We start from the raw sequence: 60,948 nt of genomic DNA on the forward strand, positions 1-60,948 counted from the left end.
TTCAGTTCAAGAATGGGAACATGTATCTTTGTTTTTTAGTGACACCTGTGTTGCTTGTTATTTGTTACGTTTTCCATCGGCAGTCCACAATGTTCTTGTTGAACCAGAATAAAATCACTCAACATCTAAAATATGAAGTTGCACTTCAGCTTTTCAGCTTTCGTGAAATTGTTATTCTTAAAGTAGTCTATGTCCACAATGTTCCACTTCTGGGATTGTTCAGGTGGCGCCAGAAATTCACCTTCCTCTTTCTTTGTGTTGGTGTTCTAAACTCCGGTGGATTTCTGAGGACTATGGTGAACTGCTCCTCAGATCTCTGCAGGGTAAATCCAGACAGCTAGCTAGACTATCTGTCCAATCTGAGCTTTCTGTTGCACGACTAAAACAACTTTTGAACGTCCACATGTTCCACCAAAACAAGTTCCTCCCTGATTTTGCATCCTCCGCAGCGCTGTGCAGGAAGCTCTGGCAATGCGAGACTACACTTAAAGTAAATAATATGGCCTCATTTGATCCTCCAGTGTTGTACTCTGCACTTTTTTATCATCACAAATAATAACAATGCAAAATAATCATCTTCAAATTAGGGCTGTCAAACGATTAATTTTTTTAATCGCGATTAATCGCCAAATTTCTATAGTTAATCACGATTAATCGCATGTTTTATCACATGAATAACTTTTGCATTTCAGAATTGTTTTTAAGTAGATATTAACAATGGAAAGCCATTCTTACCAGTGGATCTTGATTGGGAATCAAATTAATGCAAAGAAAGTGACTTTATGAACATGACTTTAAGATTTGTATTTGTTTATTATTTATTTACTTTAAACAAAAGAAAAATGTGTAAATCTGTCATTATTGCACAATTCCTACCTAACCTAACTGAGATGTAACACTAACACTTTGCTTATACAGTACAAACAAAATGGTCCAAAAACCGGATGCCACAGCAGGACATTTAACCTTTACGTTTTTCTAATAAGGAATGTAACAATTCTCCTGGACAGAAAAGGGGGTGGACAATGTCCGATACAAACAACACAGTCCTAAAACTGTATGCTGATATACATAGTCAATATAATGTGCATCCATCCATCCATCTTCATCCACTTATCCGGGGTCGGGTCGCGGGGGTAGCAGCTCCAGCAGGGGACCCCAAACTTCCCTTTCCCGGGCCACATTAACCAGCTCCGACTGGGGGATCCCGAGGCGTTCCCAGGCCAGGTTAGAGATATAATCCCTCCACCTAGTCCTGGGTCTCCCCCGAGGCCTCCTCCCAGCTGGACGTGCCTGGAACACCTCCCTTATAATGTGCAGTAACTCCTAAATAATGTTGATTTCCCAGTGATCACCGGTTAATGAGACAGCGTTTGCACTCTGCAGCAGTTCCAGTTGGACTGCTTTCTCCGTGTCGTACAGGCTGTGTATGCGTGAAAACTAAACTTTCCATTCAGAATCTTATCGGCATCCATTTCGGCGTCTCGGGCTCGCCATCCACTCAAAACGTAACGTTCGCCTACTACTCTTTGGCCGGCTCGCAAGCCCAAACAAGTGTGTGCGGCGTGCCTGTTGTTTTGTTTCTGGTCTAGCTATATCCGGTGTGGTGTTGTAGTTTTTCTAACGTTACTAGTTGTTGCAACAGCATGTGGAAAAAAAACTACAAAGTTTGCTAGGCCAAAAAGAACGTTAATCTCGCGATAAAAAAAATGTACGCCGTTAAAATGGGTTTGCGTTAACGGCGTTAATAACGCGTTTAACTGACAGCACTACTAAAAATAGAAGATATGCTGCCTCTTGCATCACCTATATTATGAAGAGGTAAGTAAGTGGTCTTGAAGAGGATTCTTTTTTTCTTGACTCGGTCTCCACTAGTCCTGGTCTTGGACTCAGCAAAGGTGGACTTGACTACAGCCCTGGGCTGACAAACTTTACTCCACGGCAATGTCTCAAAATGTGGCAACCACAAACAAATGACTTTTTTTTTCAATTAAAAGTCAAAGGAAAACGAAGAGGAGTTATCCTTCCGGGAGTGAAAAAAAGAAAGAAAAAATAAATGTGAGAAGAAAAAGAAAGCAAGACAGTGGGAAGTAGAGCAGATAATGAAGATTAAGTCGTGTGACAGTAAGTGTCCGAATGCTGTCATTTAACCTTAACTATGGGGGAGACATTTAAATAACTTAACTAGCTAGCATCAACGTTATACTAATAGCGTTTATTCTTTGTGAGTTAACCTAGCTAGTGGAACTGGAGTGCGGGTCCGTCTAGCTCCTGTCCTAGGAGAGACTTTCAGGTCTGGGTCTCATTTCAATAGAGCAAAATGTGCGAAGGCCTTTAGATCTGGAGGACATAGTGGCAGCATTTGCCATTGCCAAGGTCCGTAAGCAGCATTTGTAGTTTAGAACATAATGGTGACGACCTCTGGTTTTGAGGGGCCCCCTAGGAATTCTTGCCTAGGGCCAGAACGGACCCTAGAATCGCCACTGGCCCTGGGTAAAGGGCTCATTTGAGCAGATTTGAGCTTCACTCCTGTTGCCTTTCACTTTGAGCTCTGCCCTGCCATGAGTTTGTCACTGTTGACGAACACTATACTCCGCTCTAAATTTGCCCCTTTAGTACCTCTCTCAACTGAACCCCTCCTGCCCTCCTCTCACACCCCCGTCACTAGCCTCAGATTCCCTCCTAACTCTTTTCCCCTACCACAACCCCCCCTCAACACACACACACACACACACACACACACACACACACGCCCCTGTCAGTGTGTTTGTGTGTAAATGTGTGTGTCAGCTCGCCCAGAGTAGGGAGCGTCCGGCGACCAAGCCATGACTGGGAGCCACACAGTCACATAGCAGTTTAGCTACTGGATCATTCACACTTCCTGTTGGATCAATACATCTGTTGGTGGTGTTGTGTTTTTTTTTTGTTTTTTTTTAAGCCTGCTGGGGAAAGGCCAGACAGGTAAGAAGGGGAACATTCTGGTTCAAGTTTTCTACAGTTGGGATTACGTTGTGTGTTGAAGGTGCAGCTGGGCCTGTTTCACATGTGCATGGCTGGAGCAACACTAGATTTGCAACCGAAAATCAACGACGCAGACATCCTTTCACCTGTCTGATCCAGCTTACACACCAGATAGTTTTGCTTTGGTTGCACATGTCTGGACCAAAGTACAATCTACAAATCCTGACGAGGGGGGGAATTCACGAAAAGAAAGTTCTGTGTCATGGTTCATACATAGCTCTCTCTCTCTCTTTTTCTCTCTCGTGATAGATCACGCCCTGGTAATCAGATAATCAAATGTTGTAATTCACTTGGTCAAGGGCCATAAGGTTCCTGATACTGCATGTTATTGATACTGGACACTGGATTGATTGGAATTTGCACTCAGAAAGAAGAGGACAGCTGGGATGATCTGTCTGGAGCTAAATTTATATGCTCTGTCATGTATCCATCTATCCACCTATCTATCTGTCTGTCTGTCTATTAGGGATGTAATAATGCAATGTGAATGGGTTTAAAATCAATATAAATGTGTAAAGATTACAACCGGTTGAGATAAAAAAATTAAAATAAAGAATCACAATGCAATGCAATCTATTTCACTTGTTTGACTTAATACGCCACTATGTCTTCTCAGTTTATTAATTCAAACTGATTTTTTTTTCAATTTATTTAGTTATTTTGATGGGGGATTTCTTTTAAACGTCTACTTATTCATTTTTGACTTAATTGTTGCTATTTAAGAGAAAATACTATTTCAGTTGCACTTTTGATGAGAGGACACGTCTGTTGTGTTGCACAGTTTATAGAAATAAAGGAATATTTTAGTAGTAATAGTTATCTGTCTGCAGCCAAATGCTTGCTTGTGGGAAATTGTTGGGTCTCTACATTGTAGAGTGTGGTCTAGACCTACTCTATCTGTAAAGTGTCCTGAGATAACTCTTGTTATGATTTGATACTATACATCAAGTAGAATTGAATTGCAGCTTGTTCTGTTAATAAAATCGTGAGAAAATCATATTGTGAACTTAAAATTGTGAATCGTGTCAAATCATGAGTTAAGTGTATTGTTACATCCCTGCTATCTATTTATCTATCTATCTATATCTATCTATCTATATCTATCTATCTGTCTATCTATCTATCTATCTATCTATATCTACGTATCTATCTATCTATCTATCTACCTACCTACCTATCTATCTATCTGTACCAATCTATATCTATGTATCTATATGTGTTTCTCTTTCTGTGAATCTGTTACATCCGTTTGGAGTTAAAAGGGTAGAAGTGAATATTATATAGCCAGCAGGGTGAGGCAACACAAGGCATACCAGCCAAAGCTGAGTGGGTGGCAGAGTGTGTGTGTGTGTGTGTGTGTGTGTGTGTGTGTGTGTGTGTGTGTGTGTGTGTGTGTGTGTGTGTGTGTGTGTGCACTTGGGGGGGGGGTTCACAGTGAAAGCATGGCATGCCTGTATGTGTTCAGCCGCTGAGCCGTGGTTGGCTAACAGAGAGATCAGGTGATCCAGTCCGGGCTAAATCGGTCCCGCTGGCTAGCAGACAAGTTGAGGAGTTGGGAGAATTGGAGAGATGGAGGTGGAGGGTTAACGGCTTTTTCAGACTGATGCAACTGAGAAAATTGCAGCAGGTAGAGGAATTTCTCTCCACCAGTAGTCTCGTTACATCCCAGTGTACCTTTGAAATCACATTTTGAACCACAAATAAAAGCTACACTATAGGCAAGATCCTTATATAATAAGACAGAAATCTGAATCCCAAAGTGAGGACTGTGCAGTGAGGCTGTCACCTCATTAACTGAGATAACATTATTAACACACATACGTTCTGTGTCAATCAGGACAGAAAATCTATCCAAAAATGGTCCCCAAAAAGTTACCAACTGGATCTGATGTTTTCTTGTTTGCCTCTTTTTTTTTAGCCAATCTAGTTAGTCTGGCTATCACCAGACCAAGCTCAATCTTTTAAGATTGAACATTAGTCTGGGGAGTCTGCTCTGTATTTTCTACTGCACAAGAGGCGTGAACGCAATTGGATGGTCCTTCAACCAATCAGACCAACGATCCGGGTGACGTACTTTTGCAGAGCAACGCGAAAACTCCAGGCAGGAAACGTGTCAACAAACGTGTTGGTTTGTAGCATTGATCAGTGGTTTTGCAGAAGCAGCAACGGCATCGAGCGATTTTTGCAGGTTGTGCAAAACAAATATGAAAGTGAGTGGTATTTCCACCCACTCGAGCCATTTGTTTGCTAAACTAAAGAAGCCATTGAGCATCGTCATCGTGTTAAACCCGCCAATAAGCGCGCCAGGTGGATAAGCCAGTTTGTGATTGGTCCCCGCAGATGTGTAAAGGAAACAGGATAGATAAATGTACAGGTTTCCAGCCTGAGCTGCAGGGAGAAATCAAATTGGGTTGGGTTGGGTTGGGTTTACCCAGTCTACAATCTAGTGGCATGGCTCAAGGGATGGTCGGTTCATCACTTTGGTCCAGACTAAAATATCTCAACAACTATTGGATGGCTTGTTGGATTTAAATTGTGTACAGATATTCATATTAGCCAGGTTGAATTTCTTAAGAATTTGGTGATCCCCTGACTTTTCATCTAAAGTCACCAAAAGGTTGGCATTTTTCATTTTTTTAGTGACATACTGTATCTACAACAGTTGGTTGTATTTCCGTGTATTCTGGTACACGTATCCTTTGTATCAGGAGGATCAATCTTAATGACTGGTGACTTACTGACCTTTTCATGTAGACATTCATGGTTCCCTTTGCCTTTCACTTTATTCCAATTATTCCAATTTAGTGCAACCCAGAGATTTCTTTAGTCAGTGCACAGCAGGTCAGCTGAACCTGCAAAAATGTCAAATTTGTCTACAGCAAAGCATACAATTAGACTTCTATGGAGGATAAGGAGTATCCCATTAAGTATATGTAGAATTCAGGAACATTCACTTGAGTTTTTAAACAGAGCTTCTATTTTATTTTCCCTATAACTAGTACTCAGTTACATAACTATATTCAGGAAACTAAAAGGATGTGATATTATGTATTAAAGTGATTAATATGAAGAGTTACCATGATTTGCATAATGCTGCTGTCCAACATGACATCATGACTTTGTGTAAACATACACGCCCACTTTCTTAAGCCAAGTGACGTGTTATCTGTAAGCATTTTGAGCTATCCGCGTGTATGTCTACGCTGTATACAGCGGACGTCAACATACACGCCACTTGGCGTGTTATCGCGAGAAGAAAGCTACGGTTAGGTTTAGGAAAAGAACAACCGGTTGGGTTTAGGAAACGCGACACGCGGGTGGGGTTACGACGTTGATAAACACGCTAAAAAGCGAGTATGCGTCTTGATAACACGCCAATAATGGCATATGAATTGGCGTGTCATACATACGCCACTTCATGAGATCAGTATGTTTTGTTATCTGAGCTTTATTGCAAATAAAGAACCGAGTAAAAAAAAAAAAAAAAAAAACACCAACATATGTACCATAAAACACTAGTTTTATTATTGCAACTAAGTAAAGCAACAGTTTGTGCTGACCAAAATCCAGAATGTGATCCATTTTTAGTAAAGTTGATATTTTATTTCCCACTGTTAGAAAAATTATGCTTAGAACGGTTTTGCTTCAGTTTCTTTGTTAAACCATTTGCATCCAAACTGCTGTTTTAGTATTTCCGTTTTAGTATTTCTGTCCTTCATGGGTTAATCATGAAAGCTGAGTGACCTTGCAAAGAGCACAGGATGTATCCCTGAGGACAGAACGCATAATGTGGAGGAGATGCCGGGCCTGATTGCATGAACTGAATAACTAACTTGACTCCCAACTTCTTTAAAAAGACACTGTTGTGAACAATCTTCAGTCACTTTCTGTACGTATGCTGAAGTGCTGTAAAACTGACTCTACTTGCTGCAAGTAAACAAACTTTGAGAGAACTCCACAGTGATTTTGTCCATTCTTTGATAAATAATTATCCTAACGCCCACCTTCCACTTGTGTTTTTCCACAGTTTCACACTGAATGCAAATCTCTTGCGGTGTCTGATTGTATTGTTCCATGGGTGGTTTGTTTACATTTAACACGGTGGATTGTGGGTAGGCGTTGGTGTTGGTTTCCTCCTCTTTTCTTCTGAAAGCTCAACTTCATCAATCAGGATCTATATAAGAATCTGTCAAGACCGTTCATCATTCAAGTATTATATGATTTGTGTTGCTGTTAATGTATGGAATCGATTAAGCCAAAGTGATGCAGGCGAGAGGATATTTCTATGGCAACCCCTGAGAAATGAATCACCTTGCAGTATTTTCCTCCATCTTTCTGTCTATCTATCCTGCCAGATTCTGAACACTTTACCGTGTATGTAGGAAAGTTCCTCACCATGACTCAGCCTGAACGTCTCACTCCCTCATGTCTGGTGGGAACAGGTGGCTCTGCCTTCGGAAACACTCTAATATGCAACTTTGATGATAGAGAATGAGATTAGAGAAAGTGCAGCCTCTCTTTCCTGTGTAGCAGAACAGGTGGGATGCTGAAAATCGTCCCAGGAGGATATGTAGTGATAAAAATACCAGCCATTACTCTTAATTGTGTCATAGGTCAAAACACTCCTCTGCAATATCAGCAAGTTTGTTTGTTGTGTTATGTTGTGTATTTGCAGGCTGAATTGGTTTTCTACGGAGCCCCTTAAGGGATACGGGGAATTTTTATTTTTTACTCGTTCGCACAAGACGCTTTTTTTGTGAGCATGAGATCACTGCTAACATGATGTTAATCCCCATGTCCCTTTAGGGGCTCTGTAGTTTTCCACCTTTATCAGCAGACATTATATTTTACTGTAGCATGTAAACTAAGTAAAAATTATCAATTCAAATCCTGAACTTTCCATTTTTGACTAGTCGAATGATTATTAGACAGTGTGACATGCAAACAACAGCATAAAGGTCCTACTCATTCAAAACAATACATATTAAAAATCTGTGATTGTGTCTTGTCTTTTGACTTGTTTACCTTTTCCAGTAATTTAAGCATTATCTGGCAATAGAGGTGGAGCACATTGCATCACACCAACCTGATCTCACAGAATTCCGTGAAATGAACACGGCCCCTTAACTCAAAATCTGTGGCGGGTTCACGGAATCGCAAAACATTCCGTGATGGGCCTACGGAAGAATCCCGTGGAATGAACACGGATCGACGAAAATTCCGTGATTTGGGCCCACGGAAGAATTCCGTTAAATAAACACGGCCCCTTAAGTTAAGGAAAAGGTCATGGGTGGGCTTACGGTTCCGTGACACGCGGGAAGAACGGGACGGTTGGGTTCAGGAAAAGGTTGTGGGTGGGCTTACGGTTCCGTGTCACACGGGAAGAACGGGACGGAAAAGAAGAAAGTGACTTTAGGAAACTTGACATGCGGGACACGAACCCTGGTCTTCTGGGTGAAAGTCCTGTGTTTGAGCAATCCACCACCCCAACCAACCTCCTTACGCAGAATTTCGGCATTACATAGTACTCGCTACCGTAGTCGCTCTTAATGCTACGTCATCTTCTCATTGACTTTACATTGGCATTGTTTTCCGTGGTGGCCACACGGATTTTTCCCACATTCCGTGCCACCACCACGTAATGCGCTGTTAACAATTTGTGATCATTTCACGGAATTCTGTGCGACCAGGCTGGTCACACTCTGAAAACCACGCCCACCGCAGGGGAAAACAATCGGTGCCACAAAATGCAACTTAGGGCTAAAACGCTAACAAAGTGTCTGTAGCTAGCTAAGCATGCCAAAGGGTTATTTTAGCTACCTGCAGCTACCAAAGAGGACTGTAGAAACTGAATTGCCCTTTCGGGGATAAATAAAGCTATCTGTATCTGTAAAAGTTAGCTGTTAGTAAGCTAATGTTAGCTTTGTGCTAGCAAACTAAGGCACTTGCAAACACATTAACGTTACTGTATAGCTTTCCTATGAATAACAATTTGTATTTAACATTAACACAACATCTGCATAGCTTAGTGATTGATCCACATTCTAGTTTGTACTATAACACAAGTTGCGTACTGTCAAAATGCTTTAGCTTAATTTACAGAAATATAGTTAGCCTACAACTGACATTTGGATATTTGACTTGGTAACAAAATGCTTGCTGCACACGTAACGTTGGGCATAAAGTAAGGTTAGTGTCAGAATCCCACAGTCTCCCCATTCTTCCTGCTGATTCCTCACGTCTGTATTCACTTTTGTCTTCATAACAGCTCAGTTTTTTAGTTCGGCAGCTTTTTAAAAACTTTGTCATGGGTTCTTCACATTGTTGTTAGTGCATCCCAACACACAGCAGCTTTAAGGCATTTTTCTGTTGTTTGCTAGCACACAGAATTGACAAGGAGGCACCTTCACACAATACAAAGTCAATGAATGGTTTTCCCCTGTGAAGTGGGCGGGACGCCGCTCTGTCGCTATGTCGGTAGAGCTGAGGTTGGCATGGGTTACTATGGTTACGCGTCTCCAACCGTCAAGAAGGCTCTCAGGGTGGCCGGTTTGCTCAGTTGGTAGAGCGGGCGCACATATGTAGAGGTTTATTCCTCGATGCAGAAGGTCCAGGGTTCGAGTCCTGTTTCGAGTGACTGTTTCCTGCATGTCTTCCCCTTCTCTCTCACCCTTTCACATCTCAGCTTTCCTATCCATTAAAGTCGGAAATGCCCAAAAATAATCTTCTCTGGGCGTGCCAAATTCTCTGGGCGGGCAAAGCAGAGAAAGGGGATGTAACCTTTCCTCTTATGACGTCATAAAGGGAAGATTTCCAGATCGGCCCATCTGAGCTTTCATTTTCTCAAAGGCAGAGCAGGATACCCTGGGCTTGGTTTACATCTATCGCCATTTCTAGCCACTGGGGGACCATAGGCAGGCTGGGGGAACTCACATTAATGTTAAAAAACCTCATAAAGTGACATTTTCATGCCATGGGACCTTTCACTGCGATTATGTTCACACAGGGGGTGACTCTCACTCTCCTTCTCGCCGCTCTCCCACTTTCTGAACCTGACCTATCAACTGAACTAGGGCAACATTTTCCCCCCACGAACTCCCCAAGAGTCTACGTTAGTCCTGCAGGGTCGCTACAGTATGTTGAACGATACTATACATACTGTATAGTGAGTATGTAGTGCATAGAAAGCGATTTTTGGACGCAGCCCCAGTGTTTTGGGAGATTGACCCATAACAAAGACTAAATGTCAGGATATCTGTTCCGCTGCTGCTTCGATTTTGTCCATTCTTGTTTTAATCTGTCTCTTGTGACATCCCCAACTTTATAGCAATGCAATAAAAAAATGCTGGAGTAACCCTTTAATTGGAACATTTACTGCACCTTGATTTTATATTATAAACATTGTGTGCTTGTATGGGTTGCAATTGAGCTTGTCCACCACTTCCTGCATGTCTCTATCCATCTGTTGCATGACAGGCAACAGATTAAAGATGATGTGTGAAGCAGCTTGTTGCCGCTGCTATAAATCCTTTTGTTATGTAACCGAGAGACAATTGATACGAGCGGTTCAGCAGCAGCTGCTGTTTTATCAACAGGAGGCTTTAACGAAGGTACACACACAAACACACCTGCTGGGAGTGATTATCTGAGGGGGAAACTGGATGTACACATGGATGTTGTACATGCTGCGGCTATTTTTTCTTACACTGTGATCCTCTGGTTTAGACAGTGTTTAGTCTATGATGATGTTAGTGTTGCGATAACAGACAGACAGAGAGGAAAAACTCAAATAAAGGAGGTTAAAGACAGAGCAGCGCTTAGGGTTTGGGTTTTAGGGAGAGTTTGATCCTCCACTGTTTGTCTGTTTGTGTCTTCTTAATGGAGACACAGATTTATCTCAGGTCAGAGAGTCTTGGCTGTGCTCAGGAGGTGGCCGAGTTTAATTTAGCCTGGAAACCTGAACCTTAGCCTCCTCTGCCAGCTCCTTCTCGGGGCCCAGGACAGAGACACAGAGCGCAGCAGGCTGGGATCTATGGGGGTCTTTTAGGTGTAGAATGATTAGCTGCAATAGCCCATACTATTGCTAAACAAAGTGACATGATGGACACACTTAGTGATCTGGTGCATAGGAAGTGATACTGATTGGTTGGCCTGGCTTTGAAAGAGAAGTGTCATGGGGCAGGATCTGTTGGGTTAGATTTGAACAGTTCCCTTCCTCCTGGCCTGAAAGTTGACATAACTGTGACATTCTCTGTGTGTGCATGTGTGTTCATATGTATGTATGTATGTGTATGTATGTGTGTGTGTGTGTGTGTGTGTGTGTGTGTGTGTGTGTGTGTGTGTGTGTGGTATTCTCGCATTACCAGACCTATTTCCACAGCACTGTGGAGTAATTTCTGGCTACTCCACACTCCAGGTTAGGGACACAGTGACGGTGGCTCTGCAAAGTAGTCTCGTTGTCGGGAAGGAACTTGTTTTGGTGGAACATTTTCACCCGGCGAAAGAAAACGAAAGAAAATGAAGTTAACTGTTCACACAATACAGTAACGTGAGCTTTAGGAATTAGCTGGATACATGGTTAAACGTAATTTGCCAGTGTATCTCCGTTTGCAATCCATCCCAAAACGTCCCAATTATTAGTTCGTAAATGCTGTAAACATATTCTTTGTAAATCTTTACAATTATTCACCAAACAAACCAAGCAGGCCTGCCTTAATACACACTCCAAATTTTCTTCAAAACTTGCCATTTTTCAGCGCGTGGCTTGCTAGCTCGAAGTTTGTTGTTTTTTCCCGAAGCAAAGCAATATTCCTGGAAACCTCCGTTAACCCAGTCTAAGGCATGTGGTCATATGAGAGTTATTGAGGTTTAGCTTCTGTTAAATGTTACAACATCAGACGATGATAAAGATACGACTGAACGTGTGTTAAGATGACGTTTAGATACATGCACTTTTCAGCATATGCATTTGCCGTGTTGCTGCATCAATACACAGAGAAACTGGTTGAAAATGGGATTTGGATATCGAGGTAGCCATGTTTCTTTTGTGAACTACAGTTTTCATAAGTAAGACTGCAAACTGGTCTCTTCACTTATCTTTATACAAACAGCATACTTTGGCTTCCACACTTTATGTATTCTTGTACTCTTCACTCCAGTTAACACATTGTTTAATTGCATGCTTTGATCATTTGTATCCTGTGTCAAGCTTCAGCCAATGCAGAGTATGTTACATGCTATTAATCGTTTAGTTTAATTTATATGTGTCAGATATGTTGGTTTTAATCTGTGTTTCTCTGTTTGGTTATCTTCTCTTATTTGTGAAATAACATGTTTTTCAGTGATCCCACTGGGTTCCACTAGCATTTAGCTAACAATGGATCTCACGCCAGAAGGATAGCTAGATTGGCTTTTCAGATAGCATTTGTGTTTGAGTGTGTGGTGGGACTACATAAAGCTATAGTGCGTAGTTTCTCTCGGAACATCCACATGATACAAGCCTTCCATGACCCTTTTTTGTAGGATTATAGTTTTTCTCATTTGCGTTGTAATTTATGTGCTTGCAAAAGATCATTTTCTGTGCACGCTCAGAATCAAGGCACAAATACTGTATATAACTCTGCGGTACACACTGAGTAACCTGAACAATCCAATACAACAGTCCTGCAATACCTAAACTGCAGACACACTGTAGATTTGTTCACATGCATCTCATGTGTGCTCTTTTTCCGGGTCTACCTGCTGCACACCTGTTCACTTCCATAAAAACGGATACTGTAGAAACTGCTCATAACAACAGCAGTGTCATGTTATGTCAGACACTGGGGTGAAATTGAGATCTCAATCCTTGCTCAAGGTGCTTTAGGGAGTATATGTTTAGGTAGAAGAAAGCATTTTACTTCTCCAAGATTTCACTCCCTTGTAATTGCATGTAACTAAGCATGGCATTCTACTGCATTTCCTCACCGTGCAGAAAATTCCTGGATCATGTAGCTGACCATGCATGCTCTCAAACCCATACTTATTATTTATAGAAATAAATATATTCACACCTGGGTGTCGGCAGTTATACTCAGGTTCTATTTCAATCAGGAGGGACTTGATTTAAGAGTGAAATAAGTTTAATGAACATGGTGCATAAAAGGTTGGTATGTTAGTAGTCTCTCAGTGCCAGACCTTCTCTTACAGCGCTGCAGAGGAGGGTCTGGCTAGTCCACATAACATTCCGGGATGGGAGAAAAACATGCTCTGGTTTATTGGCTTTTCTTGGAGCCAATCACAATTGGACGGAGCAACGGTGCCTCTGAAAAGTAGCCTCTGGAAGGAACTTGTTTTGGTGGAACATGTGTACGTTTAAAGGTTGTTTTAGTCGTGCAACAGAAAACTCAGATTGGACAGATAGTCTAGCTAGCTGTCTGGATTTACCCTGCAGAGATCTGAGGAGCAGTTAATCATAGTCCTCATAGTCGACCACACAAAGAAAACACAAAGAAAGAGGAAGGTAACGGACATCCGGCCGGAAAGAAAGCCATCCGGAGGAATTTCCGGCGGCACTGGAACAATCCTGGAAATGAAACGTCGTGGATATGGACTAGTATGTTAGAGTCTTTGGCGATTACACTCCATCACAGTGTTAAATTATAAGGGGTATAGAGACTGTGGATATATAGGAATACCCCCCCTTTGGAGTCCAGACACTGGTGGAGGTGATGAAGGGATAAAGGAAGCATGAAGATCCGGGTGGATGTGATTGTGAAGCGGGGCTTCTGATGGAGGAACCCTGGGTGCTGGGAATGATGAGAACTGGAGGTGAATGGGGTGGAGGAGGGTGGTATCGTTTTTACTGACAGCAGCAGAGAGTAGAACAGGTCTGAAGTTTGAATGCAACAGCGCGATAGCTCACAGAGATTGTGGCAAATCTGGTTGGTTTAACTGAAAGAGTAAACGCCCACATTCAGCTGATTGACAATGCAGCAGATTAGGTCGGGAGAGAGAAAAATGTGACGCACAGTAGTCTTCCTGAATGAACTTACGCTGAGCTTCATAATACTATGATAAAAAATGTGTGGTAGGAGAGAGTGTAACATGTCTGACACTCTGCTTCTATGTTTGTAGAGAGTAAAAACCGCCTCAGTCACCGCCTCCTGGAACGCCTGAAACATGGCTCAGTAAGTTACACCTGCACACGCATAAATAATAAACCATGTGTCAAAACTAAATGTACAAAAACCTTAAAACGCACTTCAAGCAAATATTGAGAAGTGCAGTATAAAAGATGTATTGGATGGAATATAAGATGTATAATTATGAAAACACACACACACACACACACACACACACACACACACACATATATACACACACACACACACACGATGTATAGGATGGAATATAAGATGTCTAATTATGAAACACACACACACACACACAGGATGTATTGGATGGAATATAAGATGTATAATTATGAAAACACACACACACACATATATACACACACACACACACACGATGTATAGGATGGAATATAAGATGTCTAATTATGAAAACACACACACACACACACACACACACATACTGATTCCCAGGCTACACAGTTACCAAGTGAAGTGCCCAGGAAACACAGCAAACATAAGCAGATAAAATGTGTTTCCAAATCATTCTTATTAAATGTATCATGTGCTGATATGTGCCTGTGCAGCATCCAGAGGGTGCAGAAGAAGACCAGCACCATGTCCCTGACAATCTCCTCTTCCTCCTCTGCATCCTCCTCTCGAGAGCTCTCCTCCAGCTCCTCGTCCACTTCCTCCAGCGCCCTGGCTCAGAGACACTCCAGCCTGGTGCAGCCGCTGGGTGTCAGCCCTCAGAGGGTAACTACACCCAGTACCAGGACCTCCACTCACACACTCTGACACACTCTTAACTAGGGCTGGGTAGTACCGAATTCAATACTTTTTAGGCACCGTCCGAATTACCTCCATAGTATCGAGTATTGAAAAATGCCTCGTCATTCAATACCCAATTTCAATACTTAAGGAGTAAATCTCATCACTGTCAGTAAGCCAATAAGCATGCAGCATGTTTCTATCAAGATCAAATAAAAATGATTGTTACACAACATAAATGAAATGTATTATTTTCCATCTCTAGACTCAGAGTCCCATCTACAATCAACAGTACTCAGGGAATGGAGTGGCTCCTACTTTTGTTAAGGTAAAGGTGTTTTGGCTTTGTTTTTATGATTGTTTTTTTATGATTTATGTTGTATTTGCTTTGTATGTGAAATGCTTATGTAAAACACTTTGAATTGCCTTTGTGTATGAACTGTGCTATATAAATACATTTAAATACCTTACAGAGATTATATGTAATACTGTAAATTACCACCCCCACCCCCCCACCCTCCCACCCTCCCACCCTCTGCAGGGCCTCCATGACGTGTCCACAGTGAACGGCCAGCTGGTGGTCCTGGAGTGCAGACTGAGGGGAACTCCTCCCCTGCAGGTTATGTGGTATAGAGAGGACGAGCAAGTCCTGGACTCGGATGATTTCAGGATACTACGCAAGAGTGAGTGTGTGTTTGGCACTGGGCTTCATACTGAATCACAGGGTCAGTCCCTGCCCTGGCACTGCAAGCGTCTCATGCTTATCATCATACATCCCTTAGTACATTCATGTGGATTTTTTTATTTAGTATCTTTTCTTTTATTGTCCATATTATTCATGTGGATTTGTTATTTTATCATCCTGTTTATGATGTATGTGTATGTTGTGTGTGATGTCTTTAAGCTACTGGGACCTTGAATTTCCCCTTGGGGATCAATAAAGTATCTATCTATCTATCTTATCTATCTTATACAACATACAAAACATACACCCCCCACCCTCAAGACAAAAATCAAGAAAAGTTGACACAGTAACTACAATATTCCATTCAACAAAATAGTAAAATAGACAATGAAGCATTTTCCATAGAGCAAATAAATGACAACACCATAGGCACAAAGCTTCCAGAAAGCTCAGGTACTTCTCCCATTTTCTAGTGTAAACATCTAATCTGGCAAACCGTTTATATGACATTTTATTCAAACGCCGCCACCCTAGCCGTCTCACAAACCCACTGCCGGATTGACGGCACCCCTTCATTCTTCCATCCCCTTAAAATAATCTGTCTTGCCATCATTAAACTAGTCTGGACCCAGCTTCTAATGTGCTTATCCATCATGCTTAGGGTTGACCCATCTCCCAGAACAAATATCTCGGGCTGAATGGAACCTGGGTCCCTGCTATCAGACATAGGTTATCATGTATCCCGGTCCAAAAATCCTGGACCTTATCACAGGACCATAGGACATGAAGTAATTGGCCGTCTTACATTTCCAACAATTTAGTGTGTTTTTTAGACCAACTCTAAACAATCCGGTGGGAGTCCAATTATAGAAGCGATGCATAATCAGTGCTTTTGGTTTAAAGAAAAAGCCTGAAGGAGTGGATGTTTAAAGTGCTCATATTATGCTCTTTTTCAGGTTCATAATTGTATTTAGAGGTTATATCAGAATAGGTTTACATGGTTTAATTTTCAAAAAACACCATATTTTTGTTGTACTGCACATTGCTGCAGCTCCTCTTTTCACCCTGTGTGTTGAGCTCTCTGTTTTAGCCACAGAGTGAGACATCTCACTCCTGTTCCATCTTTGTTGGGAGTCGCACACGCTCAGTAGCTAGGTAAGGACTACTAGCCAGTCAGAAGCAGAGTATGAGGGCGTGCCACGCTAGCAGCTAGGCGAGCATTATAACATGTGTTACAAAGTGACGCACGTTCGTCACGGAAGTAAAGGCTGGACTACAATAGAGCTGTTTGGAGCAGTTTGTGAACAGTGTTTTCTGTTGGAGATGATAAGTCCATTTGGGGTGGACTTTGGGCTTTTTCACTTTGTAAACCTATTACATGCACAAACAAAGGAAAGGGCAAAAGCCAAAAAGCATAATATGAGCACTTTAAGTGTGCTTTCAACCCTTTGTTGAACCGAAAGCGCTATCTACTGGGCTCAGAAAATAAAGAAAAGGCTTCACAAAGCTTTATTTGGACATCACTAGCAGCTGGAAAATGCATCGCCACAAAGCTGAAAACAGGGATGTTTTTCTGACACCGTGAAAAAGTTCTAAAACTTTTTTTAGAGATACGTGGTTCTTACAGGACAGCAACGCTACAAACATATGATGATCTTATAGAATATGATGCATTGCTGTAAATTAAACTACCCAACAGTATATAAAGAAGTTAAAATGAGCACAACCTTAAACATCTACAGCAGTAAATGCAACACATACTTTGTACAAATGAATGCAGCAGTTCTATTTACCCAGAAACATCAGATATAATAGTAAACCACTGACAAGAAACATTTTACTGCAAAATGAATACTTTTATTTTCATACTTGTACTTAAGTAAGGTTTTGAATGCAGGACTTATACTTGATTATTTTCACATTGTGGTATTAGTACTTTTACTTAAGTAAAGGATCTGAATACTTCTTCCACCACTGCAACTGACTCATTATCTGGCAATATTATTACATGAAAGTAAAATGTATTCATCCCTAATATGCACTGTACTGTTGAGCTATACTAAGTGATATATTTCTGATGTATAGCAGCTCAGGATGTATATATGGTGATGAGTTCACTTCAAAAAGAAATGACTTTTGTCTCTTCTTGTTTTCCCAGAGGCCAGCTATACATCAGTACCAGGTAAGTACAGAATATTGGTTATACAATAATGTTTTTTTAAAAGAAGTGTTTCTCAACATTTGTGTGTCCCTGAGATAAATCTGATACAGAAAATTGTTTTTTCGAGCTTTATTGTCAATTTTCAGAACTTTGTTTTGTGAAATACTTCTTTCGCCACTTTGGTACCCTGATAATCTTTATGAGACAAATCCTACATAAAGAAAATTGTTCTTTGGTTGAACAGCTTACAACTCATGCCTAAGGCCATGCCTGTGACCAGGTATTGCTTTGAAGCTTTAGTGTGTATGTTTTTGATATTAATGAACGTCCGTTACATTCAAGCCATTGCCAAATAAGTTTGTTACAAAGCTAATTAAGACTATCAGCTCCACAAAATTCGCTATGTTCAGAAGATTGTGGCGAGTGAAGATAATGACCTCTTCTGAAGAGTCCATCATGTTTTTTAATCCTCCGTGTCCTCCTTGGCAGACATGTATAAAGTACTAGACACCCAGACTAGAGTAAAAGTACAAGTGCTCTATCAAAAAAAAGACGTGAGTAAAAGTTGAAGTTCTCTTTAAGCACCACACTTAAGTGGAAGTACTAAAGTATTCAACATTTTTTGTACTTAAGTATTGCAAGTAGTTTATTTTAAAATGTACTACTCAAGTACTGAAGGTAAAAGTATTGTGTTATGTAGTTATTAAAGAATGTTATTTCAAATGTTTAGCCTAAAGGACACTCACAATTCCTTTGGCTGTAGCAGCAGTACAAGGACAGGAATGTACAACACCGCAGCATGTCATGAACCGCGGGTAGCTAGTAAGCTAGCGCTTACTGATAGCTCAAGCTGGTGTGCCATTTGTGTATTATATTTGTAACTTACCTTGATATGTTTCTTTAAATTCGAGAGAGAATTTTTGAAGGCCATTATTTCGCAATCCTTCAGGAGGCAGAGTAGGCACTTCATTCTATATGAATTGTCTTTCACTCCTACAAATGAAAACATGGACTCTAAGTAGGGCCAGAGGTGGTCTCCTTCCTCACCCTCACAGCCATGATCACTCCAAGTTGAAGGTGTTGAAGGTGGTGTTTCTGATTCTTCCAGTGGAGGCAGGCAGCAGAGCGAAAGGCAGAACGGGAGCATGCGCTGTCTTCTTATAAGACAGCTTGATCGCTTGATTCGCTCAATGATGAGCCAGCTTCCTCAAACCTGGTGACAGAGCCATCTACCGCTCTGGCACTGATAATGTAGGTTTGGAATGATTCGTAACATTTTTATAATTGTAACGAGTAATGATGCAGCACATAAAAAATGTATTGGAGTAAAAGTATTAAAACTTATCGAAAATATGTACCGAAGTAAAAGTGGAAGTAGGAGAAAAAAATAATACTCCAGTAGAGTACATATACAGCCTTTTAGTACTTAAGTGCAGTAGTGAAGTAGTTCTACTTCGTTGCTATACATCTCTGCTCCTTGCACTGCTACTAGCAACTGCGTGGAGGAGGGGTGGGGGTGGTGCGCAATCACGGAAGGCTTGTATCATGTGGACGTGCCGACAGTTTTGTTGTCATTGCTTTGAATTCATCATGGGGGCGGCAGAAACTGCGCACTATAGCTTTAACGGACCACTAGCCAAAGAGGTTGGGACACCCTGGTATTAAGCAATTGGACTGGTATATGGTGTCATATGATATTCATTGATATATATATTATATATTATACTTTTTATCTAGTTCTCAGAATTGTGGGATCAGTGGGGGTGAAAAATGCTTGACTGAAAATATGTTTACAGTTCATGTGTCTTTCACATATAACAAACAAACAACTACTAAGTAAGAAAGAAAAGTGTTGCACACTCTGGCTCCATAATGCATTTCTCTGTTTATTAGCCGGAGGGCCGACACGTCATAACAATAAATAAAGAAATGCATATATGGAGCCAGACTGTGTGTTACTTTCCAGTCTACTTCCACTGATCAGCACCTCACAACAGCCCCTGGTGTGTTTCTATATTGAACAAACTACTTATACCAATAGTGAGTATAGCTACAAACAAATCTTCCAGAACTGGAGTTGGACTTTTGATATTGAGGACTCTGCCACTTGGCACACTGGCGGCTCCATGTGGAAGTGAGAAGAACCATCTGTAATAATTTGAACTTCAATTTTCGTGCAATCATTTAAGATTTTGTAAAACAAAAATAATCATTGATATGTATATTGAGTGGGTCCTCGTTGATTTTAAGAGATAATTTGTATTTTGATTTCTCTCCTCTCTTGGGCCACAAACTATCCAAAGCCTTTATGAAACTGGGAGCAAACATTCATACAACCACGGTACATCAGTTAATGAGTACCTCATTGGTATTTAGACACAGTGCAGCTTAAATCCTGTTTAGAAATGACACTTTTTATTCCATGACAAACTGCCTTTATGTTCTGGTGTTCCCCTCTGCAGAGGAGCTGTGTACACTGGTCATCACGGAGGCCTTTCCAGAAGATTCTGGTCTGTTTAAATGTGTGGCTCTCAACTCCTTCGGCACGGTCTCCTGCTCAGCAATCCTGGAAGTTTACAATGGTTAGACAGTCTATGTCAGTTTATATGGCACCGTACTTTATTTTTTACTAGTTCACCTGTTGACCTGTATTAAACAATAACAATGACCAGTCTTGCTTTTAGAGTCACTCGTGTCTTGCTTTCAGTGGTGGAAGAAGTATTCATATCCTTTACTTAAAGGACAATTCCGGCGCAAAATGAACCTAGGGGTTAATAACAGATATGTACCCACTCGGTCGTTCTCTGGGACATGTTTTCATGCTAATTGAATGTGTTTGTAGCTTGAAACAAGCTAGCGCGGACCGCTGATTAGCTTACAACGCTAGTATTCGGGGCACAGGGAAAGTAAAAACTATTCGCTATTTTGTACCACTAAAAAGGCTCAAAATATCAGCAAACTTCAACGGTAGCATAATGAGGGTCCCTTAATGTTAACCGAAGCATTGAGAACTTTATAAGTGTACAGTCCTTTATTGAAAAGGAAAGTTATAAAGACACTTGCGTTCATGTTTACATGCGGCCGCCGTCTTGAAAATCAGTCATGACTTACAGCTGGCGATGCAAACTAAAATCAAAAGCAATTTGCTCATTATATCTGAAATAATCACACCGATGTAAAACATAAGTTGTCTAGTGTACTTACTCAGTGGATAACTGTCCATCTGGTCCCTCCGCTTCAATTTATTTTAGGGACATGGAAAAAAGTTTCAAGTACAGCCCTGTTTATCAGAGAGGGGAAATCTTCAGACTGTACAAAACACTGCATCTCTTGGGTGTCGCGACGCAACAGGTCCCACTCCGTGCAACATAGATACCCCCGTTCGGTGGCCATAGCTTCACAATGTCCGCAGGTACACCACCAGTTTCCCGAAGTACGAGGCTGTGTTGCGGCATTGACTACCGGTAGCTCTCTCTCTCGTAGCCCTTTCACGGAGCTCCCGCAGCTCCTCGTTCAATAAACTGTCTGTACACTTACAAAGTTCTCAATGCTTCGGTTAACATGTAGGGACCCTCATTATGCTACCGTTGAATATTGGTGATATTTTGAGCCTTTTTAGTGGTGTAAATAGCAATTTGTTTTTACTTTCCCTGTGCCCCGAATACTAGCGTTGTAAGCTAAACAGCGGTCCGCGCTAGCTTGTTTCAAGCTACAAACACATTCGATTAGCATGAAAACATGTCCCAGAGAACGACCGAGTGGGTACACATCTGTTATTAACCCCTAGGTTTGTTTTGCGCCGGAACTGTCCTTTAAGTAAAAATACTAATACCACATTGTATAAATACTCTGTTACAAGTAAAAGTCCTGCATTAAAAATGTTACTTAAGTAGAAGTTTGTAAGAAGTATAAGTATCCTCGCATTTTAGAAACTGTAAACGAACATAACAGTTCTGTCAACTAAGTGTTTAATCGTCTAATCATTTCAGCTGTACTTGTAGGCCGTTATATATATTCTTTGGTAGTTTAATTTATCTTAAAACATCATATTTTAGAAACTAAAAGTAAACTAAAGAAACTAAAAATGTATTTTGTGAATTTGCAAAGTAACTACATAGTAACTAAAGCTGTCAGATTAATGTAGTGGAATAAAAAGTACAATATTTCTCTCTGAAATGTAGCGGAGTAGAAGTAGAAAGTGGCATGAGAAGAAAAGACTCAAAGTAAAGTAAGTAGTACTTGAGTAAATGCACTCAGTTACATTCCACCACTGCTTGCTTTGCGCCCCTCCATGCAGACCTGGAGGAGCAGCTGGAGATGGAGGCCGTTCGTGAGCAGGAAGCACTTTCTCTCCGACAGGAAAGGGAGGCGGTGTTCCAACAGGAGACTTCCTCCTTCAGAAACAGCAGCGAGGACTTTCCGTCTGAGCTGCCGGACACCATGACCCTCCCCCCTCCTGAGTGGCCTGACAGCCCTCTGGAAGATGACATCCCTGTTGCAGAGTGAGTCGACACACACACACACACACACAGTGCGTCTCACTATCTTTGTGGGGACCTGTCGTTGACATAATGCATTCCCTAGCCCCTTACCCTAACCTTAACCATCACAACTAAATGCCTAACCTTAACCCTTCCCCTCACCCTAACCAGAACCTCATTCTAACCCTAATCCTAAAACCAAGTCTTAACCCTCAAACAGCCCTTTAAACTTGTGGGGTCCAGCATTTTGGCCCCACAAAGCTGTCGGGACCCCACAATTATACTGGACTCCCAGTTTTTGGACCCCATGAATATAGTTAAACAAGCCCACACACACACACACACACACACACACACACACACACACACACACACACACACACACACACACACACACACACACACACACACGCACGCACACACACACACACACACACACACACACACACGCACACACACGGCGCAATGATGGCTCCTTCTTGCTATAAAATCGTTTTATTGTAAAATGAAAAAAAAAAAACAACAGTCACAATCATTATTTTTGCTTGCACTCATTTCTCACATGCAGGATCGACCTCGGACCTTTGACCTTATTAATATTTAGTTACTTGCAACACAGTTGATGTAGTAGTTGAAACGTCTCGTACAACTTGCAGTGTTGTCCTTACTGCAAGTTGTTATCACTTACTACTCTAAAAAAACATATTAAAATGTTAAAATTATCAATTGTATTGACTTTATTATATTAAAGAAAACACAATATAACATGTCAGTTTATGGAAGAGGCTTATAAGTGTATCTATCTATCTATCTATCTGTCTGTCTGTCTGTCTGTCTGTCTGTCTGTCTGTCTATCTATCTGTCTGTCTGTCTGTCTGTCTGTCTGTCTATCTATCTATCTATCTGTCTGTCTGTCTGTCTGTCTATCTATCTTTCTATACACTCACTCACTCACTGACTCACTGACTCACTCACTCACTCACTGACTCACTCCTCCTTTCAGGAGCAAAAAAATAAGACTGTTGCAGTTCCTGGTTATTACCAGACGAGGTCGCTGTTGTATTATTCTAAAATTGTAAAACAAGCAACATTTCAAGTTCATATTTCTTTCTTTTGTTCTTTCTTTTATGAGACAACTTATGAAACCGAGTATTGCCTATTAATTATGCCTACTAATGACAAAAAGAAATGCGGCTTTTGAGAAGAACTTTAAATCTACGGAAGAGGAAACACTAATTAATGTGAATAACTTTTAAAAGGTGGCCGGTCAGAGACGAGCTCTGAACCCGAACTACCCATGGATGTAAGAGAACTACCGAGGTTGAATAGACGCGGTTCACAGCAGTTGTGATGACGTTGCTGAGCGTTTGGAAAATTAAACCAATCAGCTAGACCCGCGCGACCCCGTCTCTCCACATATACCCCTCGTGAGCGCGCGGTGTCACCTGTTGCAGTCCAGCCTCCCGCTTCAATTCGGAGTTTGGATTCCCCATCACCCAGGGAAAGTCCAATTTCATTTAGCCAGTAGGCTACTGAACTTTAAGGACAGTGTCACAGAAACGTTTAACGAGGTAAGAAAATATCCTCTTTGTTTTTCGCACAGGTAACGTTAACGACTGCCTTTTCAACCTGCCGGGAACTGTCGCTATTTGGAGTGAGATACACCAACACTTTCAACCTCTAAAAAAAAGTTAATGGTTTTCTACATTACATTAATCTTTAAACAAGCTAATTTTCCTTCCTGTTTTATATCCAGGAAACGCAATATGCTATGCTCTCCTGGGAAAGGTCAAACTATGTTTAGAGCACTTGGAAAGTGGACTTTAGTCTATTTTGGGGCTTTGTGTCATTTGGCTTTCAAACAGGCTAGGAGGAGCTGCTTCAGGTACCCACTTAGGGAAGCACCGATACATGTGGGCCTTTTTTTGTGCTGTTGAGTTGTTTGAGTTTGTGCATGCCAGACAGGCCTTAGTTGTCCAGTTGGCTGTGTGTCCTAAGCACTTAACCCTTTACCAGCAGTCATACAAAAGAGCTTATATTGTTTAACACATCTTTCATTACCAAAATGATTTTTGTTTGTGTGAGGAAATGCTAAAACACTGTGTGAGGAGTCTGAAGTGACAGATTAACAAGCCTGCTGGAATGGTGCATTCACGTGCAGTCATATTATGAGACACTAGCTTTTGAACACAGTGCTGTTTTTTGGTATTGCACCACAAATTCACCACCTGTGTGAATTAACCTACTGAATAAGATATAAAAATAAAAAAACACCAACATGTAGTAATATCACAGCAGATGAAAAATAAGTAATATTTGTGTCTTTTGAGCTAGGGTTCAGTTCAGTAACTGTGTCTTTAATGTTGACTAAATACTTTGGTTCGTATTCAATTCCAGTCAGTGTATTTGATGGTGTGAAATATGTTTGGCTGAGTGTAATGTGTCTACTCTATATCAGTGTCCAGGGCTATGATCTCATCTGTAGAGTGAAGTGCAGACATGGCGTCTGTGTCCTTCAGAAACCCCTCTCACTCAGTGCTTCACACAACAACAGTTGTTCATAAACTGTTGGCAGCAGTCTGGCTTTAAGGTCATGTTGAAGTAAAGCCAACTTGAAGTTTATCGGTTTTGTTTTGTTGTATTTATTTAGTTTATTTGGATTGTCTGTAGCGTGAGGCACTTCTGTTGGTTTGGACTGATCTCAGATGGGCCTAAATAATGACGAGGTGTATTTATTAGGTGTAGTGTTGTTATGGTCTGGTAAAGATGACTTTCAATGGCAAAACAGATTGTGGATTTTTCTTTGAGACATTTTTGTATGATATGTTTGACACATCTTAGTAACTCAAACTGACTGCTACCAAAAACTTAAAATGATTCAACTTGATGGATCAGTTTATAGCAGTAATTTAGGCTGAGTTGAAAGTAACGTACTGCAGTTGATTTACCTTGTTGGGTTGATCACTACTATTCTGAAATCCAGAATCCAGTTTTGTGTGTGATCATCAAGGTAGACAAATTAATGAATACATGAAGAAAATGGTGCTCATTCACAGTCTCTCTTTCAATGAAAATTATGTATTTTATCTCTCACCACCAATATGAATAATATACTGTATCTCACTCAATATATCTCTATCCAGCAGATAAACAACAAACCAAACAAACCAGTTACTCTGTTTTGGCTTAGTTACTGTAATTACTCATCACATGCTAACACCATATCACCAGTTTGGAGTCCAGTATACTTGTGGGGTCCCGACGGCTTTGTGGGGCCAAAATGCTGGACCCCACAAGTTTAAAGGGCTGTTTGAGGGTTAAGACTTGGTTTTAGGATTAGAATTAGGTTAGGGTAAGGGGCTAGGGAATGCATTATGTTAATGACGGGTCCCCCACAAAGATAGTGCCACTAACGTGTGTGTGTGTGTGTGTGTGTGTGTGTGTGTGTGTGTGTGTGTGTGTTAAATAGGCTTGGGTCCCCACCAGTAGAGCGTCTGCACCTGCCAGCTGATGTCCGAATTCCAAGACCAATATAGCGTTGCCCACTTAATCGCACAAGCACAAATACACATACTGTACCATCGCAGTACTAAATCACAATCACACATACACACACTCAGGTGTGACACGTTCATGACCCTGGTATTCTGCGTGCTGGCTGATTGATGGGTTACTGGGCCACTAAAATGGAACATTGTTAAGGTCATTGACACCTGTGCTCTTTCTGCTATGTCAAAATGTCTGCTTTAGAGTCCGACCAATATGTACTGGGCGCATATATGAGTGCTGATAAGTAAGACAAATCTCAGTCCAGAAATACCAAAAATATGGTGCAGGTAATGTAGAAACAGTTGCTAGCACATAGTGTGTCCCCCAGAGAGCACTAAGAAGTTTACTTTTTATCTGTAAAATACCTCAGTCTGATCTTGGTCACATTTCTTTAATAACCAAATTGAAGACATTCTAATCAAAAATCATGTTTATGTTAAAAAAAAGAAGAATATCGGCCAACATAAGCCTAAACTCTCCCTCACAAAAAGTATAAGTTGGTAACGCTGGGTATCGTTTAAAAAGTTACGATACCAGTACCCTTAAAGTGATACGATACCAATAGGGTACTACATTCGATACCCATCGTGTGATCGACAGCATCTCGGCACGCTGAACTGCCAACAACGTTAAGAACACTTTGCTCGACTTCACCATAGCACAGACTGTATGGGTTGTAGCTGCTGTGGTAGGGGGGCAGTCACACTTTGCATTTAAGTGTTTAAGAACACTTGCGGTAATTGGTTGTGAGCAACACCATACAAATAGTCTATTTTTTTTCAAGATCTTGTTACAAAAAGGATCGAATGCAGGGATCATTTAATTGGAAAAGTTTTGATACTACTTGGCACTGGGTTATTTCAGTCAATATCTTAAAGATATTGAGTACCGATACCCAGCCCAGATTTCTATATCTGTCTTTTAGTTTGTGGGATATTTCACAAACTCCACATTTTGCTCATTACTTGCATGATATAGAATCTCTAAATTCTTATTATCTGGACTGCTTGGTTGGTCTGTCTTGTATCCATCAATTTAGGCCATTTACACCTACATAGCCTACATCTTGTGCCATTTAGAAACCACTCATTCTCAGGATTTAGGTACACATAGGGTAAAGAAATTGTCCATCAATGTATTTTCAGAATCTAGGTAGGTCAGCTGATGCGGGCTGGCCAAAACTGTCTTGTGCCCTCAGGAGACCAGGAGAAACACAGAAAAACATTTAGCAAGTGTGTGTAAGTAAACGAGTGTGTGTGTGTGTGAGAGAGAGAGAGAGAGAGACTGCTATTGTCATCATGCTCCAGCGTAGCCCAGACTACGTGGTAGTCATGGGAACCGCATTCCTTCCTAGAATAAAAGTAGAGGACCAGCCAGGCTTGGTATTACAGGAAGAAACCTACTGAGAGGGCTGAAATGGGAGCAGAACCATTGCTATCTGTTACTCTCATTACGCAGTCCCAGTAGTATGATGGCAGCCGTTCTGGAACATAGCCTATATTCTGAAGATATTTGGTAATGTTGCTCACCATTTGACCTATTGATCGTGATGGTGAAAATCTCAGCCAGGAACTACTGTCGTTCAGAGAACAACAAAGTGATGATCACACTGAATCCATGTAATTTGAATCTATTTATCAGAAGACCCACGCAACTTGTTCTAGTTGTCCTCCATGCAATCAATGAACTTTTACCCAATTAGATTAATGCACTTTGTTTAGAAATGACTACTGTTTTGCCCAACCGTTCCACTGTTTTACTTGTCTCAGTTTGGTGTTTTCGTAAAAAGCCTAAATACAAGAGTTTAAAATTGAAATATTGCAAAGAAACTCCCGCACACTGCCTAACTCGCAAAGATAAATTTACTACTAGACTACTTCACGTACTAGACCGAAACGTTGCCAGCTACAAACATTTTACCATATCATAAGCAGACGTACAGTAATTGTAAAACCCGTCCAACAGAAATGATGAAATCTAAACGCTGAGGGGCAAAGTGCCGGTTACAGTGTCCAGTTAGCTTTTAGCACTGACTTAATGTAGAGCCCTATGGAATCCATCTTATAGCTTTATTAAAGACACTTGCCACCGGGCCTAACAACTTTTCTGAAGTGTTTATGAATATATTCATTTACATGACTGTTTTTGTCTGTCAGTTTTCCAGAGCCTCAGCCGACCAACCACTTCTCTGAAGAACTCTTTGGTCGCAGCGGGGAGGAAAGTGCCCTGAGCTCAGAGGACCAAAGGTCACCAGAGTTCACTGTCCGAGCCCGTACGCCCAGTCCTCTCCCTCCACCCGCACCGCCACCAACCCAAGTCAAGGAGAAAACCCAAACACCCAAACTGTTCACCCCAAGCAAGATCAGCTTCACTGTAAGAACATTTCTTACACAAAGTTTTGTGCCTCTATGCACTCTCTTTTTGCTACAGTTGTTTATAGCTGCCATCATGCTTAACATCTGTCTTGTGTGACTTAATATGTCAAGTTTTTAAAGGTTAAATGGGAGACTGACAACCTCAGCCTGTCCGTTAGTGAATAGGGCATAGTGAACACAGTGGTGCCTGCCTGTAACAGAGGAAGTCTAACGTTAACCCGTGCCGTGACAGCTTTCACCTCGCCGTTATATACGCTGTCTGCGTGGAGTTTTGAAAAGTGTAAACACACTTGCAACCGCTTTACCGGCATTGCCGTGACTCACTGTGACTTTAACAAAGTCGACGTTGTTTCACTCCGTCGGCACCACAGCTCTGCGCGCGTGTGTGTGTGTGTGTGTCGGCATTCGGAGCTCCGCTCTCTGTCAAGATACAGAGACGTCCGATAAGCTTGCGCTTATCCGCTCTCGGGTACCAAAATTTGTTTGATTTTAAAGTGAATCCGTCCTCGGTAGTACCGACGTGCCAATAGTTAAAGGGGTGGTTCAGAATTTTGGACATAGGACCTCATTTCCAGTGTGTTATTTATCAGTGGAAACCGTTTTCTTTTATTTCTAACATTAACCCTAACTTGGAAATGAGGTCCTATGTCTAAAATTCTGAACCACCCCTTTAAGGCGGCAGGCCTGTCTTGCTAAGGCGGCCGCCTAAGCTGCAAAGTGCTGCGGGAAACCCTGGTTTAATTTGTGGAGCGCTGCGTCCCGTCCGTTGGCTGTGTGGCTTAGTTGTGTTTGATTTAGAGCCCGCTTGAAATGCTATAATGATCATGTTTCATTGGCCAATTACCGTGCCACTTGCACATGTTAGTGCACGTCAGCGCACGGGTCAACTACGTGACAAACCCTATGGAGCGTACCACGTGTGTGCATATTTCGACAGAGTGACAGTGTAAGTGAAGAAATAGAGACAACAAAACGGAAGGAATCATGAGTGCATGATACTATCCCAAATAAAAACCTGTTGCTGTTAATACGCCAGAGCTAGCCAAACAAGCCTCGCTAGCGAGTGTTTCTGCTAGTGGCACAAAGTACGACGAGAACTCGAAGAGACATACCAAAATCACCAATGCTATAACGTACTATTTGGCCAAAGATATGATGCCCATCCACACAGTGGATAAGAAAGGCTTCAAGAAGCTTCTGAATGAACTAGACCAACGGTACCAAATCCCATCCCGCACCTATTTCTCACAGGTAGCTATCCCGCAACTTTAGAAAAGGCAGGCAGAGTTTGGAGTCGGATAGATTGAATATTTTTCGTTCACGGCCGACCTGTGGTCCAGACGCACTACGGAGCCGTATGCAAGTCTCACTGTGCACTATATTGTTATGAATCTATGAATATTGTTACGATGCGTTTTCCCGTAACTTTTGTAATTTTACATATGTTTAAAAATATCTAAATGAATATCAATATTATAATCGATACCGTGATATCACATTTTGTCAATATCGTGCAACCCTAGTATGCAGCCAAAGGAGGTCTGCAATATACAGCATCTGTTGCTTTTATCCTCTCCTGCCTGTACTTAGGTGTCTGTTTAGGGAGTATAACTATTATACTTTTTTTCGAATATTTCAGACAGCTTGTTTGTTTTTTTTGTTTTTTTTACATTTTGAACAAGCAGGAAATATGACATACATTAGTTGACAAGATCAAACAACTTCCTAACACTGAATGCGTTAAATATTCTTTTACATTTAAAAAATTAAAAACATTTGGTATTCAAGAAGCATGTTAATAAGCTTCATCCCAGTAAATGAAAACGTGTATAATAATTCTACCAGTACTTTAAATTTTTTTTTTTGTAAATGTGTGTCTTCTCCCTTCCAGTCCTCCCAGTCAGGAGGCAACAACATGAACCTGTCAGACCTGCCTACCTTCACTCCCAGCGTCTTCCCACCCAGTGCCTTTAACTATGAGCGACCGAGGCATTTTATCCAATCACAGCCGTCCTTTCAGGCACCCAGCTATGAAAGCGTTCTGAAAGAGGCCGAGGAGAACCAGCAGAACCTCAACATTTCCCAAAATAGTCAAAATGTTACGGAGAAAAAGAGTCAAGCTAAAATGATGTCTACACAAAGTCAGTCTCTTTCTCAAGCTCAGTCAGTGTCCAAGTCCTTGTCACAGACCCAGTCCCAGTTTCAGTCCCTAAGCCTCAGTCAGAACCAAACCCAGTCTGTCGCCCAGACTCAGATCCAGACCCAGAGCCGGACTCAGAGCCAGAGCCAGATCCAGAGCCAGATCCAGAGCCAGATCCAGACCCAGGCCAACGGCACGAGCAAGTCCTCTCCTTCCTCATCAAGTCTCAGCTCTCCCATTTCCACCCCGGCCTCCTCTGCTGCACCTCCTCTTTCCTCCACTGCCGCCTTGAAAAGTCCCTCTGCCCCCACCGCCTCCTCCCCTTACCCAGCCTCCCCATCCTCTCTTCCCCGCACCACCATGCGTTCCACCATCACCCTCACCCCCAGCATCCCCAGTGCCACCGGCCTTGGTAGCGCCACCCTGCCAGCTAATCAGGACACCATGTCAGCGCCTGCTGCATTCCTCTGCTCTGTACTGCCCTCCCAGTCTGCCTTCTCCCCTTTTTCCTCCTCCAAGCTGTCTCCCAACTCCAACCTTCCCCGCCCCTCCATCTCCCCGTCCCGCTCCCCACTCGCCCCCTCCAGCCCTCTTCTCCCCATGAGGGCCTCCTCCTCTCCTTCCTACCTCCCTAAGCAGCCTCTCCCAGTGTCACCTTCCCTCCCTTGCTCCCCTCTCTCTCCCCCCTCCTCCTCCTCCTCTGTCCCACAGCCCAACACTCCCAACAGTCAGAACAGAGTACCACCTGCTGTGGTCTCCTTGCCCGCCAGCTACAAGGAAGCGCCAAGCATGTTAGTCAAAGTATACATCAATTTGGTGTGTGTGTGTGTGTGTGTGTGTGTAAATATATATTTATATATTTTATAAATGAAGCACAGCAACCTGTATATAGGTCGACGCGCATTTCCACTACTCAGCTAAGGACAAAGATTTATGTGTTGGATAAAGGTTTGTTGCAGCATTACAGTTCTTTACCTATTCTTCTCTTTTGCTCTATTTACCTTCTGTTCCTCCCTCCTTTAATCTCTCTCTATCCCCAGCCTTCCCAAACCCATTCTGAAGAAGTCTATAGCTCCTCGGCCTTCTTCCTCTCGCTCCACAGATGACGACATCCAGGGATCCAAAGACGCCCTCATCCAGGATCTGGAAAAGAAGCTACGCTCAAAGGAGGCCAGGAGGAGAAACAGCCAGGTGTGTCTCTGTGTGTGTGTGTGTGTGTGTGTGTGTGTGTGTGTGTGTGTGTGTGTGTGTGTGTGTGTGTGTGTGTGTGTGTGTGTGTGTGTGTGTGTCCCTGCAAACTGTGTTGGAAGTGCAAGAGCAATCAAAAAAAACACATCCCCCCCACCTACATACACACTCCAGCCCATTCACACTAAAGCCTCGGTTATACTGGCGCGACACCGAGCATGCACGGAGACGTTTATGCTCAACACATTGTTCGTTGCAGTATTCTCCGAAACGCCAGGAGGGGTACAAACCTGTTTTCCTCATACAGAGGAAGAGAGAGAAAACATACGCTTTCCTTTTTTGCGCCTGAAAATCAACAAGTGTAAACTAAGTGAGTAGTCAGTTTTGTCTACATTTCTTTGGATTTTGTAAACAACCTAAAACAACATAAAAGCATCATGTTAAATGTAAACTCCCTACCAAGAAAGCATCTCAAATGTTTGTAGAGGTAGCACAAAACAAAGCAACGTGAATAAGTGCATACAAAACACGTGTCTTTCGCTATAGAATAAGAAATAGCGCTCGTTATATTTTTGCTCCGTTTTGAATGTTTTTCATACGGGGCGATGGCCGCAAAAGACGACACGATTGATTGTTGTTTTGGCACAGCAGCTAAAGCACAGCTAATGCTAGCGCTGCTAACAGCAGACAAACTATGGCTCTGGTCCAAACTTGCAGGCTGTGTGTGGACTCGAGCACGTATGAATCCGCGTTTTCTTTTTTTTTTGTGATTAACAATTTTTTATTTTTTAACAAAATACAAAACATACAACTCACAACATAAACAAATTATCCCGCCCCCACCTTCCGTCATCACCACCCACCCAGACAAAAATCAAGAAAAGATGACACAGTAACTTTAATATTCCAGACTTTTCAACATAATAGGAACAAAATAGACAATAAGCCATGAACCACATACACATATGTATAAATGACATCACCATAAGCCCATCATACACGTCTCTCCCCAGCACAAAGCTTCCTAGGAGCCCTCCAGAAAGCTCAGGTACTTCCCCCATTTTCTAGTGTAGACATATAATCTGGCAAACCGTTTCTCACCCGCCCTCTCCTGGATTGATGGCCCCCTTGCATTCTTCCATCCTCTTAAAATAATCTGTCTGGCCATCATTAAACTAGTCTAGACCCAGCTTCTAATGTGCTTATCCATCCTGCTTAGGGTTGACCCATCTCCCAGAACAAATAATTTTGGGCTGAATGGAACCTGGGTCCCTGCTATCAGACATAGGTTATCATTAGGGCTGTCAGCCTTAATGCGTTTTTGGTGCTGCGTTTTACTGTTGCCACTATAATTTTTTTTTTTAATCGCATGCCGCCATTTATTAATTTATTTTACACTTCACTCGGCTTTGCCTAACAGGCTACTATTTTGACCCTTTGCCGCACCTTTACTTATCATCAAGCTGCCATACTTCCTCGTAACACATCCTGCTGCTACAGGCTGCAGGCATGATGGAGAAAGACAGCAGAAAACACAATTCTGAATGGCGCTGAATTCTGAATTTTTATTTTCCAAAACTCCTGGGAACTCCTAGGACATGAAGTAAGTGTCCATCCTCTGTCTTACATTTACAATCATTTGGTGTGTCTATGAGTGGTCGCTGAATGGTACATGTACAGGTGATGGAAAAGATCTGTTGTGTTTCCCGTCCTGGTTGGCACCAACTGTCGACATATTTTGCAGACCGGCTTCATCTGCTCCTCATCGCTTGATTTCCACACAACTGACGTCTTGTAACCCTTTTTATCAACACTCTCTTTCGCTGTAGAGGATAACTCGAGTTCATGTTCACCATCACTTTCGTTGCCACCATAAACCTAGCTTTACACAGTGTGTGCCTGTTTGAACATAAAATAATACATTATTGCAATAGTTTACTAAAACAAATCGCAGCATGCTTTCTTCGTGCGGGGTTACAATTTAAAGGTGTAGCGCTTCATTTTTGAACAGAAACTCTCCTATGAGGAGCGCATGGCTCGTAGGCTGCTGGGTCCAGACAACGCCAACTACCAAGACAGTCTCTCCGACTCACAACTCGACCAGGTACGACAACAAACTTTTATTTTTAGCGAGTGGGCAATCTCAACATTTCTATACTGATGTGTGTTGCAGTGCCGACTGTGCTGTGTACAGACATTTATGTTGGCGCTTGTCCAAACCGCATTAGCTTTCATTTTGCTATTAAGACCGCTCATTATTACAGTAATTTAGGTTTGAATGGCTGCACAGAGAGCCAGTTTCCCTCTTGGGGCCTCCTGATGGGCTCCCGAGCCCAAAGTTTAAAAACGCCTGACAGTATAATCGTGTGTGTGTGTGTGTGTGTGTGTGTGCTACCAAAAAGCCTCTGTCGCTCACAAGGCTTTGCACCATCTATTCTCTCTGTCAGCGGCTATTTCTCGCCTGCTTTCTGAGAACGAGCCCCTTTCACTGGTGACAACAGGCCTGTTGTGTCAGAATACACACACACATGCAGACAGACACACACACACACACACACACACACACACACAGTTACCCTCCTGGCATTTTGTCCAACAATTCATTTTGAAAGTTAAAACCTGTGATTATCTCTGCTTACTTTTGTCTGTTTTCTGTTACAGCCAGATACACCACAAGGAAGACACACAGGTGGACTATGGTAAATAATAATTGTAGTATCAATATTGCTCATAATTGTTAACTCAGATTTCCGTCCAGCATGGGAGTCTTTACTCACTTCATGCAGTTGTAAAACAAAATGAATTTAAAAAGAAAATAGGTGGAATAAAATGTATTTTCATTTTGCTTTTCAAGATTTTTCCAAGGCATGAATATTTGACTCTTTGTGTTTCTGTCCGTGTGAGTGTGGTAACTGAGCCGCAAGTTGCTCTGTGCTGTCATACATGACACTTTGCAATGTGTTTACATAATCTCCACATTGTGTTGTGCTATAAATATTCCGAGGGTCTTATAACTCCAACTGTCTGAAAGGAGAGATAGAAATGGCTCAAGTCCCCTATTTCAGTAGCCATGCTGTCAGAGAACAGAGGCAGAACAGGGATCAGCGTTACAGTAATACGGTTGCTTGTGTGTGTGTGCTGTAAATCCAGTCATTGAAAGTGCGGTAAAGTGAGATTATGAATAAACAATCTCTCTCTCCCTGCAGGGGGAGGCGCCACTCAGGGACAGATGAGAGGGGAAATGAGGGCTCAGCCATCCAGGAGAAATGTTACGCTCCTCGCTTCCTGCAGATCCCTTCGGACCTCACTATAGAGGAGGGACGCTTCTGTAGGATTGACTTCAAGGTGAATCACACGCACACACACACACACACACACACACACACAAAATAAAGTTACAATCTCGAAGATCTCTATTTTGTTCTCGTATGGCAATAAGCGGTAATTGCAGGTGTGTTATTGTGTATGCATGCTGTGACTTTTCCGTTTAGTGCGTGCGTGCATGCGTGCACGAGAAGGGGGGGAGACGTAGTATTTTTTTCTTGTAATTCCCATCACTAATTAACACCAAGAGCTTCACGTTTTCAAGAGTATTAATACACTTAAGCCTGTATTACTACAAGGTCAGGGCCTCCCTCACATAACTAATACAAACAATGGATGCAATAATGGTGCGGTCATGTTAAAGTAAACGGAAGGAATAAACTTGGCTTGGTCTCAATCCAGATCGGAGGCCTCCCCACCCCAGACGTCTGCTGGTACCTGGACGGGAAAGCCATCCGTCCCGACGACTACCATAAAATGCTGGTGTGTGAGAAAGGGATGCACTCATTCATCATAGAGATCGTCACAGTGCACCATGCCGGCGTTTATGAGTGCGTGGCCAGGAACCGAGCAGGCGAGAGCAAATTCACCATGAGGCTCGAAGTTTTAGGTAAAAATGTCATAACAGCACATCCTGTTCTTAGGCTGGAAATGCTGTCTTTTTTTTTTTTTTTTGAGTAGAATGTCATCATAGTGCAGCTTAATAATGATCACGAATTGATTTATTAATCTATACCAGTCCTACTGTGTGAAGTTCTTGATAATGTAATAGAGATGGCCCGATACCATTTTTTGCTTCCCGATACCGATTCTGATACCTGAACTTGCGTATCGGCCGATACCGAGTACTGATCCGATACCAGTGTGTCATATATTTTATTATGTTTTAACAACTGTATACTATCCCTGTATGGATGTGATATGATTTCTATATCTTTGTTGTCAGTCTGGCTCAGGTTAAACTCTTTGTGAAACATGAACAAAAACAAACAATGAACGCCACAGAACTTTTTTATTCTCCAGTTCATCAATAAACTACTTTAACATAGAGTTTCTTTAGGGCTCTCTTACGTGGTATCGGATCGGTGCATGAACTCCAGTACTTACCGATACCAGCGTTTTAGGCAGTATCGGAGCATCTCTATAATGTAATCACCTGTGCTGTGCAACGTCCTCTCTGCAGCCCAGGAGGCTCTGCGTCCTCCCACCTTTGTCCAGAAGATGCTGAACTCCAGAGCTCTAGAGGGTGATACTGTTCGGTTAGAGTGCAAAGTGGACGCTTCCCCTCCTCCACAGCTCTTCTGGAAGAAAGATAAAGACATGCTGCGCATTGACCCAAACAGAATGAGGTGGGTCAACTAAAGTACTTTATTACACCCAAACTCCTCCTTAACTGCACTCCACTACTGTACTTAAAGCTCAATAGATTATACCAAAGGGACACTCTTTCATAAACATATTAAGTATTTTACAACGCGCATTTTGTTTTCGGTCTCCATCCTGTTGTTGACCCATCTTCATGTTTACTTGTAGCCGATCCCTCTCACTCCAGAAAAACGGGGACTTCGACAATGAACAGACACGTGAAGCAGGCTTGCCATGGCAGAAAAGATGATAGTCAGCCTTCAATGTCCTCTTTTGTTACTTCTCCAAGCATACCCCTTCTAAACAGATTTCTGCAGTTCAAACAACTCGGAATTGTAGTTGAGAACGTCAGTTATAACGACCCACGTATTAAAAAATTGTCTGGTTTAAATCGGGCTCATAATTACAGTTAATGTGTCGGGCCGGGCCAGGCTCGGACACAACGGGCTCGGGCAGGGTCGGGCTTGATTTTTTTTTTTTTTTGGGCCCGATCTAAGCTTTACGCTATTGGCAGCGTCTTTTTTTTTCTGCCAGAGCCTGCTCTGTTTTCAGTGGGGGGGAAGCAGCTCTTAAACCCTGCTCACGACACTACCTGCCCAGCACCAAATGACAGACAGACAGTCATCAACTAGCAGGTGCAACATAATGGAGCAGTTTAGGAGACAAATATTTCCCTCAGGAGTGGGCGGAGGCAAAAAACAGAGCCATAAGAGAGTTAAGCTTGGACTTGCACTCATCAAATATGGATTGAAATACAACTTCAAATGAATGATAATGTTGTTTCGTATCTACTGGATCTGTGTATAAGCAACTATTTCAAGTTAAAACAGTGATACTATGTTAGTGTTGTGTTCACAACATGTTTCTGCTGCCCCGAGTAGCCCAAAAAAACTCTTATTGTGGGTTTACTCATGGACCAATAGTGCCTCGAGACTTGTACATTACCATTTTTTAACCGTAACTTTTACCAAAACTTTTACCACAATAAAAACAGTATTTCTGTTTTCAAACACACCAGAACAGAAGAAATAGTGATAATATAAAATATCTCTATGAAAGGGTGCCATGGTTTTAAAAAAAGTGATGCGCAACACTGAGCTTTACCGTTTTGTTGTCTCAAACATGTTTGAGAATGAAGAGGTTTATTTCATTGTGTAGGTCTGGTTCCTGATGGCAGGTTACAACAGCCTGCCTCTGGACAATATGCACAATCAGCTAAATGAACTTGTTTTATTATGCACTCATTCATTTCTCAGTTTATGTGTGCCATTATCTTTTAAATTGTGCAAGTGTATTTATTCTTTCGAACGTTCAGCCTGCATCAAGACACTCTTGCCACCGTGTGTTAGTAACTTTTTAGTGAATCTCTGGCTTTGTTTCTCCACAGTCTGTATGAGGACGGTTCAGGCCGGCAGTGCTTGTTGATAGAGAGGCTGATGAAGTCTGATGCTGGTTGGTACACTCTCTCTGCCATCAACGAAGCGGGCATGTCCACATGCAACGCCAGGCTGGATGTCGGCAGTAAGTCCACTCTGTGTTCCTCTTTCTATGCAAATTTGCTCTAAAGGCGCCCATCTCCGCTATCTCTTGTATGAGATAGCCCAGTGGTTACCATAGTAGCCCAGGCTGTAAAATCAAACAGCAGATGGGGAATGTTGTGCGCTCCACGCTACAGTGAATCAAGCTCTGCAGCCTGGAAACACGTCAAACAAATGCTGTGTTATGTGATCGAGCAGAAACTTGATGAAGGTACGAGGCTTTCCTAAAGAATACTGCATAATCACCGAGTCCGAGCGATAAGTATGACGTGCATCCACTGATCAGAGAGAGAGAGCTCACTGTAGGAAAATACAACACAGCTATTAGGTTTCTGCTCGATCACATAACACACCATCTGCTTTGTGGAGAGGGAGCTGAGTGAGAGGGCTGACAAAGGCCACGCAGAAAACTACCTGACCCTTGTTACACATGAGCTGGACTGTATACCTTAATAGAACCTTACCACTTTCTGAGTCAGGACTCAATGCCTTTGAACAGGACCTCACAACAATGTGAGACTGAGGATTAACAGGGTGCTTTACAGTGTGTGCAAAGACTTTCATATCAAGTCTTTAACTCAAAGCTGTGTTAGGCTTTTTCTTTTTGGCGTCATTGGGCAAAAATGTCCATATACATATTTTTAGCGTTTTGTAATTCAAGTAGACTTGAACTCCTCCTTGGCTTGGTTTTCCCTTCAATGAAAGTTCTGCTAACAGTAGCCAAAGGCTCACAGCTGCAGCTAATTCAAGGCTAAACTATTAGATAAAAGAATTTTATTGTCATTCATCTATATACAGTGCAGTACTGTGCATCCTTTAGCCTAGCGCTACTCTATATCCATGACGTTCCACGTTGTTCAGGTACCTTCCCCTTCCTTTCTGTTGGCGTTCTAAACTCTGGTGGATTTCTGAGGACTATGGTTAACTGCTCCTCAGATCTCTGCAGGGTAAATCCAGACAGCTAGCTAGACTATCTGTCCAATCTGAGCTTTCTGTTCCACGACTAAAACAGCTTTTGAACATACACGTTCCACCAAAACAAGTTCCTTCCCGAGGCTATTTTGCAGAAGCACTGTCATTGAGTCCGGTGCCTAGCGTTGCCCAAGACGATTGTGATTGGTTTAAAGAAATGCCAATAAACCAGAGCACGTTTTTCTCCCGTCCTGGAATGCTGTGTGGACTAGCCAGACTCTGTTACGCAGCTCTGTGGCAATAGGTCTGGCAACGCGAGACTAGCCTAGCACAAATACGTGCCGTGTTTACGTTTCCTCTCAAACTGCCTCTGGTGTCTTCTTGCTCGGATGGCCTAGTGCTGCTACCTGAACAAGGAAACATCGGAGGCGGTATGAGAGGAACCAAACACGCTGCAGACAAGCCGGTAGTTTAGCCTTCTGCTAACCGTAGCTCGCGGCTACGGCTTATTCAAGTTCATTTTTCTGTAGCTAGCTAGAGGGAGAGCTGCAGGAGGAGGTCTCACTCTTCTTCAAATTCTTTATTGTTCTTCTTTTTACCTAATGCAGATTTAGTCACTTAGTACTAGTTAGTCTAACAGTCAAAATAGAGAACTTTCCTCAAGCATCAACAGGATAAGCAACCATGCAATTCAAAGTGAAAACAGTGGCACTGTATCGTGTGGTCGCGTGGGTACAGGTGACATAGACTGGCTCTGAAAACATCGTGGATAATTTATTCAGACTAATACAGCTTTGTATGTTGCTGTTGGTATCGGAACAAAAAGCTGGATATTTCTGATCATAACCACAACATGTGTCTCCATAGGTACATATCCCAGTTAATCAGCATTAGGAATACTTCAAATAGATCCTATTGATCTGTTTGCTTTTGGTGAGTATTTGAAGAAAAGGTGACTGTTGGAGTCACTAATAGTTGGCATTGTTATACAGCTGTGTGTCAGCCCTGAGTGAGAGGGGCAGAGGGGGTTCTGTCTAATATTTGTGTCATATTATTTAGTATTTGTACATTTTGAGTCTTGATGAAATGTAAAAGGTAGTGATTGATTGCAATTAATACTATAACTGATTTGCAGCGAGAACCACACATACAGTATAACAGGGTTTCCGCGGGGTTTTAAAAAGTCAAAAAAAGTCTAACATTTTAAGATTTAAATTTCAGGCCTCCAAAATGTCTTAAATTTGCTGAAGTATTGTGTCTAGGTTTAACACATTTTAAACAGGTCTTAAATTTCCTACGTCCATGTAAACGCTACGTCCAATGCTCCCACAGCGCTTTAGAAGGTTGGTTTTTTTATTCCGTGGTGTTGTAGTTCTTTCTTTCGCAGGTCCAAATATAATTCGCTAAATTACGACTACAAATGAGACCATCATGCAACTTGTATTGCAGCCAATCAGCTTCGTGTTATTGGCGCGAGTCTCTTTTGGATTGTACCACAGACAGAAGAGCGGAAGTGCTCTGGCTCCTCCACACGGTGACTAGACACCAGTCCTATGAAGCCAATTAGGAAATTGGGGGAATTGTTTAAAATCTGACATCTACGGAAGAGCATTAGGGCCACATTTGAAAAAACGTATTGAGTTTAAAGTCAGAATTTATTTTTAAATCTTTAGTGCGTAACTTTTTGATATTAATGAACATCCGTTACATTCAAGCCATTGCCAAATGAGTTGCTAAAAAGCTAATTAAGACTATCAGCTCCACACAACTCTCTCTGGATTTCTCAGTATGACTATGTTCAGAAGATTGTGTCATCCGGCAACTTTCCCACGCAGAAACTCGAGTCAGAATTCTGAGATTAAAGTCAGAATTCAAATACATTTTTCCTCTTCCGTAGACATCTGACCTTTTGTTGTTGTTGTCTTTTTGGGTTTTTTTTTATGTCGTGATATATAGGTCTTGAATTTCATTCATACTGGTCTTAAAGTCTTAAATTTGACTTGGTGAAAGCTGCAGAAACCCTGTATAACTATGGCCAGTGACTCAGCCCAGAGGGCATTTACACACATACACATACACACACACACACACACACACACAAGGTCCCAGATGCATGACATACATGTAAAATCGCGAGTGAATCGTTTTGTGAGTTTGAGCCATTATCTCTACCAGCGTGTGTCTGTTCCATATCTGGCACTGAGCGTGGTGGTGTGCTGTCCTGTGCTATGGCGTGCAGGGCGCAGGAGTTATTTTCAGACACCTGGCATGAAAGGAATGTATAGCCAGTCGCCCACCAGTAAAATCTGTTGCTGCCGCTGGTGACACCAGTGGTGTTATTCCTATCATTAATAAAAAATAAGCAGGTCTGTAAAAAAAAAACATAAAAATAAAGTTGGTGTAGTGAGAGGTTACTGAGCTCACAGCTCCACTCCAGTAGATGCAACTATTTCTAGTTTCTGCAAATGAGTACTATCCAAGGTTTAAAACTTCAGATTAACACCCAAAGTTTTAAATTGGTTATGAATGTAAAATAATCACAACATTAGGCAAGGGTCATACTGCATTAAAGCTTTAGTGCGTAACTTTTCAAGCCATTGCCAAATGAGTTGCTACAAAGCTAATGAAGACTATCAGCTCCACACAACACTCTCTGTATTTCTCAGTATGACTATGTTCAGAAGGTTGTGGCGTCCGGCGACTTTCCCGCGCAGAAACTCGAGTGAAGATAATTATCTCTTCAAAAGAGTTTTTTTAATCCTCCGTGTCCTCCTTGGCTACTAGCAACTGCGTGGAGGAGGAGGGGGTGGGCACGATGACGGAAGGCTTGTATCATGTGGACACGCCGGCAGTTTTGTTGGCATTGCTTAGAATTCCTCATGGAGAAACTACGCACTATAGCTTTAAAATAAAAATGGTGTTGGTAATAATTCACGTTTAAAACTGGTGTGGTGTTTGTCAAACAACATAACAATCCAAAATGAGTACATGTTGTGTCATTGGTCAGTAAAAGGTACAGTACATTTGAAATCCTCACTGCTCTCTTCTCTGCCGCTGGCAGCTCGCACGGCTCCGGCCATGAAGACGGCGCCCCCCGGCTCCAAGACGCTGAAGCTGCTGTCCTCGCTGAGCCACGTGCCCGTTCTGAGCGTGGAGAGCCCCGCCCAGCACACCGCCCCCCTGTACGAGAGTGAAGAGCTGTAGACCCCCGCACCAAACCACACGTCGCATCCTCAGGAAACCATCGCACATCTCAGAACTGTAAAACTGGGCCGGAGCCTGCATTAACTGTCAGTTCGAGGCAGGATATGGTACGAAATCAAGCTTTGGTTCAGATTAACAGCATCGCAGCAGACCGGGACACACAACACTTTTGAGGCCAATCCAGGTCCGGTTAATTAAACCGACAACATTTTGGTTGTATTATTTGTACAAGGCTGCTAAAGTCTACAGTTTAATTTCTAATTTCTTGAACACATTTAGTTGTACGTTTGTCACATTTTCAAGATTAAAGGTGCAGTAGGTAAGACTTATAAAACTAACTTTCTGTCATATCTGCTGAAACTGACCCTGTGTTCCAGTAGAACTACATGAAGCATTTAAAAAAAATCCGGCTCCTCTGGCACCACCTACAGCCTGTAGTGAGATTTGCAAAAATCCACAGCTCCCTGTTCAGATGCACCAATCAGGGCCAGGGGGGGTGTCTAACTGCTTGTCAATCACTGCTCATGCACACGCATTCATTCTCCCTTGTGGGGGGAGGGGCTTAGGAGACCGTTTTGGTCTTTAGCTGAAAGGGGGACTGAGAAGTTGTCGAATGTTTGTCCTGGATCTTCACAACCCTTCCTCCATCCATTAGATGTTACTGTATGTTTTGAGGAAACAACCCTAGCCATAAGGAGCACTTTGAGAGACAGGTTTCCATAGTCAAGTGCCTTCTGAGTTCAAATAGCCTCAGTCCATCTGCTGCTGTTTGTCTCCACCGTGCCTGTCCTTCCCTCTGTTTGCTTAAGGCTGCTGAGCCGATGCCCTTAAGCCTCTCTTCGTCTGCCTGTCCGTTCTGCTCGCAGCAAAACGGTGCGTCTAGGTCACGGCTGTATTAATAGACCTGGATACGTCGGGGCAGAGTCAGACCTGCTGCCACTTTTATCCCCGCGGCCAACTGCAATACTGCAACACGAAAATCGCATGTGGTCCAGAAAGCATTTCCCCCCCATAGAAAACCGATGAAAGGACATCTCAAACAGCACACAACCATAGACTGTATAATATTAATGGACAGAGCATGTGTGACGTCCCCCATTGGTTTGTGGAGATCTGCTATGAGTCGTCGAGTTTGTCGCCACGGGCGCAGCCATCCTGGTTGCGGATGTAACGATTTTAGATGAGAGGGAGGAGCCCTTACACTCTACGTTACGTTACACACTTTCACTGGCGATCACATCATAGCCAGGCCCTAAAACACCCCCGCTTTATCGCCGATTTTACAATCAACGAGACCATAATTCAAAAAATGAACATCATTCTGTGTTGCAGAAGACTTAAAGATGTGTACCCACTCGGTCGTTCTCTGGGACGTTTTCATGCTAATCAAATGTGTTTGTAGCTTGAAACAAGCTAGCGCGGACCGCTGATTAGCTTACAACGCTAGTATTCGGGGCAAAGGGAAAGTAAAAACAAATCGCTATTTATTTATTACAGACAGTTTATTAAAAAGATAGATTACAAAGACAGTCGCAGCTTGGGAGACAGCTTGGGAGCTACTGTCTTTCTAAACTATCTTTTTAATAAACTGTCTGTACACTTACAAAGTTCTCAATGCTTCGGTTAACATTTAGGGACCCTCATCATGCTACCGTTGAAGTTTGGTGATATTTTGAGCCTTTTTAGTGGTGTAAATAGCGATTTGTTTTTACTTTCCCTGTGCCCCGAATACTAGCGTTGTAAGCTAATCAGCAGTCCGCGCTAGCTTGTTTTCAAGCTACAAACACATTCGATTAGCATGAAAACATGTCCCAGAGAACGACCGAGTGGGTACACATCTGTTATTAACCCCTAGGTTCGTTTTGCGCCGGAATTGTCCCTTTAAAAACTAGCGATTGAGACCATAAACACATTATGAAGATGTTTACTGAAGTAATAACTCAAGTGAGAAGTGGGTCACTTTCTCATAGAGTTCTACAGAAACCAACCTCCTTTTGCAACCGCACGTGTCGCCCCCTGTTGGAATTCAGATAGAAGGCAGGTTTAAGGCACTTTTGCATTTGCAGCACTTCACCAAACCGGATGCGTTGTCCATTAATATTATACAGTCTATGCACACAACGCATTTAATTACTACTTGTACTGAAGTGGGCAGGTGTAGGAAGTGATTTCCCCGCTCTCTTCCAGGGTCAAGATGTGATAGAAAACAATCCACGCCGCCCCAATCCCACTCTGCAACCATCTATCACTGCACTTTTAACGCTGACAACTGTCTGCTAGTCGTTCTCGCTCATCCAGCACCTGCTTCTCCTTTCCTCCAGCTTGTATGAGGAGGATTTTGTGTTTTGAGCCTCCAAATTGAAGTTCTTGTCCCCGAGTTACAGCTGCTGCTTCTGGTGATGTGTGTCTGTAGAGCTCCGATACGTGAAGAGGAAATCCGATTGTTTAAAGAAAGCTCAGATGTTGCAGTTGGTTACTGCTCAGATTCTCTGCTGTGGTATAAATTCAGTCCGATATGTGTTTTTAAAGTTGGTTTCTCATATACAGTGTATGCGAATGAAGCTATTTATTTGAACTGAAGTTATTATTTATCAGTGTTGGGGATTTAATGTTGCCCCCCCCTCTCTTGGCCTGCAGCCAGAGATGTATCATCATATCAACGAGTTGGACAAGGAGCAACAGGCTGTCATTCTGATACCACGCCTCGACGACTGAACACAAAAGCCGATCTGCACTCAAAGCAACACTCAGAACACACTGACGATTACATTTTATCACATCTGCAGTGCAGATAAGACATGTTTTACACACTACACACGGGGAGAAATTCTGTTTTCTCCTTCAATGCATTCATTTTGTATGTTCAGTTGAAAAAAAGGTATCAGTGTGTTCGGCCTGTGACTCTATTTCTGACCAGAGCATTATTTAAAAAGATCTTTTAAAAAAAAGTTGCCCGTTAACCCTGGAACTGTTTGTTGTTACGGTAAGCCAAGAAGTCATGGATCCGCATGCAAACAGAAAATCTGGTATTTAACTCCGTGTGGCCACGTTTCAGTCTGCTCAATGGCAGGAATCTTATTTCAGATGTCCATATAATCTGAGATTGAGGTCACAAGGTGATTTTTGGTTACACTTTATTTGAAGGTATCTACATGCATACATACCTGCAAACTCAGAAGGGCTGAAAAAGGTGACATATACTTTCAATGCAGCACGAGGATGGCGAGGCGAATTTCAAGTGAACGCAACATCTGTCATACGTTCCTCTCCAGTGAAATACAGACACACTTTTACACCGTTTAGCTGTCAGCATTTTAACCGTGTTTACACCAGCTGCTAGCCAACGGTAGGCTAACGTTACCTGCTGCCAAGTGTAGTGTTAACTAGCTAACGGTAGGCTAACGTTACCTGCTGCCAAGTGTAGTGTTAACTAGCTAACGGTAGGCTAACGTTACCTGCTGTCAAGTGCAGCGTTTACTTCCGTGACATGCGGCAATGTTTAGGTTGCCTCTAACGTCCGTTTTCCGAGCATCAGAGGAAGCGCAGGCATTTCAGTGGCACCTAACTCCGCGTTGCAATTCAGTCCGGTAGATAACGGTCGTTAAGGGACCGGTGCCGTATTAGCACCGGGTCTCGGACCCCCCCCCCCCACGCCGAAAAGCGCCTAGTTTGCAGGTATGTACATAAGGGTGACATGACACTGTCATGAACGTGTCATAAACATTATAAACAAGTCATGACATAACGCTTCTTTTAGTACGTGTCATTCGGTTTTTGTCATGACAAGTTAGGGTTCATGTGTCATGACTGTGTCATGTGTTCATGACAGTGACATGACAGTGTCATGTCACTGTCATGAACACAAAAACAAACCAAAAACAGTTTTCATTTTGTGACCCCAATCTCAGATTATATGGACATCTGAAATGAGATTCCTGCCACTGAGCAGACTGAAATGTGGCCACACGGAGTTAAAGACCAGATTTTCATTTTGCATGCAGCTCCAGCCCAAAATACCAAGGTTTTGTGAAATAAAAATGATTATAAAAAACATGTTCTGCTTCTAATGCGGCATAAACATGTAAACTGCCTTTCACTCACAACTAATGGTTCTAGATAAAGTATTTCTAGTTTGTCATGATGTTTGGCTCAAACCAGGGTTAAATGTTGGATTTGCTTAAAGATTCTGTGCTCGATATTCAGCACATTGATATGTATGCAAACAAAGTAAAAATGTGTAAAGATATATAGTGGAGTAATGGCATCCTGAGCAGAGAATAAAGCCACACTCCCTCTGTGCGTTTTAATCCGAGCTTCTCTGTTCTTTGTTTTGACTGCCGGTCCGGCCACCAACATTTCATGGCCACGTGCATGTTAGTGCAAAATGTGGAAATGTTGGTATTGGTGAGAGTGTGTGGAGGTAATCCCACCCTTCTCTTCAGTATTTTGAGTACAACCCCTTTTAAAGCACCAGAAAAGTTGTGGTAAATTAGGCCCTTTCTGTTGAGATTTGAAGCTGCAGGTAGTAGTGTGTATTCTCCTTAAGTATTGTTTGTTGTGTAAGTTCTACATATCACTGGAGGAATAAACTTAGTGATCTTGGCTTTGCCTCCTGGTGTGTATTTCTTTTTTTTTTTTTGCTTCTCTGTGGTCTGGTGTTCAGAGAGATAAGGGCTCGAGCCCTCCTCAGGAAGCAGCTTCGGGAGTGTCAGTGAGCCAAGAACCGGATCCTGTCACTTTACTTTCAAAATCACTTTCATTATTATTATTGCCATTATGTCGCCCTCTGGTGGAGGAGTTCAAAACCTTTAAAGTGCTCATATTATGCTTGTTGGCTTTTTCCCTTTCCTTTGTGTTATATATATATATATATATATATATATATTTTTTTTTTTTTTGTACACATAGGTTTACAAAGTGAAAAAGCCCAAAGTCCACCCCAAAGGGACTTACCATCTCCAACAGAAAACACTGTTCACAAACTGCTCCAAACAGCTCTATTGTAGTCCAGCCTTTACTTCAGAGACAAACGTGGTCACTTTGGAACACACGTTATAATGCTCACCTAGCTGCTAGCGTGGCACGCTCTCATACTCTGCTTCTGACTGGCTAGTAGTCCTTACCTAGCTACTGTGCGTGTGCGACTCCCAACAAAGATGGAACAGAAGTGAGATGCCTCACTCTGTAGCTAAAACAGAGAGCTCAACACACAGGGTGAAAAGAGGAGCTGCAGCAATGTGCAGTACCAAAAAAATGTTTTTTGAAAATCACACCATGTAAACCAATTCTGATATAACCTCTAAATACAATTATGAACCTGAAAATGAGCACTTTAAAATACTTTCATACTACATACATTGATTCAATTCAATTTTATTAAAAACAAAAGACAATATCAAAAATCACAAAACTAGTTGTTGGCTAAAATAGGACTGGAGGTGGCTGATGGTAGAATGTAACTACAGTGGCTTCAAACGGTTCTAGTGATGTACATCTGTAATGAGCACAGTGACGGACCAGCACTCTCACATCTCATCAGTGAACCACACGCCTGCTTCAGTACAAAACATTTCACTACCAGCCTCATCAGCACAGTTGTCCTCTTCTACATTACACACGCACGCACTCACATTTATGTGTGTGTGTGTGTGCACACACACACACACACACACACAGACACAGTAATGAGCAGAGAATCCAGATGAGAGAAGAAAAAGGAATGAAAAGACAGGAGAATAATTCCTGTTTGGATCAGCTCAAGCCAAGTTGCCTCATTTACAGATATTCCCTTGTAGAAATCCAAAAATCAATGATGTCAAAAGTGCCCAGCTCTACAATAGTGCTTGCCTTTTCCGAGCTGTAAGGCACGTGAATAATGCTAGGATTAAAAAAAAACAATTTAAAAAAAATACCCAGTCTAACAGCTACTGTAAAAAATAAGAAAAGTGTTGAACTAAGACGGCGGTTGTAATAATTTGTACCTTTGATAGTTTAGGCGTGGTTTTAAACATCTGGACTGGCTAATGTGTGACTAATGTATCGTGGCAGGCACTCAAACTGATTCTCACGCGTCTTGAAAGATGAAATAACTCATTTCTTTTTCATGACACCTGGTGGGAAGCTGGGTTTTTTTTTTTTCTTCCAATGAGTGGCTTCATAAATACACCGAATTCTGTCACACAGGGCTCCAAACTAGCTGCTCTTTACTCTCAGGGGTTAAACATTTGGGATGCTCAAAACAATATTCTTTAGGCCCCGTTGATGCCACTGTCGCTGCTACGTCACCCGGATCGTTGGTCTGATTGGTTGAAGGACTGTCCAATTGCGCCCAGAGGCATTTGAGTGGCGTCCGTTGGTGACGCCCCTTTGGAAATGGGCTGTGAATGAAGCTTGCCCAGACGCCACTCTCAGTTACAACTGAGAAGGGTCTGGGGTCGACCAGGCTCGCTGTGTCCCCAAATCCAAACAAATAGTTGTTTGATTAAAATATTTGATGGCATTCTCCTCTTTCAAAAAGTCAAATACATTTCATTACTACGATAACAAACAAGATTACAAGTGGAGAAAAATGTAAAAATAAAAAAAATAAACTAGACGTTTGACTGTTCATGTGCACAACACATTTGTTTTGAGCCCTGAAGTTGACACGGTTTGTAAATTCAAAAACAAGACAGATAATCATATCCTGTAATCTTTTACATTACACTGGACGTATGTTGCAGTGTCTGGCGTTATTGGAGTCATTTGGGCTCACCCTTTCTGTCTGTTACAAGTTCGGACGACCCAGAATAGAAACGGGAATACAGTTGTGTGTGGAGGTGTGCTCGGTGGCATTATCTACGAGGCTCCGGAGCTAACGTCCGTTTTTTTTTCTTCTTTTTTTTTTTAGAAAGAGAACCTACGGAGGAAGAAAAGAGCAGAGCTTGAGAGTCTTTTTCAGTCAGAAATGTCGTTTCTGTTCAGTCTGCAGTGATGGCGTGATGTTTGCAGACCGCAGCTGATGCAGACAGAATGCTGCGAGGAAACAAAACCAAAAAAAAAGCTCCACTGCTTTCGCCCCTCTCGGGTCAAATTTCGACGTCGCTCTCTTTGTCGTTGTCGTGGTCACCGTCGTAGAACTCGTTGGCTGCCTCCGGCCTGAGGAAGATTTGAAAGATTTTAGTCATGCAGTTAAATATATATTTGAATGTGTTGCACTCAGAGGTGGAAATGAACTAATTACACGGGGGGGGGCACGTGCTCGACAGCGTTGTTGTCATTACTTAAGGTGCTTACACACCAACCAGACGGCCGACCGTCGGCAGAAAACATTTTAAGAGAGAAATAGGCCGTGCGGTTGCTGAATCTGTCTTCATTTCAGATCAACAGAGGTCAGTTTAAAAGGTTTTCGTCAGATTTTGAGAGGCTCATCCGCTCGCCTGACTGCCCTGTCTCCGACCGAGCATGTCAGGTCGGCCAAAATGAAGGCCGACGGCTCCTCAGACGGACGACGGCACGGAACACACCGAACAGACTCCAGTCACTGACCTCGCCAGACTGTCCGACGGCCGATTATCGGGTTGGTGTGTCAGCTCTCTCAGAATTCTTCATGGGGGTGACAGAAACTACGCACTATAGCTTTAAGTAAAAGTTCATCCAAGTAAAAAGGACTTTTACTTTACCCTCCTGTTCAAGAAGTTTCTACATCAGAACATTTGGGTTTTCTTTCGACCAAACTGTCCAAAAACATAACGTGGATGGTTCCATACAACCATTACTCTTTACAAGTCAAATAAAATGATCAGTTCACTACTATCATTGAATTTGGGTGCGTTATTCAATTTTATAGCGTTTGAAGAAAAAGAAATGATCCAAAAATGTCCAAAAAAAAAAGTGCAGGAAAAACATCGACAATAACATCGAAAATTTGTGACAAAAAAATTGGAAAAAAAAGTCGGAAAAAAGTGACTAAAACATCGGGGGAAAAAAAGGACATTTTTTGAAAAAAGTGACAAAAACGTCACCAAAAAATGTTTTAATGTGGAAAAAATAAATAAATAAGGAGTTGCATGGTCGATGGGAAGACTACACAAGTAGAACATTTTTGGACTCTTTCCACCTCTGGTGGCACTCATCCTAGCCCCGTGCAGGCGCACTGACCTGGTGTAGTTTTCCTCGCCCCCCCTCTCGTCGGGGTCGGGCTCGTCGGTGCGTTCGTAGCTCAGCATGTCGGAGGGAACGTCGTGGATCTGGACGCTGGGCGCGTGGTTCAACATCTTCAAGTTCTCGAACACCGTCTGGCGGATCTGCTCCAAGTACTGCAACACGACGCGCACACGGTTACAAAGACTGCACGAGACGGGTTTATGCCCAGTTGGATTATATCACCTTCCTGTCCCTCAACAAACAACTGGAACACGTGGAAGATAGGGCTGGGCCATATATCTTTATAATATCGCGATGTCTCACCTGTCTGGAGTTCTGGTTTTCTATCCTGGTGCTGACATCAGGGTGCAGCGTGAAGTCTGGAGCAAAGTACTCAAAATACTCTGCAGGGGACAGAAACAAGGAGGAACGAGGGACAGAGCTATGTCAAAATAAAAATGGACTTCCGTTGAATTCTCACTTCTTCTTCTTCAAAAAGCATGCACTCAGACGTTACTTTAAAATGTCAAATCACTGCTCTTCCAACAGATGGTGCTAAAGGTCGAAAATCCTCAAAATGAACACACACACACACACACACACACACACACACACACACAGAAGCCGTGTTGGGCAACGAGACAAGGAAAAGACATTGAGGGGCAGCGCAGGTACATCATCCCAAAAACTGAAGGTCCAACTCACCGCTGTAAGGCAGCTCATCACTGATGGATTCATCCAATAACAGAGACGTCTCAAAGGTCCTACGACAGAACACAACGCCTATTGTTACAAAGCTCATATCTCCCGTAACTCCGAACTAGGGTTGGGCATCTAGAACCGGTTCCAACTTGGAATGGTTTCAAAAATTCTGATTCCAATGAAATCAATTCTTTATTGGAATCGTTTTGAATCCGATCACTGGCTCCAAATGTAACAACAAGCGCAAGTTTTGGTTTCCGTAGAGGGCGCCGTACTGCCAGGCGCTTGTTGAGTTGCAGCCACGGAGCGCAGTAAGCGGCGCTCTAAAGTGTGGCTTTATTTTACGTTGAAAAAGCCCGGTGGAACTGTAAATCGCCACTGAATCAAAATAAAAATGTTCCTCTTGTCTGTGAAATAAGCACGTGATCGGTTTCAACTCCACCTCCCAAAGAATCGGAATGGTTGATGCCCAACCCTCCATAACAGCACGTTTTCGTGTCGGAAGCCAAACTCACCAGCAGCGAGCCACGTTCCTCACCGTGTATCCTCCGCCTCCCAGCACCAACAGAGGAATCTTAAAACTCTTAACAAACTCCACACACTCGCTGAAAGACAGAGAGAGCAAAGCAGAGCCACATTAACACTAGGGCTGCACTATATATATATATATATATATATATATATATATATATATATATATATATATATATATATATATATATATATATATATATATGCTATCGTTCTTTTATCGTCATCGCGAAATCAACGGGCGCTGTAAACGCATTGCGAAAGGCTGCGGCATATCGCGAAAGACACTCAGAGACATTTTTGTGTTTGTCAACCCTCCTGTTGTCCTCGGGTCAAATTTGACCCATTTTCTAAAAGTTTCTATATCAGAAATTTGTGTTTCTATCAACCAAAATGTTCCAAAAAATATTTTTTTAATAAAAGAACATTGGAAAAAAGTGACCAAAATGAAGGAAAAAGCTTAAAAAAAACGTAGAGGAAAAAAAATAAAAACTGTCAAAAAAGCGCATAAGAAAGGTAACAAACGATGAAAAAAGTGAGAAAAACGTCGGCAGAAAAAGTTTTTTTAATTTGGACCGAGGAAAAACAAAAAGTTGCATAGTGGGCGGGAGGACAACACGAGGGTTAAAAGAAAATATCAGTACCTGTCACTCTTTGTTTTAAGTAGTGCCTTTTATATTCAATTCATTGTTCAATGTGTTCAATACAGGAATGTTGGACATGATTTCCTTTCATTTGTTTATAATTCAACAAGGACTTTGTTGTATTTTAGTCGAATACTGAAAGTACACTTAATATCCGTTTATCGCAAGTAATATCGCGATATTCAACGTTATCGTTGACCCTCATATCGTGCAGCCCTAATTAATACGCACATGCACAAGTCATTCCTACTAGGCTAATGTTACGACAGGGTCAGTACCGACATGTGACACACGAGGGGGGTGCGTTTGTTTTTCTCAATTAAGCCCAACAAGCTGCAGGTGTGGGGGACGAATCAAGCCAGCCAGCTGCAGGCCGCCTCAGTCAGTGGGAGACTCATTCAGGGATTGATTCCGGGAGGAGGAAGACGGACGCGGCACGCTGCAGGCCGAAGCGGCACGGAAACCACGGTTGGGAGAGAGACGCTGAACTAGAGACTATTTCAGATTGAGGAGATGGTTTTGTAAATGCACATTTTTAAAACCTGAACCACAGGAGTCAGCCGGAGAGGCTGGAGCTGCTGGCAGCAGGCTGGCGCTCCCGATGACCCGACGCTAGCAGGCCCGGTACCGGGACGCAGAACGGCACGGCGGCCCGGGGCAGTCGAGTTTAACACAGCAAAACCCCTCTGAGGTAGGAAAGTATACACTCATCCAGGTAAGCTCATGTCTCAGACATTAGAATTAAAGTTATGTGCTGTCACGGGTTGGCAAAAACACGCCCCACTAAGAAAAGTGCTAATTCTTTTGGAAATGAATAACATTTTCATGAATAAAAAGAATCAAGGTTATAATCAGGGGGTCCTTTGCACATATGTAAGGTTCTTTTATAGGTTTATTTTGACTTTTTATTATTTTAATGAAGAGAGAGCGAGAGAGACAAATCAGTTGTCCTCGGATAGTAGATGATAATTTCAACTTGATTAAAAAAAAACTAAAGTAATAATTGAATAATACCTGTACCACGTGAAAGAGTACATTGTAATATGTATTAACAACTACAAACAGTGAGTTTTGAACAATATTTGGAAGTGTGGTGCTATTTTGAGCCTTGTTAGTGGTGTAGAAATAGCTATTCACCCTCTGCCCCGAAGGCTAGCGTTAGAAGCTAGTCAGCGGTTTGTGCTAGCTTGTTTCAACCTAGAGACGCATTCGATTAGCATGAAAGCAGATCCCAGAGAACGGTCGACTCGGTACACGTGTTATTAACCCCTAGGTTCATTTTGCGCCGGAATTGTCCTTTAACAGAGCCAGCACGGGTCACGTAATGCATACAAATAGCCGAGATGTTTCTATTAATCGGAGAGAGAGAAAGGAGGAATGGTTTTGGTTTGAGCGGGCTCTCTTTGGGTTAACTCTGAGCTCCAGTATCAGCAAGCTGGCTCACATTTAACCAACCTTATTCCTACCAGAGCCCCACATAGACAAAAGAGTCAATTAAGAGCAATATAATGTCCACTCTGGTTTAAAAAAAAAAGAAGGATAAATACACTAAATACATATGACTATTATAGCTGCACTTTAATTACAGTTTCTTTCATTTCCAAAGCGATTCCGGACTGTGTCGACACTTTTAACCTCTAATTCCATCCCTGCAGCTCAGAATAACAAATAGTGACCGTGTGATGATTGGAAGTTAAACGTTTACCCTCTGTTGTCTAAATTAGTTTTTTTTCTTCCTGTAATCATTTGGTTATGATGTAGGTATGTAATTCTGCAGCTAATGGAGATCCTAATAAACTAATATTAGAACAATAATCCACAAAACGGATAATTATAAATGCAACATTTCGGTCAGACATGAGGTACTTTTTTTGGCAGCAGAAAAAGACTGTTTTAAGTGCACTGCATAGTAGTTTGGTCATCAGAGAAAAACGACAAAAAAAAATACTAACCCCAGCCCAAAAACATACAGTATATAAGCCTTCCTGCATTTATTTATAGCCTTTTTAATATTTGAGAAAAAATATTTCTAGTGTTTCTACGGCTTCAGCTTCTTTTAGTTCTGTGATTTATACACTATTGTTTATATTCCCCCTTTGATGAACATTAGGTTTTGCCGTTACTTTAACCCATTTTGCCCGCTGGTATATCACCGTTTTCATCTCATTTGCAGTTTCGCAAATCTGAACCAGGAGCTGCTTGACAGCTTCCAAATGACAGTGTTCACTTTAACCAGGGAGCAGTTATTTAAGTGGCCATATTATGCTCATTTTCAGATTCATAATTGTAATTTGAGATTGTATCAGAATAGGTTTACATGGTTTAATTTTCAAAAAACACCATATTTTTGTTGCACATTGCCGCAGCTCCTCTTTTTACACTGTGTTCAGGTTCAGGTTTTAGCTACAGAGTGAGGCATCTCACTTCTGTAACATCTTTGTTGTCAGTCGCATATGCGCAGTAGCTAGGTAAGGATTACATGAGCTAGCTAGCTGTTTCTCCAACTTCGGTCAGTACAAGGCAGGATTAGCTGGGAGACTTCTTCTAAACGAGGGCGCACTTCCAACTTTGCGTGGAATACCTGCAGAACAGGGACATGCAAGTAGTTCTTTTGTAGATTATGGTGAACTCGTGTGTGTGTTGTAGCAGTGTTTTGCCATTGAGAACAAGCTAGCTAACGGTTAGCCCCCTAGACCCCTCGTCTCGGCTAGTTACGTAGAAAGCCGTGCCGATTTTGACTAGCTCACCCGGAGACTGAAGGCAGGACACGTTCAGAAACCGTATCTCACTCAGAACAGCATGGATGGGTTTTTTTCAAAGTTTGTATGCGTGTGGAAGCACCAGAGACACCAAAATTATTTTTTTTTCATAATATGGGCACTTTAAAGTAAGTCCGTCTCACCCATGTCCGCGTATACTGAGGTTGAAGCAGCCAAGTCTGTCGCAGCCCAGAGAATCAGCTCCACACTGGAAGAGAACAACACACAGGCTTTACATGCCTCATCACCCTACGATTTCATGCAGCCCTATAATCTACAGTGCTCAGCATAAGTGAATACACCCATGCTAAAGTTGACTAAAAAGAGGAATAACAATGACAATTGATCTTAATGCCTTAATTAAAACAATTAGGAAAAATCCAACCTTTTAAGGACGCCAACTGTCTTTGTGAATGAATAATGTATTGTAAATAAATAAATGTTCTTCCTTAAAATACAGGCGGCATAAGTAAGTACACCCCTATGTTAAATTCCCATAGAGGCAGGCAGATATTTATTATTAAAAGGCCAGTTATTTCATGGATCCAGGATACTATGTAAAGTTCCCTTGGCCTTTGGAATTAAAATAGCCCCCCCCCCCCCACATCATCACATACCCTTCACCATACCTAGAGACTGGCATGGGGTACTTTCCATAAAATCATCTCTCAAAGCAAATCAAACCAGCTATTAGGTTAACTGAAATAAAACCACGCCAATTCCTCTTTTTAGTCAACTTTAGCATGGGTGTATTCACTTATGCTTGGCACTGTATGTCTAATCTTAGCCATATAATCTAATTTTATAAATAATAAGTTTACTTCATTTGGCCCACTAAGACAATCAGTCATTCACACTCACACACACACACACACACACACACACACACACACACACACACACACACACACACACACACACACACACACACACACACACACACACACACACACACACACACACACACTCACACACACACACACACACACACACACGATCCATTAGCTGCGATGACAGGTAATTAAACAGATGAATCCGAGCATCAGAGACTCCCGAGTTCCACACTGACCTGTAGAACGATGCAAGTCGGCTGGTAGAAATCCACCACCTGTTTAATAACCGGCTGGAACAGCTGCCTGTAGCCTGAAACACACGCATACAGATGTTGGCCAGGGCGCCAATGATGATGAAGTTCACAGCAGTTTGAATCTTCTGAGTCAACGTGACATCATGACTTCGCGTAAACATACACGCCCACTTTCTTAAGCCAAGTGGCGTGTTATCTGTACGCATTTTCAGCGCCGTATACAGCGGACGGGTTTAGGAAAAGAACAACTGGGTTGGGTTTAGTAAAAGAAGAAAGCGACGGAAACGTGACACGCGGGACACGATCCCCGGTCTCCTGGGTGAAAGTCCTGTGTTTGACCCATCCGCCACCCCGACCAACCTCCCTATGCAGATATTTTGGCCTTTCATACTACTCGCTACGGCATCAATTCAAACGCAATCGCAAGGTAATGTAAGTCAATGGAGGCCAAACGGCGTTGATAAACGCGCTAAACAGCGAGTATGCGTCTTGATGACACGGCAATAATGGCATACGGATTGGCGTGTCATACATACGCCACTTCATGAGATGAGTCTGTCTGAGCTCTTTGTGTTGTTTTATACAATAGGGGTTACATTTCAGTAATCTGTGCAGGAAGAGAACTCACTCTGGTCATCGATGCCGTCTCTGAGGGGAACGTTGAGGCAGTAGTACCGGCCGCTCTCTGCTCCGACCTCATACATGTCACCTGCAAACGCACGCCAACTGAATTAATTCAATGCAGTTTTATTTATAGCGTCAAATCACAACAGCAGTTATCTCAGGACACTTTACAGGTAGAGTAGGCACTTTACTTTACAAAGGCCCAACAACCCCCCCCAATAGCAAGCAATTTATTAATACACAATTGTACAGAGACAACGCAGTAATACCATACTGTATTGAAGCAGCTCAAGTTACATAGTTTGTCTAATGAGCAAAACATGCACAATGAATGTGTCCCTATTGCAAAGTTTTTTCATTTGTTTGGTCAACTGTACATGTCCTACACTACAAAAATGGCTAAAGAATAAACCTGTTATTTGTCTTTTGTAGTGATAATAAGGGCTCCTGCACACTGCCTGCGTGGCGTGAGCGTGTCAGCTGCGTGGCGTGTCCGTTTTTATTTTGGCTCCCATGTTAACAGGTTAGAGCTTTTCACACTGCCCTGTGTGACACGGACGTCTCAGGTTTTGACATAAATGCAGATATAAATGTAATTTGAAAAAATAATAATAAATTATCGATTTTCAATGAAATATTCCGTAGCCTATTTTGCCGACAATACTGCCGACGTTGTCTTTGCTGTAATCAAATCAGTTTAACATTTCATTTTATCAATGGGAAACACACGTGTACAGACAAGGCTAGCCGCAGCAGCGCCGCGTCACAAACGTTTCTGGTGTGAAAAGACATAGAAAACGCCACGCAACAGAAACGCCACGCTCTCGCCACGCATCCAGTGTGAAACGGGCCTAAGTCACAGTTGTAGTAGTGCTGGTCACATGCAGATGAAAGGCACTTTCAGAATGTGTGCATAAATGTCCCTGCTGTAACTCTAAACGGAGAGAGATTGATTTCATTCGCTAGATGCTGCAAGCAGCGCGTACCTGTTCCTGGAAAAAAGTAGTTCCCGTATTTGTGGAAGGACACAGTCATGACGCGGTCAGTCAGGTAAAAGGCTTCCTGTACGCCGTCACCGTGGTGAATGTCTATGTCGATGTACAGAACCCTAGGGTGGTATCTAAAAAAAACAAAAACACACACGCACGCATGAAGAGAGAAACTGACACGGCGAACACTTGATGAATGTTATGAAACGGAGTGTCCTCTTACTTGAGCAGCTCCAGTATACTGATGACTATGTCATTGACGTAACAAAACCCAGATGCCTGCAAACCCAGAAATCATTTTATTATTTAAACTATTCACATCTAAATATAATGAGTTTAGCAGAAAGGGATGACAACCATATACTCTGTTCTGACCTCAAATTTCTTGGCATGATGCAAACCTCCGGCCCAGTTGATAGCAATGTCACAGATCTAAAAAAAAACAACAACAACGTATCAATTAAATATCACACCATCGCCATGACTCTGTAGTCCTGACCAGTCTAGCAGCAGTGCTGCAGCCGTGTTAGCACTGAGTGACGGCCAGTAGTTTAGGCATCAACTGCCACACACATGTTCATCTCTAATCATCGGCCTCAGAGCAGGACAGAAAGCCAACATGGCCGCAACTGAAATAATGAGAAAACTCTAGTAACTCAGGTTATGTGATGCTTGTGCCAGTGGGAACTGCTTAAATGCCACATACCACTGATTCCCACTGTGGCAGGTTGGGTGTAGGTGTATGTGTATGTTTGCCTGTGTCTTACCTTGTGGTTGAGCTGCGTAGCTCCCTGTAGGGAGGCTCCTGTGTATCTTGAGCAAAACTCAAAAAGACCTGGAAACACAGGACTGACAAAAACACAGGCGCAAAATATTTTAGTTATGGTTTAGTCAGTCCTCTTATAACAGCGAGTGTCAATCTGCCTATCAGGGATGTAAAGGCTTTTAACCCCTTTGCCAATCTGCCCCTTTGCCCGGCCAACTTTTTTGTTTTATTAGAGGCTGTAGCAGGCTGTTGTGGTCTCTAGGATAATCACAGCCTCAGTCTACACACAACAAACTAGAGACCGAGGGCATTCAGAGGATGTATGGCAATAAAGGGATTTCTGAGTCATTTCCAGAACAGAAGTGCTCGCCATCCAATCGCAGAAAGATGCAATTCTTGCAGAAATCTCCAAATTTCAAAAAAGGTTTTGATACTAAATCGCAGCACAGATTTTTCTACGTTGTTCCTTAAGGTCTTGGTGTCTAAATGTGGCATTTTAATTCTTTTTTATGTCTGATCTATGACTAGAAAAACGACCTGCATCTCAAATGAATCCGTAGTTTCCCAGCTTTCAAATGCCGTATACCACTTCTATATGATCTCTATGGTTGACCTGCTTTCACCCTCTAAACACCCCCCGTCCCCCTCCCCTTACCCTCTAGGAAAAAAGGAGGCAGAATGCTAAGGGGTTAAGCTGTTGACTGATCCTGTTTTAGTGGAGCAATAAGAGCAATAGCATTGCTTGAAATGATATTTGAGATATTAAAATGTCACATGGTTACAACGGAAATAAACAGCCTAATATTTGACTCTGAAACCATGGGGATTTGTATGCTATAAAACAAACCGTTTTGAGTAATACTCACCAGTCATCTCCAACATTGAATGTGTTGAGGCTCTTGGTGAAGCCCTGCATGTTATTGGGGCTGACCTTCTGTAGGAAGTCGATGTAGTCTTCAGAGTGGAACCGACACATGTCGTGCTGAGATGCTTTGTATGGCTTAAACACCTGATTTAAAAACAAAAAAGTAGTACAGATTTTAGTGTTCCTCATTTGGAATTGAAAGAGCGAGCAGATGGTATTTCAGCGAGAGAAGCATCAGCAGGCTCTGAATCTCTAACGGTAACACCATCTCTCCTTAACGTTAGTGCAGCTCACCATCATTTTCTTGTAGAGTCCATAGTGCAACACCAGACTGTGAGTCAGAGACAAACGGTGAGGCTTCATGGGGTGGCCAGCACCTGGCAGAGACAGATAGTTCAGCACAGATTCGCATTCATAATGTATTGGTGACTTCAATCACGACCAATATTGTTATAATATATATAAATCATCTGTATTTCATAAGCACACTGAGCAGACTCGTGTATTACTGTGGTTAAATCACTACTGACAGAAGCACTGGGTTGTTATTTGTTACACCTGAAAAGAATATACAAAATATCTGTCAGGCTCTTTCCTTTATGGATAATGTTCAAATTCTGTATTAAGAGAACGTGCAATAACACACGTGTGTGTGTGCATGTAGTTTCCATATTTGAAATCATCTTCAGCTGTGATGTTTTGTGTATTTTTATCCTAAGAGCATTTACGTTGTAAGTTCCAAAGCAGGTATCGTCGCGGTTACGGTGCATACTGTCGGAAAATGACACAAGGTGCGATATTATTTTTACTTAAACTGTCTAACGTTACATATAATCATCCCTATTGTAAGTCAATATGTAATGGCTACACACTGACCATTTCAAAGCGTTCAAGTTACTGTATGAACTAGGTAGACATCTCAGGCAGACGTACGGTGACACATTGTAATAAATGATGGATAACGTGTAACCTAACGTTAACTAGCTAGCTAAGCAAACCACATGGTTTCAAATTTGTACAAAACGTAGCAATAAATATGAAATTGTGCTATAGTGAAAACCTGCCTAACAGACCTCCAAGTGCACATATAGAGCGTGAAATCCTAAAGAGTGCATATAAATACACATCCCTGAAGTTATTAGCATGCATTAGCACCATTTATCTTCGTAGGCCTGCTCACTACGATAACCAAACTCACCATAATGAAAGTTGCCCACGTCTGGGTCATAAAAATACGATGTTCTATTGTTCATTCTGAAAGAAATATTTTAACTTTCTACGGAAACTATGACTGTTCTTGCAGCTATAAAACCCACATCTTCTTTCAATTAGCTAACAGACAGCCGCTATGCTAAACACCGACTACACAACGTCATCAGACAGGGACAGATCAGCGAGGGGAGGAGGTGGAGGAAAGCTATTTATATGACCATATCATAGACAGAAACAATACAATATAAGAATATATATAAATAAATGTTTATGGAGAAAAGGATGTGCCTGGAAAAAATAAAGTTGCATTTTTTTTTAACTGGTATAAAATAATCGATACATTGTTATAACTTCGTGTCATTTTTTTTCTTTTTTTTTTACTAGCGTCTACGAGAAATCACTTCTTACCGGCTTTTTTCCACTTCCGTTTACCCGTCACAATAAAAGCTATGGTTTACTGCAACTTCCTTTAACGTTCAACTGAGAGATAACACAATAAAATACCATACATAATTTAAGTTATCTTTTAAACAAGGGCATTACCATAGACCTATATAAGGCCTATATAAAACTGTATATATTTTTATTTCAATATAAAAATTACTGTATTCTTTTACAGTTATTGGTCATTACCAACCATAATTTTCTGACCTATTGTAGCGTTTATATATGTTTCAATTTACCACAGGGCACAACACGTGGCCATTTAAAGGCTCCAGTAAATGGATATTGGCAAAAGAAAATAATGAAAGTTAAAGAAATTGATAAAAAAAAAAATCTATATAACACGTATTAACTGGAGCTTCCATCTGCAACGTTG

General features: G+C 42.1%; 2 protein-coding genes across 3 annotated transcripts; one reads left to right on the forward strand and one right to left on the reverse strand.

Annotated features, from left to right (window-relative positions):
- The first annotated feature begins 23,689 nt into the window (after window positions 1-23,689).
- Window positions 23,690-43,210, forward strand: myot (myotilin). 2 transcript variants are annotated; one of them, XM_078261108.1, is made up of 11 exons: window positions 23,690-23,801; window positions 27,936-28,152; window positions 30,046-31,085; window positions 31,335-31,485; window positions 33,494-33,586; window positions 34,144-34,181; window positions 34,689-34,827; window positions 35,209-35,416; window positions 35,990-36,155; window positions 37,559-37,692; window positions 41,683-43,210. In XM_078261108.1, the coding sequence occupies exons 3-11, from the start codon at window positions 30,070-30,072 to the stop codon at window positions 41,823-41,825; spliced, it is 2,088 nt and encodes a 695-aa protein (XP_078117234.1). In that variant the 5' UTR covers window positions 23,690-23,801; window positions 27,936-28,152; window positions 30,046-30,069; the 3' UTR covers window positions 41,826-43,210. The 2 variants fall into 2 exon arrangements, with proteins under 2 accessions (XP_078117234.1, XP_078117236.1); XM_078261110.1 differs by lacking the exon at window positions 33,494-33,586.
- Window positions 43,211-48,853: 5,643 nt separating this feature from the next.
- On the reverse strand, window positions 48,854-60,300 carry hdac3 (histone deacetylase 3). The gene is made up of 15 exons (XM_078261111.1): window positions 60,115-60,300; window positions 59,211-59,293; window positions 58,918-59,060; window positions 58,053-58,134; window positions 57,661-57,717; window positions 57,509-57,564; window positions 57,283-57,416; window positions 56,301-56,381; window positions 55,655-55,728; window positions 54,729-54,793; window positions 51,167-51,256; window positions 50,655-50,713; window positions 50,274-50,353; window positions 49,965-50,122; window positions 48,854-48,962 (listed from the first exon to the last, which is right to left on the reverse strand). The coding sequence occupies exons 1-15, from the start codon at window positions 60,167-60,169 to the stop codon at window positions 48,893-48,895; spliced, it is 1,287 nt and encodes a 428-aa protein (XP_078117237.1). The 5' UTR covers window positions 60,170-60,300; the 3' UTR covers window positions 48,854-48,892.
- Window positions 60,301-60,948: the final 648 nt, after the last annotated feature.

The sequence above is a fragment of the Sander vitreus genome, chromosome 10, assembly GCF_031162955.1.
Source record: "Sander vitreus isolate 19-12246 chromosome 10, sanVit1, whole genome shotgun sequence".
Taxonomy (NCBI): Eukaryota; Metazoa; Chordata; class Actinopteri; order Perciformes; family Percidae; genus Sander; species Sander vitreus.

Excerpts from the sequence above, each read along its gene's own strand:
- hdac3 (XM_078261111.1), bottom strand. The coding sequence starts at position 60,169 with ATGAACAATAGAACATCGTATTTTTATGACCCAGACGTGGGCAACTTT. Across the intron at positions 57,417-57,508 it reads AGTATACTGGAGCTGCTCAA|ATACCACCCTAGGGTTCTGT; the intron begins GTAAGAGGACAC and ends TGTTTTTTTTAG. Across the intron at positions 55,729-56,300 it reads AGACGGCATCGATGACCAGA|GCTACAGGCAGCTGTTCCAG; the intron begins GTGAGTTCTCTT and ends CGTGTGTTTCAG.
- myot (XM_078261108.1), top strand. The coding sequence starts at position 30,070 with ATGAACCTGTCAGACCTGCCTACCTTCACTCCCAGCGTCTTCCCACCC. Across the intron at positions 33,587-34,143 it reads CCGACTCACAACTCGACCAG|CCAGATACACCACAAGGAAG; the intron begins GTACGACAACAA and ends TTTCTGTTACAG. Across the intron at positions 36,156-37,558 it reads ATTGACCCAAACAGAATGAG|TCTGTATGAGGACGGTTCAG; the intron begins GTGGGTCAACTA and ends GTTTCTCCACAG.